At 48.9% G+C, this 71249-nt stretch overlaps 1 long non-coding RNA gene and 1 other non-coding gene across 2 annotated transcripts; both read left to right on the plus strand.

Annotated features, from left to right (window-relative positions):
- Nucleotides 1–10167: 10167 nt before the first annotated feature.
- Nucleotides 10168–10357, plus strand: LOC141425097 (U2 spliceosomal RNA). The gene has a single exon (XR_012450202.1). It is a non-coding gene; the product is annotated as a U2 spliceosomal RNA (small nuclear RNA).
- A 16399-nt stretch (nucleotides 10358–26756) lies between these two features.
- Nucleotides 26757–39699, plus strand: LOC141424823 (uncharacterized). Its single transcript, XR_012449759.1, has 3 exons — nucleotides 26757–32416; nucleotides 34723–34862; nucleotides 39348–39699. It is a non-coding gene; the product is annotated as an uncharacterized lncRNA (long non-coding RNA).
- The last annotated feature ends 31550 nt before the right edge of the window (nucleotides 39700–71249 follow it).

Here is a 71249-nt window from a genome sequence, read left to right on the forward strand (position 1 = left end):
ACTTAACCTCTCTGCACCGCAATTCTCTCATCTGTGAAACGGGTGAAGAACCCCTGCCCTGCCTACCACCTGGATGCTTTGTGGGCTCAAGGAGCCAATGCACGTGAAAGCGCTGCGGTGAAAGCCATGGAGGTGGTGTTTTGTAACCACCCGACTCCCGTCAGAGAAGCGGGGAGTCGATTGCAGCCTTGAGGGATGTCAGGGAATTGGCTGCTCTGTGAAGCTTGTCATAGAGACCTGTCTTTTCATTGTCCTCCTTTCATATCACTGTTGGCTCGATGAAAGAAGGGGAGAGAGCCTTTGATACGTCTAAATATTCCGCTCCCACCAAGACGGGAGGAATTCCGAGGCAGAGCTATTATTAGAGGCTGAGCCTCTGCCCATCAGAGGCTGTCAGCTTGCATAAACAGCCTCCCCCGCTCACAGCCGGCCAGGCGCCACAGGCTTTGGCAGAGAGCAGGCGCTCCAATCCTGCTGGCTGAACTGCAGGAGCGTGGACCCACTTCTGGGTCCCTGTACTGCATCCACTTTGCTGGGCAATCCAGGGCAAGTTGCTTATCCTCTCTGAGCTAGGGAAGATAATATGGTGCTTACTAATGATGAGGGCTTTTACCAGAGGGAAAAATCAGGTCCTGTGTAGCACAGAGATCTGATGAGCCCAACACAGGCTGCTGACACACTGGGTGTGACAAGCCCAGGGAGCTTCCTCTCTGGGAGGGGGCGCTAGAGTTTGGTTCTTGCCTCAGAACCACCTGGGAGTTTGGAAAATCAGATTCCTTGTCACTGCTCAAGGCCAGGGGTCAGGACCTTTGGGTTTGGCCCAGGACTGTCTTTAGCAAGGTCCTAAGAGAGGGACACGTGGACGGCCCGGTACCAGTCCACAGTTCCACTGTGTCTGCAGAACGGAGATGTTGTGACTTCATGGGGACAAGGCAGGTGCCTGCCCTTTCTCTGTGTGCTTCTAGGTCCTCCTTACCTGTCCAGGATCCTGAGGGTCCCTGGACCTCTGGTCCACGGGCCATGGAGGTTGTGGCCAAGCTCTAGCTCCTAGCCAGCTCTGGCTGGGGTCAGTGTCTTCCAGCCCAGCCCAGCCTTGATTGCCCTGTCACTGGCTCTGGAACCTTATAGAGACCCTGGGGACAGCTGGGCTGGGGCAGGTGAAACATGGGCCACATTGGATTTACTTGCAATGACTTGTTCAAGTGTTCAAGGAGCCTCCAGGGACAGATCAGAAATGACTTGAGATGTCACCTGATGCCAGTCCTGGTTTCTGGTTAAATATGGGCTCTGAAAAGCTAGGGCTGGTTGGTGACGTTCATCAGGATGCAAGTGTGCTGGATCAATGCTGTTCCACCTGGGGCCTGGGCTAGCTTGCAGAAGGCAGCGCTCTGTCAGGCGTCCTGATCCAGTGACTGTCTTGTGTTCTAACATAGGCCATCACCATGGAACAGGTGGCAGCTGTGCCTGTCTGGGCTTGGCAGGTCTGTCATATCCCTCGTCCTGGAGATATTTCTCCTGGCCTGGTGCAGCACCTCACAGTGCCCATCTCTGTATCTCCTGTCAACATATGGGAGGCTCCCAGGAAGAGGTGGAGCTGTGGCTCTTTTTTGACTATCTGTTGGGATCCCTGAGGAAACTTTAAAACCCTGATCCCCTGTCACACCCTAAGCAGTCATCAGTATCTTTGGATGGCTATTTTTTCAGTGATTTCCTTGTCAGCCAAGAGGAGAACTGTTAGTTCAGGGCAGCGAGTCTCAAAAGGAGGCTACAGTCCCTCCCCCTCCCCCAAGGGACACATGGTAATGCTTGGGGACATTTCTGATTGCTACAACTGGAAAAGAGCTGCTGGCATCCGGTCAAGAGAGGCCCATGCTACGAGGTCATCAGCTCCCAATGTCCACAGCGCTAAGGTTGGGACCTTGGCTTGGCCTTGGGGACTCAGGTCACCTCCCTCCTGTACACTCAGTGCTCTCTGAAGCGAGAGGAGAGACAGGAAGGCGTGGTCTGAACCAATCATGGAAGGCTTCCTGATGGAGGAGGACTCTTGGGTTAGGATTTGACGGATAGCTTGGCTAGAAAGATAGGAGGGGAATAGTATTCTAATCAAGGGAAGCAGCAAAATCACACTTGCTGAAAGCCAGGCTGGGGTTGGAGGATGGTGGAGCCTTGAGTGCCAGCCTGTCTGAGGTAGAATCTACAAGACTTGTTTGAAGAATAGGGGAGGCTTCTTTGGGGGAGAGCAGGAGATGTGCAGCAGTGGAAGGTTGAATGGTGTCTCTCCATAAGCCTTGTCTACCTGGGCCTCCTCTGGTGTGACCTTCTTTAGGACAGAGGTCATTACAGATGCAATTAGGGTAAGAATCTTGAGGTGAGAGCTTTTTGGATTAGACTGGGTCCTAAAGCCAATCGCAGTGTCTCATAAGAGACAGAGGCAGAAGTCAGAAGGATGTGGCCACAAGCCAGGGGATTCGAGGAGCCCCTGGAAACTGGAAGAAGCATATTGTCCCTGAGAGACTTTGGTAGGAGCAAGGCTCTGTGACACCTCGGTTGCAAATATCTGAAAGGCTCCAGAGCAGTGAGAAAACACATTCCTGCTGCTTTAAGCTACAAAGCTTGTGGTAATTTGTGGTGGCAGCCCCCAGGGAGCAAAGACAACTCCTGACAGAAAGTGGAGCTCACAAGGCTCCGCGGGGGCCCACCCTCGGCTTGGATCCCATTTGCAAAGCTCGGCTCTAGCCTGGTTTTTTTTTTGGCTCACCCCCCTTCCTCGCCCCCATCTATATTAGAATAAGATTGAATTTTCTAGCTTGGGTTACTAAGCTTTCAGATCTGGAAACTGTGACCATTCATCAGCTGTCATGGGATGTCGTAAACAGGGACTTTAAAAGCCATGTTTGCTTTTTAGGGTGATAATCTTGGAGGTGAGCGGGGAGGTGACACATAGTGCGTGCATTTTAATGGGCTGTGCACTACAGCCCTCTTTAGTTGGAATGATTCGTTTTAATGTTCAAAATAAATATCGGAGACAATTTGCCAACAAAGCTGATTTTCTCCGCCCGCCATTAACTTAATCTCTATACCTCAGCTAATGACAGAGGGCTGGTGAGGGGAGGGGCCTCGCTCAAAAGTCAGCGGGGAGAAGCAGTTGGTGTGGTCACAAGCCCAAGCCCGGGTGACCGTGCATCTTGTGACGGTCTCCATGTGTGCCCAGCGTCCTGGAGTAGTGTTTGGAGGTTGGGTCAGTTGGTGTTGCCAATATTCAAATGCTTTTGATGGACCAAATGGCAATTTAATGTGGCTGAATGGAAACACAGAGAAGTTTCCTGGTTTATATGGTATGTTACATGGTCAAGCCAAATATGTACTTTAGTGCTAGGGAAACTGAGGCCCCGTGATCAAGAGCATTGCCGGGGGACACTGAGCTCTGTGAGCTGGACCTGTTCCTTTTTCCTCTGCTGCTTCAGTAAACTTCATCTTGGAGTGCATCTGCCAATGACTGTCCTCTCTTAGTCCCAGCTGGTACAGCTCCTGCCTGTTCTTGTGTCCTCAACCCCAAGGGATTCTTGTTGCAAATCCTGAGGTCATTTTGTCCTCTCCTGGCTTTCTGGAGCTACAAAGCCATGACTGGTCCCAGCACCACCATCCACCCTGGAACACAGAACCAGGGACACCAATCACACGCACTTTGTATTCATCAATTCTGGACAATAGACGCGTCACTGGGGTGAGGTATGATCCAGGCTTTCCTGAAGCTTACTGAAGGTGGCGGGAGGGGAGGTGGGCCAGACGCCCTCCTCCCCCATTTACAGCTTACTCCTGACCCTGTGCTGTTGCTAGAGGGTGGTGGAGGTTTAGCACAGGAAAGGGGCTCTCAGGGCACAGCCGAGTGCCATCCTAGCCTATCCAGTGTTGCTATAGGATGCTTTAGGCTGGGTAATTCTCAAGAAAAGCAGCTTATTGTCAGGCAGCCCAAGGTGAAGTCCAGGAACTGGTTTAGAACCTTCGTGATGTCCCCCTCCCCCCCACACCAGCAGGAGGTGGAAGGGGAGAACTCAAAAGCAAGAGCTGGACCTCCTTGAAACTGCCCTGCTCTTGGGGTGTTGGGGTTGGTCTGTCCACGAGGGCAGAGCCTGCCTGACCTATAGCCAGCTGGCACCAGGCCCTCCTCCCAGCAGGGTGTCTTCCGATGGCTTCTGTACTTGCCTTTGGAGAACACATTCAAACCACAGCACCCAGGCAGCAGCCCTCTTCCTGCAGCCTGGGACCTCCTAGTTGCTGGGAAGTGAAGATGGGGTCTGGGGTGCCTGAGTATGCTGGCAGGCAGAAGCCCAGGCCTCCTGTGCTACCTGTCCAGGGCAAGCTGCCAGGTGACAGAGGCAGACCCAACTGAGCTTCAGAAAAAAGAACACGTGTTTGGAGTGATTTATCCTTTCCTTAATTCATTTGATAAACATGGAGTCCTTAAGTGCCAGGTCCTCTGCTACATGACAGGATCAGGTCACCTAAAAATCCAGTTTTTTGTTTTGTTTTATTTTGTACTGGGGTTTGAACTCAGGCCTATACCTTGAGCCACTCCACAGCCCTTTATTGTATTGGGTGTTTTCAAGAGAGGGTCTTGGAACTATTTGCCCAGGGCTGGCTTTGAATCACAATCTTTCTGATCTCTGCCTCCTGAGTAGCTGAGATTACAGGCATGAATTGCTGGCGCCTGCCTTTTTTTTTTTTAAAGTGGTGAGCTCGAGCCCCCTGAGCCTGGCATGTTTTGCCTGGCAGCCATGGGTGGCACTGAGCTCTGGCCACCCTCCCCTGCTTTGCCTTTATCTAGCCCAAGTCACCTGTCTTCGTGGCCTGCTGGGCTCCAACAGGCACTCTAGTTTGAGAACCCTGGATTAGTCTCTGCTTTTTGTGTACCAAACAGGACATACAGTAGGTGCTAAAGGAAGGCTCAGTGTTTGCTGCAGGAACTGAAGGAGCTGGCTCTCCTTCAAAGGTCCTGGGCTTCTGTCATCACGGCTCTAGAGGGAGTGGGTGCTAGCCCTGCCTCAGGGCAGGGAGGAGACCGAGGGACCAGCCAACGAGGGTGTCTTAGAAATGAGCATGAAACACTATGGGCATAGCAGCCTTGGTGGAGATGCAAACTTGCTCAGTCATCTGGGTACCACTGGTGTCATCCACCTCACTCTGGAAAGCCCACACCCTTGGCTGAGATGGTCCAGGGCCACCTTCCACAGCCATGTTTGCAAAAGTGCGTGGAGATGGACGCAAGGCCCCCTGTGGCAGAGTGGCCAGCAACAGCAGCTGGAAATTGCTGGAATAAATGCTCCTCTGAGCACTGGAGCGTGGGGGAGGCGGCTTGTCTGGGCCAGTGGCTGTGGCAGGAAGGGAGTGGATGACTTTGTGCTGAGGTCAAGAGACCAGAGATGCTTTTTCAGCAGAATAAAGCCAGGAACGACACAGAGTGTACACACGGACACATGACATGAAGAAAAGGACACTTGAAAGCCTGGCCTTTGGCACAGTCTGTGGTGTGGATCCTGGTGCTGCCACTTACCAACTGTGTGGCGTAAGCAAGTCATGGAACCTCTCTGGGTTTAGCCACCCAGACTATAAGAGGGAGCTCGCAATGGCATCTTCTGATGGAGTTGTGACGGATGATTCAATGTGCTCATGCACAGAAAGCATCCACAGGGCAGGGTCTGAACTGAGATCCATTAGCTATTATTTTACTGCATATGTGCACATAAATCTGTGTTCATTTTCTTTCTTTTTTTTGTGGTACTGGTTATTGAACTCAGGTCCTTTTGCTTGCTAGGTAAGTGCTCTATCCCTTGAGCCGTGCCCCCAGTCCTTTTGCTTTCAGTTTGTTTTTCAGATAGGGTCTTGCATTAACTTTGCCAAGCTGGCCTTGGACCTTGATCCTGCATCCTGAATAGCAGGGATTACAGGGATGAGCCACAACATCTGGCCTTTCTTCTTTCATTTCCTGAAAGAACACACAAAATGTTAGCAGGGGCTGGTTTTGGAACTGGTGGAGTTTTGCATGGTCAGCAAAAGTTCTTTATTATTTTATACCTTTATTTAACAGTTCAAAAATTCTACCAAAGGTATTTTAGCTATTATTTCAAAATAAGTTAAAACCAGCCAACCACAAGTGAGGAGGATCGTTATGTCTGGAGTAAATGTCTGGAGAGTTAGATGAAGTGGTTACACTGGAGTTGGACATTCCAAGATCATCTACACAGAGAAAAGGTCAGGAGTAGGCACCTCTAAGGGCTGACGTGAGTGTGCTGGGCAGGAAAGATCATGGGGAGGGTAAAAGATTCGAGAGTCCCAGAGAAGCAGCAGAGCAGGATATGGTTCCCAGCAAGAAGGCTGTTGACCCTGTTCTTTGCCCCCTCCAACCCTCTCACCCTGCCCCGGTCCCACTCCCCACCAAACAAGGGCATGCTCTGAGGAGACAGAGGGAAGATGATGTATTTCTCAGTTGGATATGGAAAAGCAGCATGGCTGTATCCCAGGTTGGAGCACCGAAGTTCAGAAAAACAAAGGAACTTTACCCTCCCCCAAGTCATATGACTGAATGGGGGTGACTCACACACCTCTTGGAGCCTTGCGTTCCCCTGTGAGATGAGGGCTGGGGTGGGAGAGAACCCAATTTCTTCTGAGCCTGCACACCATCCTGTCACACCTGATGCCTGGCATTACCATGCTCTGGAAGTATAGCCAAGACTTTCCCAGTCTTTTCAGTACCATGGTCTCTACCCAGCCCCAGAAGTTGCAGACAGGGCATGCTGTGTGAATAGCTTACCTGTCAGCCTCTCTGCAAGGAGACCCACCTGCTCACCCTGGTGCCACTTCTCAGGATCCCCGGATCCCATACTCTCGCCTCTAGGACCCCCAGGCCTTGTGCACTATGATGCGGGGCTTCTGTGTTCTGTGTCCCATCGGCTCGCTGCTCCGTCACTCCAGAGGCCTTGGCTTTTGTCTCTGCCCCTGGCCCAGCTGTGAAGGTTTCTCCCTGCCTCAGTTCCCCTGGGGGCACCTAGGGCCTGGGTCAGGCTCTGCAGCCCCATCTTCACAAGGTGTCAGTCCCATTCTTCAAGGACAGAGACCCAAGGCTACTGAGGAGAAAAGCGTGGCTCTGATTTCCAGCTCTGTGTCCTGGGGCAAGTGGTCTCACCTTTCTTTCTTTCTTTTTTTTTCTTTTATTATTCATATGTGCATACAAGGCTTAGGTCATTTCTCCCCCCTGCCCCCACCCCCTCCCTTACCACCTACTCCGCCCCCTCCCTCTCCCCCCCACCCCCTCAATACCCAGCAGAAACTATTTTGCCCTTATGTCTAATTTTGTTGAAGAGAGAGTATAAGCAATAATAGGAAGGAACAAGGGTTTTTGCTGGTTGAGATAAGCATAGCTATACAGGGAGTTGACTCACATTAATTTCCTGTGCATGTGTGTTACCTTCTAGGTTAATTCTTCTTGATCTAACCTTTTCTCTAGTTCCTGGTCCCCTTTTCCTATTGGCCTCAGTTGCTTTTAAGGTATCTGCTTTAGTTTCTCTGCATTAAGGGCAACAAATGCTAGCTAATTTTTTAGGTGTCTTACCTATCCTCACCCCTCCCTTGTGTGCTCTCGCTTTTATCATTTGCTCAAAGTCCAATCCCATTGTGTTTGCCCTCGATCTAATTCCGCATATGAGGGAGAACATACGATTTTTGGTCTTTTGGGCCAGGCTAACCTCACTCAGAATGATGTTCTCCAATTCCATCCATTTACCAGCGAATGATAACATTTCATTCTTCTTCATGGCTGCATAAAATTCCACTGTGTATAGATACCACATTTTCTTAATCCATTCGTTAGTGGTGGGGCATCTTGGCTGTTTCCATAACTTGGCTATTGTGAATAGTGCCGCAATAAACATGGGTGTGCAGGTGCCTCTGGAGTAACCTGTGTCACAGTCTTTTGGGTATATCCCCAAGAGTGGTATTGCTGGATCAAATGGTAGATCAATGTCTAGCTTTTTAAGTAGCCTCCAAATTTTTTTCCAGAGTGGTTGTACTAGTCTACATTCCCACCAACAGTGTAAGAAGGTTCCTTTTTCCCCTGCATCCTCGCCAACACCTATTGTTGGTGGTGTTGCTGATGATGGCTATTCTAACAGGGGTGAGGTGGAATCAGCGTGGTTTTAATTTGCATTTCCTTTATTGCTAGAGATGGTGAGCATTTTTTCATGTGTTTTTTGGCCATTTGAATTTCTTCTTTTGAGAAAGTTCTGTTTAGTTCACGTGCCCATTTCTTTATTGGTTCATTAGTTTTGGGAGAATTTAGTTTTTTAAGTTCGCTATATATTCTGGTTATCAGTCCTTTGTCTGATGTATAGTTGGCAAATATTTTCTCCCACTCTGAGGGTGTTCTCTTCAGTTTAGAGACCATTTCTTTTGATGAACAGAAGTTTAGTTTTATGAGGTCCCATTTATCTATGCTATCTCTTAGTTGCTGTGCTGCTGGGGTTTCGTTGAGAAAGTTCTTACCTATACCTACTAACTCCAGAGTATTTCCTATTCTTTCCTGTATCAACTTAAGAGTTTGGGGTCTGATATTAAGATCCTTGATCCACTTGATGTATTGAGGGGGGTGGACAGCAGAGCCTCCTGTTTACTGTGAGGGACCTTCATATAACGGTCCCTTAGCTCTGGTCCTCTACTGTCTCCCAGGGGACCCTAAGGGCCTGGCCTCTGCCAGTCTCTCTCCTTTTTTCTGCCAGGTAATGCTTGGGGATTGAGGGGTGTATGTGTGTGTGTGGGGGGGGTGGTCACAGCTCCATCCAGCAATGGGTGGCTGAAAGAAGCTGGCCTGGGACTGAGGGTAATTTCTGACTCCCACCCAACTTGCTGTGTTAACTCACTGGCAACCTCCATTTCCTCAGCTGGGATGTAAATGGCTTGGACTGCAGCTCCAAGTAACTATGAAAAATCCTTCTTTTCCTCGCCATCAGGAAGCCTTCCCACATCACCTTCCCCGGCTGGACAGTCCCTCTTGGTCCCTATAACCCAGGGCTCCCCTCTATCTAGGCACCCAGGTTTCCCCAACATGGAACAGCCTGGTCTGTGGGGCCTCCATACTGGTAGACAACTAGCAGGTTTGTAGGCCTTTGTGTCTGGCTTTGGCGGGTCCCAGGAGACACAGGGGTGGGTGGGGTAGGAATTCTGCCTCTCATTCCTAGGCCTGATGTTGTGTGTGGCCTTGCAGGAGGCCTCTGGAGCTCCAGGTGAGCCTCGCTCCTCCCTGGGGTGTGGGGGCAACTGGCAGATCCTCTGATCCTCCTTTTATTTCTGGTCTCTCTGAACACCCAGTTCCCCTCCGCACCTGACCTTGGTGCTCAAAACTTCACAGAAACTGCTCAGCAGAAAGCAAGCGTCATCCTGACCCCTCTCATCTCTTTAATCCTTTTCAAGGAAGAAACACTGTGACTTGAGTATCTTCTGGTGGACTTACTTTTTTTTCTTTCTTTTTTGGTGGTAGTGGGGTTTGAACTCAGGGCCTCATGCTTGGTAGGCAGGTGTTCTAGAACTTGAACCAGCCCCCGATTTACATTTTCTTTTTTAAAGCTAACCTCTGCTCTATGGTTTCAAAAATGGGAAACCCAGGCTCAGGCTCAGGCTGAGAGAGGATTAAGGCACAGGGAGCCTTCTGAGCATCACTCTGCTTTTGTCCAAGGGCTCCTGTTTCCCCAGCTTCCAGGGGAGAGTAGCGACTAGGCCAGCCTCGGCCTGGCTCCTCCATGCCACGTCCCCTCCAAGTCTGGCTCCCCCCGAACATTTTACTTCACACAACAGATCCTGCCTCTGCTCTGTGGGTGCTTGGCCTCCATCCAGCAGCCCCTCTCCCTCGATGCTCCTAACCCGTGTCCTTGGAGACCCTCCCGAGGTTCTGATTGGAGGGTGCCAAGGTAAGATCTGGATATGCTTTGAGTGTGGCCTAATGGTGCATGTGTTGGAAGACTGGTCCCCAGTGTGGAGGTGTTAAGAGGTGGTGGGATGTGGAAGAGGTGGGGCCTATCAGGGGCAGTTAGGTCATTGGGCATGTGACCACAGAAAGGATTAAGGTAGTACTCAGGGAGCCCTTCTTAGTTCTTTCAAGAGAGTTACAAAAGATTGAGACGGATCGCTTCTCAGCCTGTTGGCTAAGCTCAAGTGTAGTATCTGTTCTTATCAGTTTAATATCGATATGTCCTCTATCCGAGGACAATATATTAAATGGGTTTTTGGAACAGGGATATGGAATAGGAGCTTGCTCTGTCCACTCCACGCACCAACCTGGTATTGCAGTACCTCTAGGAACCGTACACCAAAAAAAAAAAAAAAATTGAGACAGGCCCCTCCCTGCTTTCTGGTTTCTTGTCTCTTCATGCAATCTCTCCCTCTTGCATATGCTCTGGTCACAATGCCACCTGCCATATGACATAGCCAAGGATGCCCTCACCAGAGCTGAGAAGACATTGGCACTGTGCTCTGAAATCTCCCCATCTGTGAGCCAATAAACCTCTTTACTTAATGAAGTATCTAGCCTCAGGTATTTTGTGATGGCAATTGGACTAATAGAGAGGGTATCCCTCTACTCCATGCCCTTTCAGACCATTTCTAGAGACGAGGGTCAAGAAAACACAAAGGCTTAGAAACCAAGAATTTTGGGTTTAAAGCTTAGCTCTATAGGCCTTAGCTTTGAAACTCAAGCAACTGACTAATTCTTCCTGGGCCTCAGGTTCCCCATCCTGAAAGTGGGTATGGAAGCACCCATCTCACAGAGAGGTTGCAAGAACAGTGAGTTAGCACATATGGCTCTGGTCCAGAACCATCTACAGACTGTTCATGGTGGAAATTGAAAGAAGAAGAAATGTGTATAGCAACTTGACGTTACTGTGACATTTTAGCTCATTTTATAAAAGTGTCAATAATAGATTGGAAAATAAACCAAGTGGAAATGAAAAAACTGGTCCTTCTACACTGAGTTTGTGAAGACTTGTCTCAGCATGGAAGAAGCCTCAAGAAACAAGTGTTATATCCCTCTATTCATCCATCCATCCATCCGCCCATGAAGTAGCCCCTTGCTATGGAGGCTCAGAGGATTCGAAGCTGGCTTCTGTCTATAAACTCCTCTCTTATTGAGCCTTGTAGGGGTGGGGGAGAGAGGAAAGGTCTGCTCCCCAGATTCCTTTGAGGCATGGCAGAAGCAGGTTTGCTTAATAAATCTCAGGTAATTAGGTCCCACATTAAATCATATTTGGGGTGGGGTGGGAGGGGACAGAAGAAGCCCCACACCCGATTCTATCACTTGCCCTGGCTTGGTTCTTGCCTTCATTTTTGTTAGAGAAACCCAGGCAAGACTTGTTTTACATCTGTCCTTCCTCAAACTCAAAGTCAGGAGTCTGTTCCCCCCACTCCACCCTCAATCTAATTTCATTTTATTATGAAAACCAGGAAAATTACAAGTAATTGCTTGAAGATGTTGGAAAGATTGCATTTTGTTTTGCAACTATCAGCTTAAAAATAATGTTTAAGAGATTATGAATGGATGATTAACTATTTTTCCCATTACTTCTCTCTCAAAAGCAAAACCACAATGATTGTGATATGCACAGTAAAACGGAGGCGTCACTATCAAACACCAGGCAAGAAAACAAAAATCTGTACCCCATAAGAAGTCATGGTCCCTTTGGGGAGCAAGGGTTACTTTCAGGTCTTGGGGAAGATAGAACCGAGTAGAGAAAGGTGGTGGAGGTCACCAAAGACAACTTGGCCTTCCTGTGCTCATTTCTGGGCTTTGCTGCTCCCTCCCATCCTCACAGGAAACAATGGTTATGAGGACTGCAGTCAGATTGCCTATTTTCTGCCTTTCCTGAGTCAGTTTGAATTGGGTGAAAGCGGCCTCCGATGCAGCTGTATTGCACCATTTCAGGCTATGTTTATCATTTAAAAGGAACAATTTTAATACCCACATTTGCTGTACAGTATGAGCCATAAATGTGATTTAGCCTTCCCTTTATAATAGACTCTACTGGCGAGTGCGCAGGCTCCCCAAGTGCTCCCTCTAAGAGCTGGCTATGAACATGAGCAGGCTTCTCCTTCTTGTATGAAAGTTTGCCTCTTTACTGTCTCTTGAAATTAACTGAACAGAAAGTGCAGGGATGGGCCGAGTTGCCCTTCTTCCTTTGGGGGGGATGTCTTGGGAGAGGGTCAGTCTCTGGGCTGTAATGCCTAGTGGGCTGGCATTGCATGGATGCTTAGGGCTGTCTGTGTCTCCTCCGCTCTGGGCTTGGCCTCCTCACGGGCAGTGATGATAATGACACACCACCTCCGTCAGTGTTGCTGGGTTGGGTTGTGGACTGGCATCGCCAGCACACCCGAGAGCTTGCTAGGCATGCAGATTCCTTGGCTCTGCCCAGACGGTGAAATCAGAACCCTTTGGGGTGGGGCCTAGGAGCCGCACAGGTGGTTCCGATGCACAGCTCTGGGGCAGAGCTGGGAGCCTGTCAAAGGTCAGAGTGAATTGCTCAAGGTGTCTGTGAGTCTCCTGAGCCCAGTGGCTTCCAGAACCAGGAGCTGGAGACTCATGGAATGCTTAGGACCCAAGATGACATAGTACCAAAAGAATGTGTTCAGTTCTGGACCCCACAGACTCAGGCTGAGTGTTGGCAGAGTAGGCTGTGTGCCCTGAGATGGTGAGGAGGGCCGTGGGTTGGAAGGTAAGACTTTGCCCCATTCAAAATTGCCAGATGGATGGCCATCATCAAGCAATGTGTAGTGGGGGAGAGGCAAAGGCGTGGGCATGTCTAACTTGGAAAAAAATATGACATGGCAGAGACTTTGTCAGGCACTAGAGGGCTGGACTGTGCAGAGCGGTGCAGATGTCCCCGGGGAGAGGCGAGGAGGCCCTCAAGAGTCCAGTGCTCTGCCAACAGTGGTGACCCTTCTGTCACTGAGGCTGATCCTACCTTGGGAAGTATCCCTGTGATACCAGCATTCCAAGTCCCGTCCTGTCCCCTCTATTTTAGCCTTCAGCTGACCTTCCTCTGGCCTCCCTACCCCAGTGTAGGGAGACAATAACCTTGGGAAGGGGGGAAGCCCTTCTTCCTGGATAGGCGGCTTCCTGCTGAGAAACGCCTCTATTGGGGGAAAATGGGATTAATTTTTAGAGAAGCCATAGTGGCTGAACATGCAGTTTTCAAATTGTTGACTATGATATTAAGTAACAAGCAGACTCCTGTCCAATGGATGTTATTAAAATTAACTGTTTTAGCACTGCATTTGGAATCAAAACCAATCTGTCACTCCTAAATTGGTTTCTTTCAACTGCTATTTGAGGGTAAAATGAACAGTTTTAACAATTACTTCTCCAGTGCAAATCATAAACTTGATTTACGGGAAAACACTTAATTTACTGTGTTTGACTGTGCACCGGAGCTGCCACTTATCTCACAGTAAATTTCCCCACTTGCCTGTTGGCTTCTTAGACAGCAGCCTTGGCCCCCACTGCCTCCCTCGCCTGCCTGCAGGCCCAGGGCCCCATCTGGGGGAGGCCAGGGTTTTCATTTAGAAAGAGCTGGGTGTTTAAGAGCAGACAAGGGTCCATATGGAGTTGACTGCCCAAGGACCCTCTGCTCCATGCTATTCCAACTTGTAAAAAGTAAATGGAATATCACTGCTATTTAACTCAATAGGAACTAACTATTAGGGAGGGAAAATCAGTAAGCCCCTGGGAGACCATAAATCATTCATTCACTCACAGCCATGTCTCCAGAGTGATCTGCTGAGGGTCTAGCATGATGGAACCGCCTCCTGTCTCCCCACAGGTCCCTGAGTGAATTCACCATCTAAAGGGAAAAAGACAGTACTGGACAGTGTCATTTTGTGGTTTGATAAATAACAAAATTAATGGTTGGCCATTAATGTGTTGAGAGGCAATAACTGTGCTCAGAGTTGCTGGGTCTGGAGTGGGGATGGGGAAGCTATCATGCTTTGCAGACGTTCCATTTGAACTGGGTTTTGAAGGCTGAGGAGTTTTTCAGGTAGAGGAGAGGAAAGGGGCCCCCAGGGATCAGCATTAGCCAACTCTTAGCGGCACAGAAGAGAGGGGTGTCTTCAGTGAGGGGTTCATGGCAGGACCAGCGGAGAGACATTTGTGCCAGGCTCCCTCTTCTAAGGAGTTTGCATTTGGTGTGATGTGTGGTGAGAGCCCCTTTCTAGCTAGCAAAGGGAAGGGCACAGTGTGAAAATGCCCTGGGCAAATCAGGAATAAATGCCACAAAGGTCGGGGGTTGAAGCATGGTCCCTGGTTTTGTGAAAAGTCAGAAAGCATATGCAAACCATATGCAAATGAGATGCAAGCTAGCACCTGCTGTGCATTGTGTAGTCAGCCAGTTCTCTGCAGCAGAGAAGGCCTTTCCACAGAGGTGAGGGGCCCTGCTTGTCCTCTAGCTGAGCTGTGGGGAGCATTGTGGGTCAAATAAGAAACAAAATGCCCCAAGACTTTCCAGTCAGGGTCCTTCCTCTTGGAGGCACTGTCCCCTTGGAAGAAGGAAGGACCACAATACAGGCCCCAGAAGGATGAGATGAAGCCTGAGGGAGCCACCCTCTCCGAGACCAGGCCTTAGCACTTGATGGCAAGAGGTTGGTGGGAGACTGGCCTGGGAGGGTTGTGGGTGCTCACCCCCTCTGCCGAGACTCCACTGCTCTGTACTGTGTCTCTCAGGGGGGACGCAGGATCTTCAGAACCAATGCCCGTGATCCACCATCTGTGTTTCTTCGTGGCTTGCTGATTTTCCAGCTCTGCCCCACCGGGGCCCCAGTGGCTGGTTCCTGTGACATTGGCAACATCATAACTGGAGCTCCTCCCTAGGGGACCCAGGGTCACCTCCTGTGTTGCTCTGCCTGGAGCTGTGCAGAAACGCTGTATGGCCTGGGCCTCTGAGAACCTCAAGGTAAACCTGGGTTACTAGTGAAAGGAATTTTGAACTCATCTCTTCCATGGGGATTCTGTCAAGAAAAAGGAGGGTGAAGACCCTCATTTCAGTTAACGTGAGGCCTGGAGGGCTGTGCCCAGCTCCCAGAAGCTTCCAAGGATAACTACATAATTCGAGGTGTGCCCTTGGAGAAGTCTCTTCTCTGGCTGTGGCTCTGTTCCTTAGAAGGTGACCAGACATTTCACCTAAGATTCTGAGTTGTCCCATGCAACTTAGCCGGCAGTACATGCATGAGCCTGTGTGTGTGTGTATGTGTGTCTCAGTCCCAAAGGGCAAGGGCTGGTGACAAACATTTTGGGGGGCATGGCAGCACAGAGGCACCCAGCCCCCAGGACAGGACTGAAACCTAAGGTCCCTGCACAGAGTTGCCCCAGGGTGGAGGATGGCAGAGCTGGCTGGTGAGGCTTGCTCCATGCAAGGTCCTGGACCAGTGTGGGGAGGTTTGCAGCCCATTCTGACTGTTCCCTGGCTCCTTCTCAGCTCTCTCTTCTTTCTCTCTCCCCTCTCCTCCCCACTATCTATTTTCTGGCTGGTACATGGCCTGGTTCTCTCTCCCTTTCTTTCTGCCATCTCTCTTATGTTCTCTGGGACCCCTTGTCCTCCTCTGAGACCCTCTTCCTTATCTCCTCTGTCGACCTGAGTCTGGAAGCTGGCTTCCTGCCTTTCTGGGACTCTCCATGCCCCAGTCTCTCCTCTCCTCTGCCCACATTTCTTCATGTTCCCCCACCTAGCTATCAGGCCCTGAGCACTTTGGGGAAATTGGGGAAGGGTCTCATCCGGCTGAGGGTAGGAGGGGCAGGAGGGAGAAGATTGAGACTAGACGCCCTTCAGCAGGTGGCACTGTTGGGTGACTTTTGCTTGGGAAACCTTTTAGTGTGAAAAAACACTCTGGAATCTATTGGCATTTGAAATGAGCTTTTTTAAAAAATAAAAAAAAATAAAAATAATGACTCCCATTTCCCGGGCATCATTAAACAAGGAGCAGTGTTTGGGTGTGTGATGTGTGTTAGAGGATGTATGAGCGCGTGCGTCGGCATGTGAGTCTATAGGGCTGGAGTGTAGGCATGTGTATGTGTGTGTGTGATCACTTGCCAAGTCTACGGGCGATCCTGTCCATGTGCTGGGACAATCTAAGTGGCAGCACAACCATGTGCACATGGCCTTTCTGTATGCACAGGAGCACAGTCACAAGAGGCGTGTCTATTCACATGCACTGTCAATGTCAGCCTCAGGGGCCTGTGTCAACACATGTGCGCAACTGAGTGTGTCCTTGCATTGATGTAGGGGCAGGGCTGCATGCGGTGTACAGGGCGATGTATTTGTTTCTGCACTCATGCTCCCTGGCAGCAATGTACTACAGTGGAGAAGAGGGAGCATTGTGGAGTCAAGTCTCACACCTACAGCTGTGTGATTTTGACCTAGTCAATCAGCATCTCTTAGCTTCAGATAAGTGACCTGAAAAAGGAGATAATAGCAACAGCTGCCTCTCTCAAGCCTCACAGCTGTGAGGATTAACAGGATCATTCCTGTGAGGGGGCTGGCATGGCACTGGGTACCCGGTTAGAGCCCCACAGGCTGTGAGCAATGATTTGTGGGGTTGGGAGTCAGCAGGACTCATTCTCCTGGTCACCTCCATCCCGGCTGGACTGAGCCTTAGGGGACAGGAGGCCTGAGGGTGGGCTCTCTTGAGGACTCCAGAGTCTGCTCAGCTCTGTGGACTTGCTCTGCTGGACAGAACCAGGGCTAGAATGCTCCACAGGGGAGACCCAGTTGGGATGGACCTTGGGGTCATTGACGCTAACTCCTAATGTAACAGGATAGGTAAGGGGAGCTGGTGGCCAGTTCTCTGGGCTCCACAGCACATCAGGTCTGGCATGCAGGGTTCCAGATCTGCAGGCCAGTGCCCAAGGGCAGTAAGCCAGGCTGGTGCCCAGAGGCAAGGAATAGGTGAGCTCAGCTCCCTGAAGGTCTGACCAATCCTTGTCCCTTTTTTGTTTTTCCTAATCTCTTGGCGGTGACTGAGGTGGGAGACATTTGTCTGCTTCTCTGCTGATGTTTAACAACCACCTCAACACATGAGGGCTTAGAGCAATCCATTATCACTGTGCCCAGTCTTCTGGGTTGGCTGGCACACCTATGATTCTCTCATTTGGCTGACTGAGGCTCCGCACTCAGACACTTGGCGCCCTGTGGTCCTTGGCCTCTGCCTCCATGCAGCCTCTGATTATCCAGGGCCTCTGCTCGTGGCTTGAGACTCTCCAGCAGGGTGGGTTCAGGTTGGTAGCTTGCCCTTCCTTCCTTCCTTCCGTCCTTCCTTCCTTCCTTCCTTCCTTCCTTCCTTCCTCCCTCCCTCCCTCCCTTCCTTCCCTCTTTTCTTTTCTTTTCTTTCTTCTTTCTTTCCTTTCTTTCTTTTCTTTCCACCAGCCCCATTTTATTTTATTTTATTTTTTGTGAAGGGTTTTTCAAGATATTCTTGAGAACTATTTGCCCAGGCTGGCTTCAAACTGTGATCCTCCTGATCTCTGCCTCCTGAGCTAGAATTATAGGCATGGGCCACTGGCGCCTGGCAATTGTCATGTAGCAGTTGGCTCCCAGGATACACAAAGTGGAGCCATCTGCTTAGTGAAGGGCCACACCCAGATTCAAGAGGGCAGAGAAAGGGAAATCCTTCCCGGAGGAGGGCAAGGCCATAGGGCTGGAGAGCCTGTGGGCTGGGGAATGGTGCTTTGGAAAACAAGTGTGCCATAGTGTCCTGATGACATGCTAAGATGAGGAGCAAAGGCCAGTCTCAGAATGTCTCCTCGCTGTCATTTCCTCCAGTCCTCAACAGCCGCCACCTCTGCTTCATCACTCACCGTGTGACTTTTGCCAGCCTCCTTCATGCTCAGTGCCTCAGTTTCCTCACGAGTAAGGTAGGAATGATAGTAACAGTGATGCCTCATTAAGTTGTCGGCATGGCCCATTGTGGGTCCTCCTCAGAGGTGTTATAGCTGTCTTTATCCTTCTCTGCCCTTCAAAGGTGAGAAACCGAGGCTCAGGGAAAACTGGTTCAGGGCTGCCAGCTTGAAAATGGCAAAGCTGGGCCCAAAAGGTTGGCCTTCTCCCTCCAAACGGCATTTTGCCCCCTCTGAGACTGCAATGTCAGAAGGACCAGAGGGAGAAAGAAACAATACAAAGAGGAGCAGGGGAGGAGTCACAGTCCTGTCTCAAGTTCTAGGTTCTGTCTAGAGACTTGCAAGCTCCCACTGCTCGCTCCTGAGTTACTGAGTTTCTGGTCATTGTCTCCAGCTCCTGCAAGTGGGGGTGGAAGAGCTCTAGACTCTTCCATCTTCCCAGACTCAGGGGTCCTCTCAACCACCCTCTGCAGAAGGGGAAAAGGAGGAGCACAGGGTCCCTGTGGCTGCATGGCGGCCTCAAGGTCACATGGTTTGTGGCCACAATTAGTCATGTTCTCCACCTCCTTACATGTCACAAAATCACCTTTAACATCCCTACCTTTTCTTCTGCGGTACTGGGGCTTGAACTCAGGGCCTTCACCTTGAGCCATTCCACCAGCCCTTTTTTTGTGATAGGGTTTTTTGAGATAGGGTCTCACTAACTGTTTGCCCAGGCTGGCTTTGAACCTCGATCCTCCTGATCTCTGCCTCCTGGGTAGCTAGGATTACAGGCGTGAGCCACTATGCCCAGCTCTTTGTTATATTCTTTAAGCAGTTGGCCTAAGAAGTGAGGTCCAAATGTCTGTTCCTGGTGGTTGAAGAAAAGGCTTCGTCACTGGGTGTTAGCCAGCTCCCCATTTAATCTCCCTTGCTTCCCAAAGAGTCCTTGTCCTTCACATTCCCTGGTGCCTCACCTCTGGGTTTATGTTCCCATCCCCCACCTTTTAGCTCAGAGAACAGGTTCCCAGGGACACACTCGGCCAGGTGTCCTGGGCCACGTGCGGACAGCTGTTTCCTTCTGCAACAGATTGGACACTGAGTTTCCTTCCCACACGTGACTCTCAGTTTCTAAACTCAACAGAATCTCTTCAAAGGTGTGTGCCATGTGTGTCCCAGTTGTGGGAAAGCCGAGGAGGGAGGGGTGTTTTGGTCCCTGCAGCTGCTGGCATGCTTCCTTCTTGTTCTGCTGTGGAGTCCCAGGCTCTCGGGACAGCAAATGCCACCTATGCTCAGTAGGATTTGAACTTGGCTCAGCAATTCTCTTTCTTTTTCCCAGGGGAAGAGCAGGGTGAACTGGACTTTGGGTGTAGCAGCAGTGATGCCAGCTAGACTCAAGGAACAACTTTCTGGACTGGGGGCATGGCTCAGGTGGTAGAGCGCCTGCCTAGCAAGAATGAGGCCTGAGTTCAAACTCCGCTACTGCCAGAAGAAGGAGGAGGAGGAGGAGGAGGAAAAGAAGGAGGAAGAGAAGGAAGAGAAGAAGGAGGAGGAGAGGAGGAGGAATGCCTTTCTAAGATGTGAGGGTTCAGGTCATTGGGCAGATTAGATTTGGGTGTGGGGTCCTAGGCTTAAGGAACCTTTTATATTGTCTGTAAGGACTTAGGGGTGACTGTACCTTCTAGGGGCTGGATAAGGTGATTTTTTTTTCAGCACTGCCAGTTCCCAGGGCTCCTGGGGTCCCAAGGGGAGGAAGAACTTCGGGGTGCAGGGAATAAGGGAGGGGAGGAACTTGTGGAGAGGTCCAATGGCAGGACAAGCACTACTACACTACTAACCTCCGCAGTGGGGCCAGTGCTGCCCTAGCTGCCCTATGGGCTCTTGGAGCCACTCTGGGGCCACTCCTCCCTCCACTCACAAGCCACAGTTATTTTTAGCACCAGGATGTACAAAGCATGCTCAGAGAAACAGAGTGGAAAATCTGACACTCGGAGCCTCGCTGGGGGGAGATCCAGCTCCTTCTCACAGGTCACTCACATGTATGATTTGCTTCTTGCATATGTGTCTGAGCAGTCTGATTTGGTTCCAGCAGGGTCCCTAGAGTGGACCCACAGTCTCCTGGACAGTGTCTGGGGCCATTGGACTTAGGTGATGGCATTGGCTTCTGTCCAAGCATGTCTTTCTTCCACTTACCATTGGAATTGTGACCAGACTACAAGCACAGACTCAACACAGGAAAGCCCACTGTCATCTCTGGGGTCTGCAGTCATCATGGAAAGAGACAGGGCAAGTCTGAGGATTGCTGTTGGGTAGGGGAGAAATCCCAGGCCCAGAGAGGGTGTTGAGAGGCATGAAGTCAAACGGGAAAACAGCAGAGTTGACCATCAGGAGGGTCGCACCTCTGTTCTTGGGTATCTGAACACACTGATAATGAGGCCTGGGGTAGAAGTCCAAAGCAGCTCGGGCGGGGCATCCAGAGGTGGTGGTGGTAATGAAGTGGATATTTAATTAAAAAGTACTTCCTGGTTTCCCCTGTCTTATTATAAGAACAATAGATGTTCTTCGTGGAAAATCTAAAAACATAGGTAAGTAAACAGAACAAAATTAAAAATACCCACAATCCTAGCACCTAGAGACAAACTCTGTAAAAATTTTTGGGGATCCACTACCAGGCGTTCCCTTTTTCTTCTTTCAAACATCTTCATTTATTTTTAATTATACCTATAGTAATATAAGAACACAGTGTTGTTAGAAAAATTCCAATAATACAAATCAAGCGGATGCCTCCTCTCCCTCTCCCAGCTTGGGGTTCCCTTTGCTGAAGGGGTGATCACAGGGAACATTTTGATGTGTCTCCTTCCTGATCTTTTAAAAGAGTACACACACATTATATCTGTTCACACAGAGACATGTGGTTTTATTTTTAGTGTGTTTAGGATCTTTTTTCAACAAAGATGGTATCACGCTGTGTATATGGCTGTACACTTTGATCTTAGTACCTGACTATTAGTCCTTTTTGTATTTTCAGTGTCAATCCCCTTGCTGTAAGTGCTGGTCGGAATCCTCAGAATGGACACGTCAGTCTGTCTAGCCATCCCCCTGTGATGGACATGCAGTTTGCTTCCCTGTGCTTTGCTACTGCGTCCCTTCTGTCATTTCTCTTGCACATGTTCCTTGGGCAAGAGTTCTTCTCAAGGTTAAAGTGCAAAGGAAAAATTTTACACAAATTTCCTTCTCCTTTTACACACATTGAAAAAAGGGAAACGCCTTGCACTAGTGCTGTAAGAGCCTGCCTGCTCCATCCTCCATGCTAACAAGAAGGAGGATATGACAGTGTTTCCCCAGCTGTGCCCAGCAGCACTGGTGTGCAGTGAGACCCTGACAGGTGTGCTAGGGAGGAAAGGCATCAAGGCAGGTGTACAGGTGAATACATTCCAGGTATAGTCAAATGGATTCACAGAAGTGCACTTGGAAATTCACAGTACCCATTGCTATGTCAAGAGGTGGCCTGAAGCAAAGAATCAAGTTTGTCTCCATTTTAGCCTGGCTTTCCCCAAAGACAGCTGTGGTATAGGAAGCACAGAGCAGGTAGAGGAGGTGCTCTGCTGCATTGCCTTGGTTGGTCCACTTGCACGCACCCGGGCCCCAGTTCTACCTGCTGGCATCTGCGATGTGACACCTGAGGTCTTCCTCTTGCTGCAGGAGCAGGTTGGAAGATAGGTGGACTCTGCACTGTCCTGGGGTTCCAACACCAGGACAATGATGAATGAAAGGGTTGGTGTAAGGAGCTTGAGCTGCTGTAGCCCTGGGTGGGATGGCTTGAGGCAAGGGTCTCATGCGGATCTCTGAGCTTCTGCAGAGGATCTGGGCGCCAATCCCACTGTAGTTGCTGGTTGAGAGGCACCTCCATTGGCAGCTGTCCTTCCTGGCCTCAGTCCCCCCAGACCCCCCCCAACCACATTGTACCTCCCCACATCGGGATCTAGCTGTATTTGAGGCCTGTGTTGGCTGCCAGGGAAACTCCAACTAAGTGACTTATGGTCACTTTTTTTGTTTTTGAAGTCAGCATCTCTCTATGTAGCCCAGGCTGTTCAGGAACTTGCTAGGTAGCTCTGGTTGCCCCCAGACTTAACAATTTTCTTGCCTCCAGAGTGCTGGGATTACAGATATGAACCGCTGTGCCCTGCTCTGATGCTCACTTTTTAATGATTTCATGGGAATGTCATAAATATTTCTCTCAAGTGATCATTAAAGGTTGTTTCTGCTGGGTGACAGAAACAACAGTTACTCGGGAAGTAGAGATCAGGAGGATTGCGACTGGAGGCCAGCCTGGGCAGATAGGTTGAGAGACCCCATCTCAAAAATACTCAACACAAAAAGGGGTTGGTGGAATGGCCTAAGGGGTAGAGCACCTGCCTAGCTAGCAAGCTTGCAACCCTGAAACACAATTTGACATGAGTTGCTGTTAGCTTAGCACCTTATCAAACCCCAGTACTGCCCCCCCAAAAAACAAACACAAAAATTTCTCTTCCTTCCTTCCTCCCTCCCTCCCTTCTTTCCCTCCTCCGCCTCCTCCTCCTCCTCCTTCTTCTTCTTCTCTCTCTCTCCCTCCCTCCCTCTCTCTCTCTTATGCATTCCTGTCCAACTGGGCATGGTGGCACATGTCTATAATCCCAGCTACTTGGAATTAAGAGTTCAAGGCCAGCCTGGAGAAAGTTGGTGAGACCCTAGTTGGTGAGACAATACAAAGAACAAAAGATCTGGGGGCTTGGCTCAAGTGGTAGAGCATCCCAGCACTGCAAAACAGACAAAAACCAAAGTAGATTCCTGTAGAGGACATCCTTGTAGCTGGATAGCTATGCACATACTTAGTTATTGCTTTAGGGACCATTCCTAGATATGAGTCACTGATCCAAAGCAGAGCATTCTTCTATGGCGTTGATAAAAAGTCCTCGCCTTTGGATCTTCCCTTTCTCCTCTTGCTCGAATGCCACCTTAAAGCCCACAAAGGGCATGATGCAAAAGAGCCTGTCATGAATGCGCCCTGGCGATTTTGAGGTGAATGGGAAAGGCAGCCTGAAGGAAACTCCTGGCAGGACCCAGGGAGACACTAAGTGAGCTCACAGTGAAAGGTCTGGAACATAGTATGTCTGGAGGGTGCTTCTTCCCAGGTTCTTATTCTAAATCTTTCTCATCTTTCAAGGTGCAGCAGAAATCCCACCTCCTCCATTAAGCCCTCCTTGACTTCTTCAGCCCTTGTGGGTCCCATCCTGAGGCTCCATGTGATTTAGTACTAATTCTGTACAGCCCGTGCTACATCCTGTGGGCAGTGTTCTTTAACAGTGTCAGTGCTGTGTATGGGTCAGATTTACAAATGTGGGTCTTAATAAATACCTAAGACAGGAGAGCCAAAGAACCTGGATTTGGGTCCTACCATTGCTGCTGACCTCTGGGGAGCACCTTTGTCCTGCAGTGACCTTGAGTGGGGATAGGCACAACGTGGGTCCCCTGCCTACCCTCTCAGCCTCTCCTGTGCCTCCTCCGAAGCCCACCATTTGCTCCTGTATGCCAGGAGCCCAGAGGCTGGGCTGTCTGCACGCTGTGCAGGGCTGTGAATATCAGTGCGTTTTTCCTTTTCATCCTTGCAGGTGCAGGTTTCCGGAGACAAATATACCCTCCACCCCAGCCCCTCGATCTGTCTAAACACAATTTGACACGCGTTGCTATTAGCTCAGCACCTTATCAAATAATACGGCCTGATCGAGATAAAAGGTTTTACAACCCTCGCTGCCTTTGTTTCTGCCTGCATTCACCCACCGAGACAGCTAATAATTACCACCAAAGACAAAGAGAAATCTATACCCTCGCTTCGAGCTTCCAGTGAGCATGCTAAGCAGCCTCTGGAGGAGAGAGAGCTAGCAGAAGGCAGCCCCCAGACATCCTGGGCAGCCTGGGCTGGCTCTTGCCACTTGCTGGAGAGAGTGGCAGTGTGGGTGTGGGGGTCTTGGTTCCCCTGGTTGCTGGGGTGACCCCAAAGTTAGAAGTTGCCCAGCCCTGGAGGGGAAAGGAGAAGTGGGAGACTAGCCTGGCCCTGATGTGTCCTGGCCTGGTTGGGTGGACCAGAAGGGACTGAAGGGACGTTTGGGAAGTGCTGCTGGAGAGGGTGTGGTCCACACAGGGATGCAGGGCCTTGGGTTTCAGTCCCGGCTCTGCTGCTGGGTGGCTCTGTGTCCTTGCTAAATCTCTTGCTTTCTGTGGGCTTTTGGGGTGTTGTGTGGTAGGAGTGTGGGATCCTTGGCTCTACAGTGAGCTCAGCTGCTAACAGGAAGTTGCACGCCATTCTGGGCCTCAGTTCCCCCATCTGGAAGTGAGAGGTGCTTGGGTGATGGTGACAGTCATTTCAGGCAGGTCATCTCCCAGGTGTCTGTCTATTCCATGGCCAGGCCTAGTTGGAGCCTTGACAGGGAAGCTGGACAAGGAGGAGTCATAGGCCTTGACCGGATGTACTTTTTCAGCTCCTGTCTTGAAGACAGGCTGAGTCCCATCCTGATCACTTATTCTCATTATGAAGACCTATTGTGGCAAATCTGTTTCTGTTCTGTGCCTGTCCTGGAGGGGTGTGTGTGTGTGTGTGTGTGTGTGTGTGTGTGCACACACAAACAGACTTATATTTTTTCCCTATTATCTTGTGACACACTTGGGGGCCTTCCTCACAGGGCAGTGTCCCCTCCCATCCCTAGTCGCCTGCTTGTCTCTTAGATTTATAGGCAGAGGCAGGCACTGAGCTATGATTTATCCTGCGTCTAGCTGGTGAGTCACAATATCATTCTGTTGGAAGAAGCAAGGTATACACCTTCATTAAAAATTCTCCATTGCTAAGGAGGGAGGGGGTGGTAGAGGAGAATGGGGTGGGCGTGAATTCAGCTATTATATTGTAAGAACTCTTGTAAATGTCACAATGTACCCCCAGTTCAACAATATGATAATAAAAATAAAAATGCACATATGAAAAAAAAAACCAAAACGCTAATGGTCACGTGAGCTGTTGGAGCCATGGTGCCCATAACACTTTTCTTTTTTTTTTCTCCTTTTATTTTATTGTTTTTGCATTTACTTACATGTGTATACACTGTTTATGCCACCTCCCCCTGTCCCCCCTCCCACCCCATAGACTTTTCCATGCAAATTGGACAACCTTACATTTGTTAAAGAAAAAAAAAGCCACTTCCAAGAAATGCAATAAAACAAGGAGTGCCTGCATCTGCTCTCACGCCCGTCTCCCCCTGGACTGGGGGCTCCTTGAGGCAGGGCTGAGGTTCCATGCACCAATAAAGGCCCCTTCGCTGTGCACTGGCCCCAGCACACCATCTGCACTCTCTCTGCCTCTCTCCAGAGTGACTGCTGCTGCTCCTCTGTGATGGAAAAGCCAGGGTGTCAGACCCAAGAAGAGACCTGGGCCTTGCGTCACTCTTGCGTTCCTCCCCAGAGTGCCTCAGAAACCACACTGGTTGGTGTGGGGAGGAAGACAGTTTGGGGAGAGGGCATCAGGTACTCCTCTGTGGCAGGAAGTCTGCGGAACAGGCAGGCAGCTGGCAGTGGTCCGGATGGCGGCGAGGACCACAGCCACAACCATGCCCCAAAGGCTGTCAGGGAGGACATAGCAGGCCAGGGCACTGGCAGCCCTGTGGCCTTAGATCACAGTGGTCCTTGGAAACAGGACGTTTGTGCGAGCTGGTACCTCTACTGCCTTTTTTTTTTTTTTTTAATGTCCTTAATTTAGATTCAATATTCCAGGCAGCTGCCTCTGACCAGCTGAGCCAGGTCACCCGAGGTACCACAGCTGCTGGGAGCCATGTATGGAGGCACTGATGGGTCACTGAAGCTTGAGCTTCAGTGCTTCACATCCTGACAGAAGGCGGAAGACACCACTGTGGAGGAGGGGCCCGGGTGGTCACACAAGGGTCTCTCATTGGTAACGACTGTTCCTTTACCAAAGGGTGCGTCAACTCCCTGACACCCTGCCCTGCTTGCCCACAGTCCAGTCCACCCCCAGTGCAGACAGGACAAAGGGAGTAGGCCAAGGCGATCTGGGGGTCTGCTCACCCATCTGTTGTACTTCTCCATGGTTCCCCCAAGCACATGAGGGCCTGGAGAAAGGGAGTTGGTGTGTGGGGGTCCTGGGGAGGAAGAAGGGATCTGAAGGCTCTGCTGTCCCTCCCCAACTCTCAGGTCACCAACTCCCCAGGAGTCCACCCCTCAGAGTCCACCCCATGGATATTGGTGGGTCTTAAGTGGGTGGGCTTATTTAGAAATAGGAATGGGACTTGGGGCTCAGACACCCAGACAGTGAGCTTGGGGGGGTTAGAGAGCTTTGGCCTCACCCCAATGCGCAGATGAGGAGACAGAACCTCCTTCCCCATGCCCCTTTGCCCTCCTAAGGGACTTCTGGAAGGGACTGGTGACATGGTCATTACGCAACTCTTTGCAAAGAGAAATGCCCATTACAGCGCTCTCTGGCCAGTGGGCCTACCAGGATCGGGCAGGTCTCTGTGGGGTCACACAACCCATAGTGGGCCAGGGGACTCCATCCTGTAGGGAACCTGGGCATCGGCACTGGGTGTCTGCTCCTGGGCAGGGTCATGAGTGAGGCAGAAAAGTGCCGGCTTTGACTGTCTGTGCGGGTAGTTGTTTCGTGACTGGGTAAGGAGGTCGGGATAGGCATGGGTCATCCATTCCTACTTTCCCCTCAGCGCTAGGCTGGGGCAGCCAGCTGGCCCGCGTCCACGCATGCTGGATGCAGCTCAGACTGGAGGGGTCCCTACAGGCTGGAACAGGGCTGGGTGCCCTGAAAGGGGGGAGCTGAGACGTTCACCTGGAGCCAGAGGCGATGGGGAAGCAGGTCGGGGAGTGGGGACCAGGTGGCATCCTGACTATCAGGCGGTACGCACTTCTCTGGCCCAAGTTCATTTTCTGGGGCATTGAATCAGAAGAGTGGGCTGTGTTCAGTGTCACTGTCACAGTACTGCCCTTCCTAATTGCTGACACAGCTCTGCCTCAGGCCCTCCTTTGTCCTTGGTCTGGCCCAAGAGCATGTCTGCATCCCAGTCGGTTCTCACAGCTGCAAGAGTCATATCTCTGAGCACAGGATGTCACTCCTGTCCTGGTCAACACTGAAGCAGGCCCTGCAGCTGCCCTTCTTCACGGGGACAAGGTGGAGCCAAGCTGTGCCCGTGGGAAGAGGATGGGCATTTATTAAGTTCCAGCTGTGCCCTGCACACTCCACCAGACCCTGCAACTTTAAGTATTTCCTCCTTGTAATAGTGCAGTGATATCATGTTCCCATTTTAAAGATGAGAAAACCATGACTTGCCCATGAGCGCACAGCCGGTAAGGGGAGGGCCAGAGATCCCATATGGTTCATTCTGTGTCCATGGTGATGAATGCTGAAGCATGAGCCAGACCACCTATACATTCACTTTCCTGGGTGGATCTGGGAGCCCATTTCTGAGCATGAGGGATGGACAAGGATGGGGGCGGGGTAGGAGGTGCACAATTCCCCACTTTCCAGCATGAGCTGGGGGAGGACTCCCCCTTCCCCAAACGCTGAGGATGGTGCTTAGACCTCCAGTGTCCTGCGCTCCAGGGCTGGGAAGACCTCAGAAACATTTTTCATTTATACCCCCACTCTACAGAGAGCAAAACTGAGGCTAGACAGAATTGCCTCAGATTCCCAATGAGGAGTAGCCAAGACCAAGATGGCTACTCTTCTTTGGGCAGCCATCACAAGCCTGAAGATCAGACAGGGCTGGGGAGGCCTACCTGCCAGTCAGTGGACGATTACTCTGGAAACCTTGCAGGTGAGCTGGTGTTTGAATGGCAAGCCCCCAGGCTGTGTGCATGCTTGTACCTCATTGTACAAGACACATGTGCCTGGCACTGTGTTCTAGGTTGGCACTTAGTAAGGCAACATGAAGTGGTCTGGAGTCCCTGAGCCAGCAAACGGCAGAGTGCAAGTTCCCGACCTCTGGACTCCTGGCCCAGGGTTCCGTCTGTGGCCTCCCACTTGAGTGAGGAGACATGTAGCCCTGGGGCCACCAAGGCTTAGGAAAGGCTTTGGACACGGGCTATCGGATTCTGGAACCCTCACATATCCTACTCTTCTCCAAGGGTGAGGTCTTGGAACACCCCCATGCAAGCCCTCCCCCCTGCTCTGCTGCACCTGCCTGTCACTGGGGAGCCAGGCTGTACAGCGCACAGCTCCCCTGCGGCAGTCCCACTGGTCAAGTGCGTCCTCTGTTCCCCTGTACTGATGCCATCAGACACGCTCAGGGCCCCTTGGACCCCTGTTAGCTGAGCTCCTGACCTCTTCTCAGCCAGTCATGGCTGTTCTCCAGGTGGGCCTTGCTTCCTTCTTGCAGACCCCTGCCCAGCTGGGAATCAGGGAGATCGAGTTTGAATCTTGGCTGTTCCTGTCATCTTGTGACTGTGGCATGGCACTTAGTTCTTCACTGCACTGGTGAGAAGGTTAAGTGGAAAAGGCACAGGATGGACTTCACCCGGTGGTTGGCATGGAGCAGAACTCACTGTGTGCTACGTCGTGTTATTGTGACCTCCTAAAGGTACGCTGGTGCCCGCCTTGCAGAACTGGCGGGAGAATGAAGTGAGGTGGTCCATGTAAGTGCTGAGCTTAGGTTTTGGCTCCAAGTAAGGCTGGCCTGATAGTGACAGCAGTGCTTTGTCACTCACATGGGGAAGGTCCTGCCAGTGGACAGTGTGAGACGTGAATCTTGGGTGGCACTTGCTTGGCCCTTTCATTAAAAAATAGATTTTCTTTTGCTCATCTCAAAAGGTGTAGCAATAGGATAAACTCAGATGGATGTCACAGAAGAATCAAGTCAAAATGCCTTAAAGAATAAAGAAGTTTATTTAATTTTTTTTTCTTTTTGAGAGTGGGTCTTGCTATAAAGCCCAGGCCACCAGACCAGCCTCCAATTTGCCTATGTAAGAGGTTGACTTCGTGCTCTCAATCCCTCTGCCTCAGTTTACTGGTTGCTGGAATTACAGGTGAGCACCACCACGCCTGGCTGGGAGATATGTTTTTACATATGACAAGAACAGGAAGGTGGTAGCTGAATCTAGTGGTTAAGAAAGAGTTCAGAGCTGGGCGCTGGTGGGTCACGCCTGCAATCCTAGCTACTCAGGAGGTAGAGATCAGGAGGATCACAGTTGGAAGCCAGCAACTAGTTCACAAGACCTCATCTCGAAAAACCCTTCAAAAAAAAAGGGCTGGTAGAATGGCTCAAGGTGAAGGCCCTGAGTTCAAACCCCAGTACCAGAGGAAAAAAAAAAAAAGTTTAGAGGTCAAAGCCAGACTGCCTGAGGTAGAATGATTGTAGGTGTATGACCTAGGACTGGCTACTTAAACTTCCCAGCCTCAGTTTTCATATCTGTAGATGGGGCTTCATTAATCCTTTCTTTACAGGGTGCTTGTGAGGATTAATAGTTTTCCAAAGGCAAAGTGATTAGAGCAATGCTAGGCTCATGGTACATGCTGCATTAACATTGACTGTTATTTATTCCAGAGCTTTAATATTCTGGGGATCATTAATTTAGGTGGCTTAAATTAATGGATTTTTTTTCCATTGTCTGGTCTGCCGCTGTCAACGTGCTGACTTTATCCTCAGGTTTGTGCCCTCATGATACATAATGGCTGCTGCTGCACCAAACATCACTCTTCATGCAGCACTGTCCGAAGCTAGAAGAAAGAATTTCTCTCTTTCACTTTTTCTTTCTTTTGGAGAAAGAAAAAAAATTTCTTCTTCTCTTCCTCCCCTTGTTCTCCTCCTTGTGCTGAGGATTGAACCCAAGGTTTCTTGCATGCTAAGCACGTGCTCTACCACTGAGGGAAAATTTTTTTAAATGACTTTCTTGTAATTTAATTGACTAGAAATGGGTCAAATGCCTGTACGAACTACTTAGGGAGAGGAAAATGGAATTGCTGCCATTGGTGGAGCCTAATCTACCTTCATCCTTCTGAAGCCACTCATATGTAGACCAACTTGGTGGTCACAGTGAGAAAGAAGGGGGGGAGGTGTGCAATGATGCGTCAGTCCACAATGTCTGACCGAGGTGACAGGAGTGAGGTCACAGCCACGTGCAAAGGATCTGCCCGTCACACTGACTTCAGCTCTGCAGGCGCTGAGATTGTTTTGTCTCGTCCATGCTGGCTTTAGTCTGTTTCTGAGGGACATCTGGAGAAGAGCAACCCAAGGACAGAGCTGAGTCCTGTCCACAGTCACACACCGTATCAGTCACTTGTGCTTACTGGATGCCTTTCTCTCTTTCCATCTAAAAGGCAGGTTCTGTTTTTATCGTTTTCTGCACATGAGAAAGGTGAGGCAGACGAAGGAAGCAAAAAGGTGCTAACAGATCCTCTCAGCCCCTTCATCACCCTTTGGTTCTCCTTGGAGGTCACCCGCAGCATTGGGCAGTGGCCGTGTCTGCCAGGAACTTCCTGAACCACGCTACCTGCACGCAGGGCAGCCTGGGATCTTGGATGTTAATCCCTACAGTGACGACCCTCGAGGAGCAAGGGCGTGCTGGTGACTGAACCTCCAGCCTCGAGGGGACAATTCTTAGGTGTGTACTACAGTTTCTAGAGGGCATGGCAGTAACCACCCTCAAAGGCACTCTTGTGTGGCCGTTCCCTCTTCCCCGTCTTAATTTTCCTCATCTGGACTTCCTAGGGTCACCTCTTCCCCATCCTGGGCTTATTGGCTGCTTTTGCTATAACCCAAATTGAGGCTCTTTTCCCAGTTCCAGGGCTGCCTCAGCTCCTGATCCCTAAGCGGTTTGGTCTGTCACTGGAAGAATTAAGAGACAAACCAGTCCCCAACCTCCAACCCAACCCAGTGTCTTCAGCCGACTCCTGGAGGCAGCGAGCGCCTGCACAGGAACCCAGCCCAGTGTCCCCTGTGGGTGGTGGCCCGCAGTGCTCCACCAGCAGTAGCTGTGGCTCTTCGCTGCCTGACGGGCTGCGCCCAGTGACCCGAGAAGTGAATCCGAGGATCAACTCGGCCTTCCCCAGCCGGCTTCAAAGGAGCGATTATGGACCAACCAGGAAATAATACATTTCATGGGAAAGACCGTAATTATGGAGTATTGAGTAAATAATATATGCTTTTTAAAAGTCTGCAATTATGTATTTATCCTATCTGTAATTAGGGAATTTTTAAAGGGTGCATTATAGGTAATTTAAAAATAAAATAATGATACCACTCAAAACAAACAGCTCCAAACAAAGATAATTCAGGCCACCCCAAACTCAGCTCAGTGATGATTTCAGGGGAAGACGGTGTCATGGGCTTTGGGAAACCAGATGGCCCTTGTTGAACCTGAGTGGGTGGGGTCAGCTTGACCACCCTTGGCTTGGTGTCTTGGAAGCCAAAGTTCTGTCCTTGACTGACCTTTTCCTTGACACCTCCTTCCTCAGAGATTTCTTCCTCTTGCGACTCAACCAACAAGTCACGAATAGGTGTCAGCAACTTTTGTCATCTCTGTTCTTCTAGAAACTTCTGCCATTGTAGCCACTGGTCATAATGGCTATTGACATTTAAAGGAATGAAACAACATTTAAACCTTCAGCTCCTCGGTGGCACCAGCCACACTTGGGGTGCTTAGAGGTCACAAGTTGGGGGTAAGGTGGTAGCCATGCCACAGTGCTGGGAAGATTCACCACTGGAAAGTTCTATTGGAAACGCTGCCTTAGAATCAACTGCGTAGGTACGTAGGAGGTTGCTTACATGGTGTAGACCTGTTCTTGAGAAGATCATTCCTTTTCTTGGAAGATTCTTCCCCGCAGACCTGCCTGGTGAAATTCCCTGCACCCCAAGACCCCATGGCTCTCTCTTCTTTTATACTTGTTGTTTTAACCTTGGCTTCTCCACACTGTCTCATCCTCATGAGCCTCCATCCCAGGCCACGATCTAGACCAAAATAGGTGGGTAGAGAAGTCTGTGCTATAGTTCTGATGTTGGATGTCCTCCAAAGGCCCATGTGCTAAAGGCTTGGTGCTATTGGGAACCTCTAAGAGATGGGGCCTAGTGGGAGGTTGCTTGGTTATTGGTGGGCGGAGGGGTGTCCCTCAAAGGGAATTGTGGGACTCTGGCTCCTTCCTTTGCTTCTTTTGCATCCTGGCTGATGAGGTGAGTAGTTTTGTTCTACCATGTGCTCCTGCCATGAACTGAAACCTCCAAAACTTGGAGCCAAAATAAATCTTTTCTCTTTCTGACTTAATTGTCTCCTGAGTTGCATTATAGTGATGGAAAGCTGACTAACACATCCCAGTTAAAAACTTGTCCTTTCCTCATCTACCTTTTCCCCACAGCTTGACTTTCACATCTGTCTTCTCCTCTTGGGCACATAAAGGACAACCTCAGATGACCTGCTCCCTCCACACTGCCTGCCTGTAACTCTTGTTTCTCAGTCCTGGTTACTACCTGGCATTGCTTCTGATCCCAGGTAAGGTTCACGGTGGAGGAGCAGGTCCTGGGGAACTAGCTCATGCTTGGTGCTCCTGTCCTGGTGACAAGGCCCAGAAGCCTGACCTGTTATCCAGGAGCCAGGATGGCCCAGGCTAGACTGTGAAATAGGTCCTGAGGGACGGGAAGAGGTGGTACCTTCATGTGGCTGCCCAGGAGAGTGGGGAGGTGAGGACCGTGGTGGCAGCCAGGGTGTGCCAAAGTACCTGGGACACCTGAAAGCCAGCTCCTGCGGCATGACCTCCTCCTCCTGGTCTTGGGTTCCCCCACCACCTCAGTGGGATTTCTGGGAAGTTAATGTGATTGGAGCACTGGAGGAGATGTGGTATTTTGAGGGGCAGCTGAACAAGATCCCTCCCCTCAGGAGGCAAAGCTGGAGGTGACAGTGTCCACATGCCTGGCCCAGCCCTCTTCCCTACCAAGAGACTCGTCTTCTGCACACACACAAATTTACTTTGTTATGGCCCACCCATCTGTTTTCCTTGAGGGAGGGATACATTGTCTTATTTACTTGGACTTACTGTATCCTAGGCCACTGGGTCCCAGGTTAAAAAGCCAGGGTTTGTGGGATGCAGGGACCCCATGCTGCTCACAGGACCTGCCCTGGATTGGCTGGGTCTGCACTGGTCCCTGCTGGCTGGCTGCCTTTCTGGGCTTCAGGTTCCTTTGGTGTGAAAAGATTCTCATGGTCTTGTGTGCTTCCAGTGGACTAACACTATTTGGTCAGGTACAATGGCTCACGCATGTAATCCCAGCTGCCCTGGTGGCAAAAATTGGGAGGATCAGGGTTTGAGAACAGTCCAGGCAAGAAGTTAGTGAGACATCATCTCAATCAATAAGCCAGGTGTGGTGGTGTGCACCTGCTGTTCTAGTAATGAGGGAGGTGATTATGGTCTGAGGCCCACCCTGGGCAAAAATGTAAGACCCTATCCAAAAAACAGCTAAAGCCAAAAAGAGATGTTTACTCTTTTGAAAGACAGTCACCCTCGATAAAAATCACAAGGCCTTTGAGAGTAAGGACAGTGTTCCTCTGTCGCCACCCTCAGGGTGTGCCCACAGCGTAGCAGAGCACACACCTTTGGCGAACATAGAATAACATTCTTGGTGAATTGGGTGGCCTCTGCTTCCACATCTGTGAAATGGGGATAGGACCATGGTTGCATGACTCAATAGAGTGCTGGGTGGGCTGTCCCCTGCACAGGGCCTGGCACTCAGTGGGTGCTCTCTCCATGTGGGATAGAAGTAGGAGCAGGGTGTCTCCCTGTGGTGCACAGCATCAGCGTGGCTGTGATGGAAGTGACAGCTCAGAGGACCTGGCACTTCCCCTTTTAGCTGGTGGAAGGGCGTGTGGGGCTTGTTTACTGTGGAGCTGGGAGCTTGTGCCTCCTCATTTGTGTTTTGTCGGAGGCCAGGCAAGAGGTAAATCTTGCCTGAGCAGTTGCCGTGTGATGGTTGGAAGGAAACTGTCAGGTCCGATCACAATCCTCAGACAGGTTGTCACTGCTGAGGCTCTGTGAAGCAGTACGTGCTGCTCATCAGCATGCCTGCCACTGCCCCCACCATATCCACATTATTAAGGAGGGTTAAGGACCCCCTTGTCACCACTGTCACTTGGATATGCTTACACTAGTATGCCAGAGCCCCTCAGAGCCCACCAAGGCTGCTCTCAGAGCTGGGGGAGGGAGAAAGAGGGGACTCTAAGGCCCAAGCACTTTCTTACTGTGCTCTGGTGCCTGTGGCAACACAGAGTGTGGCCTGGACACGATATGCACAGGTGTCACCCTCCCACTCATCTCCCCCAACAGTTGTTCTGCAGCAGGCCCTTGCTGCCCTCACTCCCACAGTTCCCATCTGACCTGTCCTCCTCACTGTCCCTGGAGTCCTGGACTCATTGATCAATGTTTTGTCTTTCCTGGGCTGACCAAACACATGGCTGGCCTCCCCCGCACAGTCAAGTCTTCCACCTGAGCCTAGCATTCAAGGCCTACTGATAGCAGGCACTTCACCTCTCTGGGGCTCAGTTTCCTCATCTGTACCCAGCTCATGGATGCCTGTAATGAAGGAAGCAGGGTAGTCACCTGACCCAGCACCAGGTGCAGAGCAAACAGTGGTGCATGGTAGCTATTGTGTCATATCACCTATCTCTGATATCTCACAGGAAGGAGCAACCTGACCCATCACCCCACCCTTCCCCCTACCTGGTGGGGACAGTGGAGGGGGAGGGACAGGTTTTTTTGTGGAGAGGAATATAGGAAAGATCTGATCTGTTCATTCTCTTCCCTACAGGCTTCCATCCTCCTTATCCCAGCCCAACCGCCTACACCCGCCTCTCTCCTGAAGGGATTCCCAGACTCCCTAAACCCTGATCAACATAAATGCTGGGCCCTTCAGGCAGGTGTCAGCCATAGGAGTGGTGGGTTTACAAGGTAAGGAAGGATAAGATGTGACAGGCCCGGAATTAGCGATGCAATTCCTCTGTCATTTTTATCATTGGCCCCTGCAGGGAGGAGCTGATTAAATGGATATTCAACTCTTTGCATTAATGCGCATCCAGCTTCAATTTGCATTTCATTAGCTGCACAAAAAGCATAATTTTATTATTTGCTGTTGGAAAGCAGATCTCAGCTAACAAGCAGATACACGCTGTTACTGAAATACGATGTGACCAACTTGCTCCGATGTCTGCTGGCTCTGCCATCTTCTTCCCCTCTGCAGACAACTGGCTGTCTGTGCAGAGGTGGGACATCAGGGGGGTTCTGGTTTTTCATGTACCCAGGAATGCAGGTGTCTTTCAAGAGAGTCACCAATAATGACAGGGTTACCACTGACAAACAGCATTTTCATCATGGTGACACCACCTCCACCATAACATCACCATCGTCATCACGTGATTATCACCCTCACCACCATCCTACTACCTCTGCCACCACCACCACCTTCCTGTCTCCCTTCCATTACTGCCTTCCTCATCACCATCACTCCACCCCAGTCACACTTCCATCCCACCACCTCATCACCTCCCTCATCATCACCTCTACTGCTCCGTCATGTTGGTATAACCATAGTCACAGCTATTGTTATCACTGTCATCTCTGTGGTTACCTCCACCATTACCACTCCCCAATCATCTTCACCACTAGCGTGACCGGTATCACCAATTCCATCGCCACTCCATTGTAACCACCACCACCTCCATCGTGCCAATACTGCCTTGACCACAGGTATTATTGCTACCACCGTCATCCCCTCCATTGCTGCTTCCATTACCAGTGCTATTGATGCTTCTGTTACCATGACTACCATGGCCTCTGCCACCATTACCACCTCTACCATGACCAATTCCACTATACCAACACCAGCACCATCTCTATCACCATTGTCCCTCTGCTCTCACCACCACACTCTGGATACTCTTGCCCCATAACCAATTTTATCATCATCACAATCTCTATCAACACTAGCAGGATTGTCACTATTCTCACCACTACCACTATGGTCCCTCATCTCTACCACCACCACCACCGCATCGCTTGTGTTCACTGCAGTGTTCATGTTGACTGCTAAGACATCAGCATTGTATGTTGCATATTTTGTGTTTCAACCTGACAGCACTGAGTGGAAACTTCCACTGCTGTCAGAGTCCCAAGTTCTGAGGACCTGTGTGAGGTTGATGGGATCAGCAGTGATGGGATCAGCAGTATCCTGGAAGAGGGTACTGATGACCAACACCAGGGTACCTGGATGGTGCAGTGGAGGGCCAGGTATGGTATGATTGTGACACAGAGCATGACTTTGGAGTTCCTATTTGCTGTGTGACCTCTGAGTCACCTTCCTGAGCCTCAATTTCTCAGCTGTCAAGTGGGACTCACAAAACCCCTTCACCGAATGGAACAAATGACATCACTATGATTAGCTACTAATAGTACCTCCTTCCCCAAGCTGAATGTTAATTAAATGGCAACATACATAGTGACAATCTGCGGAGTGGACACGCCAGTTCTCTGTCCCCTTGGGTCTCTTTGTGAGTTCTGAGTGTCCACTTGCAGCTTCTGCTGTGTCTGTCCTTGCAGCTCCCTGGCAGCTTCCTCCAAGGACCTGTGACCTTCAAGCACTGGCAGTTGCTGCACCAAGAGCTGCTGAGAGCCAGATGTGCCCCAGGATGGCAGCAGCCAAGGACAAGTGGAGGCAGCGGGGGTAAACTCAGTGTGTAACTATCACACTGTGCTGCTCACTGCAGGGTCCGCTACAGGCTGCTCCACCTGAATTTTGTCATCACCTGGCTTCTTCCTACCCTGGCTTGCTTCCCCTGGTCCCTTACTAGGTCTTCCAGGGAGTTATTTCACAGCACATCTCCTGTGCATAGAACTTCATCTCAGGGTCTGTGTGTGACATGGCACATAGCAGGATTTCAGTGTGTTTTCATGGCATTTGTTAAGTCCATCAGCTAACAGAGGGCTTTCACACACATTGTTCACAGGAGACACTGGCAGTTTCTTAGAGTGACAGTTATTGTTCCTACTTTATGAGTGTAAACTGAGGCCCACTCTCTACAGAGTTAGTGGAAAGCTGGGATGTGAGTCTTGTGTTCCAAACTGATGACCAGCCCTCTCTCATTGCACCAGCCCTGGATCTGCCCATAGGGATGCTCAAAAACTGTAGAATAAGGTGGCTTTTGGAGCCAGGTACACTTGAATTCAGATCTCAGCTCTACTGTCCCTGAGCTGTGGATCTTAGGCTTGTTTCCTTGAGCCTTGGTAGCTTCATCTGTGAAATGGGTCTAACAGTATCCCTTATCTCACAGGGCTGTTGTGAGGGTCAAAGGGCCTCATGAAGGGGGAGTGTCAGTTCCTGCACCTGCCTGCACCATGAGCTGGCCATGAGTGTTCGGGGAGTGTGCTGAGCAAGCTGAAATGTGCAGAGCCTAACAGGTCTGTCCTCATGGAGACCTGACATGGCCATCTCTCAGCCATGCAGGGAGGAGAAGGCCTTCTGAAAGAGAATGCAGATCTGGGCTGGGGAGCAGGTCCCAGTTGGAGCTGATTGCTGAGGTTTGCCTGGTTCAGATCTCAGGAAAAGTCCACCGTGGAGGCCGTAAATTGGCACCCTGTGGAAGGAGCTGTCGGATTCTACAAAGGCAGTATTTCTGCTTTTCACAGGGACTGTGTAATTTAAAATGCACAAGACAGAAAGTGAGATTAAGGTGATTGGATAGGCTGTCCAGGCCTGGTTATCCATCCTACACGCTCCGCTCTTAAGGCCGTATTGGTGATGGGAATTTATTATCTGTCTGAAGCACTAATTACTGGGTTTCTCTCTTTTAGTCTTAAAGTCTCTCTTCAAATTTATTTTCTCTCCCCACCCCATCTGGGGCCCAGTAGCTCCATTCCTGAGAGGGAAATCATCTGTTTGGGGATGGAGAGGAGAGAAACCTGGGCTCAGCTGTCCTCTGGGTGCTTGGGAAAGCAGGTCCTTCCCTGGGGCAAAGGACCCTAATACATTTGTCCTAATAAGCTTACTGTTTTCATCTCAGATCTTGTTAAGTTATATATACTTATCATTTAAAGAGGTGAGTAGTTTTATGTGGAGTACGTTGTTTTTTTTTCCTGAATGCCTTTTTGTTTTCCAATAACTATCTTGTTCCTTTGCTTGCTTGCCTTTCTAAGCTTTTATCACAAATTCAACCCCAAAGTCTTTGCCCATCTCTCTGCCTCCCTCTCTATCAGCTGCATCATCTTGAAGAGTCTCCCCACAGCCTTCTAACCAGTGCTCTCAGGACTGGGTGCCCAGGCTCCATCCCATCCTGAGATTGCCCTTACTGTCCTCCTAGTGTTGCCCCGCCCTCCTCTCCTGTGTCAGAGTTTGCAGTGTCTTCAGTCTCCTATTTTAGTTTACAGCTTTGTTTTGATAGAGAATGTCCTGTTAATAGTTTCTCAGAAAGGATACATGGGAAGCCTTTCTAAAGACCGTGCTCCATTACTGGAGCCTTTGCATAAAAATATGAAGACTCATCACCATTATCTTTTGATTTTCCAGTGATGTAAAGGAGTCAACGACATTGTGCATCCTGATTCTTTATATCTTACCTATTTTTTTCCTTAATTGGGAAGCTTGTGGCTCTTCTTGTTGTTGCTAGAGATATCTGAAAGTTGACCTTGCTGTGCTATGGTCAAGATATGTTTTTATGTGTTGTGTTGAACACCTGATATAACTTTTATTTTAGAAACTTATGCCCCCATTTTGGGGAAAGTTTCCTAAATTATATTTTGGATGATTTCCCTCTATTTCTTTGGTTCTATCTTTTTTTTTTCTTTTTTTGAGGTACTGGGGTTTGAACTCAGGGTCTACACCTTGAGTCACTCTATCAGCCCTTTTTTGTGTTGGATTTTTTTCGAGATAAGTCTCATGAACTATTTGCCTGGGCTGCCTCCTGAGTAGGTAGGATTACTGGCGTGAACCATTGGCATCCAGCTACTGGTTCTGTCTTTTTTGAGAACTTCTCTAATTCATGTCTTAGACTTCCTGGATTGATCTAACTTTATCTTTTAGCAGTCATTTTCCCTGTGTGTGTTTTTGTCTTTGTTCTTCAGCTTTATCTTCCAGCCCTTTTTTTGAGTTTTACCACTTTCTTCCCTTACTTATTTAAATTTTAGATCATTTTCTGTACAACACCAGAATAATTCTGCTAAAACACAGATTCATCAGATTGAAACCTTCCATGCTTTCCATTACCTATAAGAGGAGTCCTTTGCTTTTGGTATGACCTGTGAGCCTCGGCATATTTCTCCAGCCTAATCACATTAGGCGTCCTTACATGGCCAAGACTGCAGCTGTTCCAGCCAACTCACCAACCCTGGACACTTGATGCAAACTTTTGCTTCTAAGCTTTTGTTCTGACTTATCTTTCTTTCTAGAATCCTTTCACTTAAGCTGCTTTCATAGTTGACTTTGGCCCTGACTTTCCCTACTGGCTTGCGAAGTCTCTGAGGACAGGAGCCATGTGTACTTCAAGTACCTGGCAAGCTGTTGGTGTATGGTAAGTAAGTATTTAATCAACACTGATGACGGCTGATGAACACTCTGGGTCGTTGAGTGTACTCATATGTAAACCTTTGGAATAGTCTCCTGGTAGGTTCAGGCATGGATCCAACACAATCCCTGTGCTTAAGTGATCACAAAGATGGGACCAGGGTCACCAGGTGTGTTCATGTACACACACACACACACACACACGCACACGCACACATACACATACACACACACCCCAGTACATGGCTGATTGTAATCAGCATGTTGAGAGGAGCTCACAGCATTCAAGGAGAATTAATTTAGTTAAACTGCACATCAAGGCCTTTGTAGGGCATTTTGGACCAGCAGGTGAGCCTCGGGTATCTCTGAGTCTTTGCCTCCTCAGGCTGAGTCTCTCATTGGTACCTGTTGCCATCTCTCCAGGCTGCTTTGCCCTTCTTTTAAGAAAAAGGAGAAGTCATTTTCCATTCTCTTGAACATCACAACAGGTGGAAGTTTCTGTTCCTGTGGAAGCCAGGAGCAAACAGAGCTATGTTCTCCGAGCTCAGGCTAGTCTAGAGCTCATGTGGGGTCTGTACTCCATCCAAAGGGAGCTCTATTTAGTAGCAGCCATTCATGGGGGCACATCCTGTGTGTCAGGCAGTGTGTGGTACTCCGAGATCTCATATAAACCTCACATCAGATCAGGTGGATACCCTTGTCATCATATACAGTAGGAAACTGAAGCTCAGAGAAAGTTAAGCAATTAACTCAAAGTCATGCAGTCTAAAAAGGCAGAGTAAACTGGGACTTGGATCCAGGTCTGATGATTCTACTCTTTTATTAATAAGGAAGAACTCAAGAAAGAAAGGGGCCACAAAAGTTCTCATGTGGAGCCTCAACCCACAGGCTCCTGGCAGTTGGCAGTTCAGGGGAAACAGGCAGAGAGGTGGTCTGAGGGGTCCTGGCAGCTTTCATTGCTGGACTAAGGCCAGGTGGAGATGTGACCCAGGAATTGAGTCCTTTCTCAGTGCACAGTTTTTGAGACCTACTGGGGTGGGGGCACTGGTGGGGAGCTAAGATGTTGCCACACTGGTGTGCTCACTTTCTGGCCAATGTCCTCAGGCAGGTGCAAAGGCAGTGAGGATTTAGTCACAGAGCCTAAAGGTGGAGGGAGCGCCACCCAGCCAATCCCCTTGGTTCATTTGCCCCAGGAAAAGGGTGACCTACCCAAAGCCACATGGCAAGTAGGGGCAGGGACAGTCTCCTGGTCCAGCTCTCCTGTTGTTCACCCCAGAACTCCTCCCATCCTACTGTAGAGAGGCCTCTCTGGCTCCAGAAGGCAAAGAATGCTACCATGGACACAGCCCAGAGAGCACAAGGAGCAACAGACAGTGAGCAGGAGACCATGAGGTTCAAGTTGTTCCAGATGTAGCTTGAGTGCCATCTTGTCACTTCATGTTCCTGGTAGCAGCTCCAATAGCTGAGGAGGATGTGCCCCAGGAGGCCTTTGATGGTAGAGACAGTCCTTATTGGAAACTTCTAGATAGATCCCAGCCTTGACCTTTAAACTGCTAAGGGGGCAGTAAAGGGGCTCAGCATTATGGAAAACAATTTGACCTTATCCAGAACAGGTGTATCCTGGGTGATGAGGATATGGGTGAGCTATGAATATTCTAAATTTAACCTTACAAATATTTTTTAATTGCTATTTTACCTCCCAATAAATATCTAACAGATAAAAAGGAGTCAGTTTTATAAGATACAGACAATCAAAAAAAAATGAGCCACTTATTATTGCAACTCTAGGAGAGAGATCAAAACAAAGATCATGTTTTGGTGCAGGCCATTCTGGGCTTTTATAGACTCATTTTGCTCATGTGTTTGTTTGTTTGTTTCTGTGTGTCTGTATGTGAGTCCAGGCTCAGAGCGAACTGGGACTGGGTGGTTGGTGTGGGGGAGGGACCTGCTTGTTGTACTCACTCTCCTGCTTCACCACCAGCAGGGGTTTACATAAGAGCGAATTTTCCTTTTTCGTAGTTGAAATGAAGGAGAAAGTTCTTAGATATGTTTTTCCAAGGCACACGGGAGAGACAAGTGGGGAGACCCCTGTCCTCAAGAACCGAATTTGGATGGAGAGGAGATGGAGCAGAGATGGCTGAATACAGTGAACAAAAGACACTGTGAGACCCTGAGCTCCAGGAGGCCCAGACTAGGGTCCAACTCAGGGTCATTTCAGTGCTAGACCTGAGTGATGATGTGAATGGGGGTCAGGAAGCAGTCCCCGAGTGAGGCCGGCCCCACCAAACCAGACCGATGCTCCATCTGCATGGCACCTGCCTGGTGACTCATGGTCCCCACAGAGATGGCCAGAGGACATCTTTGCTTTGAGGACAGAGACACCTGCAACATCTCCCAGCAATGACTAGGGAAGACTTTTTTTAATTCTTATTATTCATATGTGCATACAATGCTTGGGTCATTTCTCCTCCCTCTCCCCACCCCCTCCCTTACCACCCACTCTGCCCCCTCCCTCTCCCCCCCACCCCCTCGATACCCAGCAGAAACTATTTTGCCCTTATCTCTAATTTTGTTGTAGAGAGAGTATAAGCAATAATAATAATAGGAAGGAACAAGTGTTTTTGCTGGTTGAGATAAGCATAGCTATACAGGGAGTTGACTCACATTAATTTCCTGTGCATGTGTGTTACCTTCTAGGTTAATTCTTCTTGATCTAACCTTTTCTCTAGTTCCTGGTCCCCTTTTCCTATTGGCCTCAGTTGCTTTTAAGGTATCTGCTTTAGTTTCTCTGCATTAAGGGCAACAATGCTAGCTAATTTTTTAGGTGTCTTACCTATCCTCACCCCTCCCTTGTGTGCTCTCGCTTTTATCATTTGCTCAAAGTCCAATCCCATTGTTGTGTTTGCCCTCGATCTAATGTCCGCATATGAGGGAGAACATACGATTTTTGGTCTTTTGGGCCAGGCTAACCTCACTCAGAATGATGTTCTCCAATTCCATCCATTTGCCAGCGAATGATAACATTTCGTTCTTCTTCATGGCTGCATAAAATTCCGTTGTGTATAGATACCACATTTTCTTAATCCATTCGTCAGTGGTGGGGCATCTTGGCTGTTTCCATAACTTGGCTATTGTGAATAGTGCTGCAATAAACATGAGTGTGCAGGTGCCTCTGGAGTAACCTGTGTCACAGTCTTTTGGGTATATCCCCAAGAGTGGTATTGCTGGATCAAATGGTAGATCAATGTCTAGCTTTTTAAGTAGCCTCCAAATTTTTTTCCAGAGTGGTTGTACTAGTTTACATTCCCACCAGCAGTTTAAGAGGGTTCCTTTTTCCCCTGCATCCTCGCCAACACCTGTTGTTGGTGGTGTTGCTAATGATGGCTATTCTAACAGGGGTGAGGTGGAATCTTAGTGTGGTTTTAATTTGCATTTCCTTTATTGCTAGAGATGGTGAGCATTTTTTCATGTGTTTTTTGGCCATTTGAATTTCTTCTCTTGAGAAAGTTCTGTTTAGTTCACTTGCCCATTTCTTTATTGGTTCATGAGTTTTAGGAGAATTTAGTTTTTTAAGTTCCCTATATATTCTGGTTATCAGTCCTTTGTCTGATGTGTAGCTGGCAAATATTTTCTCCCACTCTGAGGGTGGTCTCTTCAGTTTAGAGACCATTTCTTATGTTGAGCAAAAGCTTTTTAGTTTTATGAAGTCCCATTTATCTATGCTATCTCTTAGTTGCTGTGCTGCTGGGATTCCATTGAGAAAGTTCTTGCCTATACCTACTAACTCCAGAGTATTTCCTACTCTTTCCTGTATCAACTTTAGGGAAGACTTTTGAAGTGAAGTGATAACACTTCACAGTTAGGCAGGTGGGAGTTTAGAGCTGCCAGGATTTGAATATTAAGGCTAATATAAGTACATTTACATGCACAGCTGTCATTAAATAATATTTGATTAAATCATGTTTAATGTTTCCATAGTATTCCATTCTTTGGATGTATTGGGGTTAATTATTGAATGCCTTATTTTTGGGAAATTGTTTCTCTTGACAAGCAACTAGCTTTGTGATAAATGTTTGTAAACATTTGTGACTATTTTCTAGGAGATGTTCTTGGAAATAGATTTGCTGGGGCAATGGGTTTGCAAAATTTTAAGGCTTTTGATGTGAATGGTTAAATTCTCATTGGGGTGAATATGTGAATTTACACTCACACCAGCAATAAATAAAAGTACCTGTATCCTCACACTTGCCAAGATGAGAGATCATTATTTAAAGATATTTTGCAAATTAAAAGGCCAAAATATGGTGCAACTGGTGTCTAATTTACACTGGAATTTCTTGACTTTATGAGAAGGGAAACTTTTTGTTATGTTCATCAGACACTTAATTCTTTGGCATTTTCTAATGACATCTTTGGTCATTTTTTTTTCTAAGTGTTCAAGTTTCTTTTTCTTTTTTTGTCATGAAAGTGATTGTAATGTTTATTAGGAAAGTAATACACTTTCAATAGAGTGAAAGCAGGTCATCTCTAGAGAGAGAATGAGAATGACCTCATGTTTCTGACACAGTTAAAACATTGTCTATTTGTTGAGGAGGAAACTCTTCTTTTTATATGGCTTGCATTTTTCAGTTGGTCTTTTACATTTTGATATGGTTTTTGTTTTTACTTTTATTTGGAAATAATCTCAAAGTTATAGAAAAATTGCAAATACATTTTTTTTTGTCTCAGTGTGTAAGCCAGGCTGGCTTCGAACTCATGATCCTCCTGTCTCAGCCTTTTGGGTGCTGGAATTACAGACATACACCACCATGCTGGACTAAAGAACTTTTTTTTTTTCCTAAACCCATTTGAGAGTAAGATACTAAATGTGTATTTCCTACAATAAGGAACTTCTCTCACATAACTGCAGTGCCACCACTATCAAACTTGGTGGTTTGCATGTGGCTACCCGCTTTTCCTCAGATCCATTCACCCTTGCCATTCTCCCAGCAATGTCCACAATGGCAGAAAGGTTCAGTTTAGTTCTCATGTCGCAGGTAGTTACTGTGTCTCTTCAATTACCTTCATCTGGGATAGTTTCACAGTCTGACTTTTATGAACTTGACTTTTTGAAGGGCACAGGCCAGTTTTTTGTTGAACATTCATTGGTTTCTGACCACCTGTTTCAGCTATCTGTGTTTGGCAGGAACACCAGAAGTGACACTGAGTTCTCATAGCAACTCACTAATTATATCACCTGTAATTGTGATTTCTCTCTTTATTGGAGGGTGAAGCTTTGACTGCTTGATGAAGGTAGTTTTTGCCAGGATTACCCACTGTAAAGTTACATTTTTCCCATTGCAACTGATAAATGTTTTATGGAGAATTTTGAGACTGTGTCAATATCTTGCTTAATTTTTAATCTATACATATATATAGATATATAGATAGATAGATTAAATATATATATTTGGTGTTTACTGGGGTTTGAACTCAGGGCCTCATGCTTGCTAGGCAGGGACTCTACCATTTGAGCCACTCCGGCAGCCTGTATTCATATATTTTTTTATCTATATAAACACATGTATTTTATTTGGTGCAATGGGTTGTAATCCACTAAAATAATTATTTATTTTTTGTGCTTAAGATTTCCTGGATTTGGTCAGTAGGTACCCTTTCAAGTGGGCTCTGTATCCTTTTTATCTTTTCTCTGTCATGACATGGCTCCAGGATCTCCCAGGGTACACACGTATAAGCATACGCTCACACTTTCACATCTATATTTATTATGTGTATTGTGTATATTGAATCATATTTGATTAATTTTTAGTGGTTGCCACAGTGGAGTAAATTTTAATTTTTTTATAATTGCCGTATATCTGTATATATGTAAGACTGAACTCCATGTGAAGTGGGACTGGAGTCACAGTGGGAGATGTCAAAGCTGTTCTTTACCACACATCTTAGTTTGTTTTCTGTTGCTCTGATAGAATACCTGAGCCTAGAAAATTTATAAAAAATAGATCTTTGTCTTGGCTCACATTCTGGAGGCCAGAAAGTCCAAGAACATGGCACTGACATCTGTTACCTACCAGTGTGGGCCTCGTGCTGTTTCAACTCATGGCAGAACATGGAAGGTCAGTGGGCATGTGTGAAAGAGGCAGACATGAGGGCTGGGCTTGCTTTATAAAAGCCCATTATTGTGACAATTAATCCTGTTCCACAAGAACTGCATCAATCCCTCTAACACTGCCACAATGGTCAGAGAATTTCAACATGAGTTTTGGAGGGGACCAACCATATAAACAAACCACAGGGTAGCTTTCTCCATTGCAAGGGCTATTTTGTATGGCAGTGAGAAACCCAGCTCCCATCCCATCTATAGTACATTTCATTATTTGATCAATAATGATCAATCTCTTGTGTCACTGCCCTTGTCCTAGTGACATCTCCCTCCCAAGTGAAGATGCCCTTCTCATCCTGTGAGGCTCCAGTACCACATGCTGGGTCACCTCCTTTCATGGCTACCTCAATGACTCAAGCTCTGTCACCATATGCTGGGCTGCCCCCACACCTCAGACCCCTTCCTCAGCCCCCTGGGCTCTGATACCCATACTAGTGCACCCTCCACTTTCATGTAAGCCCCCTTTGTCTTGTTCAAGCTTTGATACCCTGCAAGGCCCCCACCTTCCAACCTGGCTCCTGACTGGCCTTTCCCGGATACCAACCTTGTTTGGCTCCAGTTAATTTAACCTAAACTGTTCTGGAAGAGAAGGGGAGTGTGTATATGAAATGTTTCAATGATCAGAAGTTTCACATTTTAAAGAAAATGCATATATTGAGCTTTTTATTATGTTTTCTCAATTCAGTCCCATACTTAGGTCTGTTTACAAGGCTCTTTAGAGAGCCCGATCCAGTGATTCGTTTTGAGATCAAAGCTAAGCATTCATCTTAGCTTTGGTGCCCCCAGAAGCAGAACTGGTGACAAAGGCTTATGTGCAGAATTGGTTTTGGTATGTGACCCCAGGAAAGAGGATCAGGGGGCTGGGAAGAGCAGAACTCCTGCTGTTTTCTCCCAAGTGTGGAAGGTCACCCCATGGGGGTACGTATGAGATCCCTTGTACTTCCAGGCTTGTTCAAAGACCAGAATGGCTAAAAGGGCTGCAGTTAGAGAGAGAAAGAGAGAGAGAGAGGGAGAGAGAGAGAGAGAGTAGATGCTGATGTGTTGTTGGCAGGCCACACCTGGAGCGTGGAGCACTGGTTGCTATACCAGTATCCACTGGAGAAAGGTAGGCTGGGAGGATGTGAGATGGGGCAAACAAATGTCTGATACACAACTCAAGAATGATATGAATATTACCTAAATTTTCTTTTTAACATGATTCATTTGTATTTTAATATTTAAACTATCTAGTATTTACTTTGAAATAGTATGGTGTGAGGTAAGGATAGAATTTAATTTATTCCCTGGTGGGTTGGTCAGTTATCCTTAAACCATAATTCACTGAATAGTCCATAGTTTTCCACAATGACTATGAATGACATGAATGCCTATTTTAAGTATATTAAAATTTCAAATATATTGGGTCTACTTCATTGCTCTGTCTCCTCATTTTCTTGTGGTTCTACATTGTTTTAATTATTATAGCTTTAGAATGTGTTTTAATATGTACAGAATATCCCTTCAATAATGTCCATTTTTTTTTAAATTTACCTGTAGTTTATTTTTTAAAAGGAGCTTTTGAATTATGACTGCATTTTAAATTCCCTTTTCTTCTTTTTTGGGGGAAGGGTCGGGGAAAGGCCCTGTGTTTGGATCTTCTTCTGCTGAGTAACAAATGTCTCTTTCACAGATGGCCAGAAGACATACAAGCAGAAGCTATGAAGACACAGATGGTGTGGTTCCTCTTGCTATGCTGTCTGCCTTTTAATTTTGCCCTCACAGTCACCCTGTGACTTTAGGAAGGGATGGTCATTCTACAGACCACAAGAACAAAGCTTACTCAGGCTTTTCCCCAAGGTCAGAAATGAAGTTTTGTGTCTTTAGAAAGAGTGAAAGTTCTGAATCCCGTGCTTGTAATGAAAATCCTGGGTCCTGACGTGTTTAAATAGAATCACTGTTTCAATGGAGACTCCAGAAAGATCTTTCTAGGCATGAAGGGTAGGAAAAGAAAAAACCCAATGGGTTTTTACTGTGAAAATCTTTAAATGGGCATCTCAGTTCATTTCTTGTTGTTATAACAGAATACCTGAGGCTGGGTAACTTATAAAGGAAAGAAGTTTCTGTACCTCATGATTGCGGAGGCTAGAAGTCCAAGATCGGGAGGCACCATCTGTCAAAGGCTCCTGGCTATCTCATAACATGTCAGAAAAGTAGAAGAGCATGCAGATTCCTGCAAGAGAGGGCCAACCTCACTTTATAACACCCTGCTCTTGACAGAATGAGCCCACTCTTAGGGAAAGGCATTCTTTAATCTCTCTTAACAACCTAATCACCACCTCACAACACTGCCAAGATGGCAATCAAATTTCAACTAAGGTCTGGGAGGGGACAAACCATGTCTCAGCCTTGGCACCTGGCTCTTAAGACCACGTCCCTGATACACAGAGCCAGTCCTCCTCCAAGCACCCCCTACCATCCCACCAGCCTCTTCAGGCTGGTCTTGCTCATGGCTGGTGCCCACACACAGCATCTCTGGCCCCTGTAGTCTTGCCTGCCTAGACCTCAGCTCCTCTCTGTCTGCTGCCCCACTCCCGCTGAGGCTGGTAGCTGGCTGTCCAGTTACACCTGAGATAGTCCTTCTGTCCTCAGTATCTAGATTTTCCCAGCCTGGGCCATCTTATCATTGCATAAGCACCCTGGGAACAAAGAAATGCAAATGGAAAGAGGTGGATTCCTGGATGAGATCGTTCTTGCTTCCTTAAGACACTGTTCTTTTTGTACATTTCAACTATTAGAAAGAAACAGAATGTTGCTTGCTTCCTGGTGGCAAGAGGAAAACACGATGGAAGTACTCACAGTGCAGGCATTGCATCGGTCACCTCATCTGACCTTCACAGTAGCCCTATGGGAAGGACGCTCTCTTAGCTTTATGGAGGAAGAAACCCAGGATGTCAGCACCCTCCGTGTGCCAGGCACTGTGCTTTGGGTCCGCACTGCCTTTGTACTGTCAAGATTTGAGCAGGACGATTGAGGCCCTTGCTGGATGGGTCTCTATTTTCCTTGGAGCCTCTCTCCATTGTAAGCACACCGTGAGTTGATTTTGGAGGTTGATCTATGGATCAGGATACGTTTGGAGACACACTGCAGAGCGCTGGACACACAGAGCAGGGTGGAGCTTAGGATCTGTTGGGTTAGTTGACCACCATGTTTGTTGCTTTCATTTCCCTCGGCTCAGGAAAGGGTGGTCGGTTTTTGCAAAGACAGGTTGAGCACTTTTGCCAGCTTGCTAACTACCTTGCCCCATTCAGATGCGGCTAACTCATAGAACATGGCTCCCCAGCTGCAGGGCCGCAGTTCTGAGACTGCCTGAATAGAAAGGCACTCATTTCCCTTCGCGAGAGAGGTGCCCAAAGCAGATATTCAATATATTCCAATTTAGCCAAGGGAAGCCGGGAACATGGACGTTGTTGCCAAGGAAACCACCTCCTTCCTCCCGGAGTGCTGTGCATACGTGTATCACTTCATCTCTGCTCTCCAAGGTAATATCATAGCCCTGTGCTTGGGGAAGGGTTTTTAAAAAGGCATATAAAACCTCTTAGCATCCAGAAGATTCATTAAATGATCTCACTCCAGAGAAGCTTAAATTATTCTTTTTAGACCCTTTTATGCCAAGGACGGGGAACTGGCTGAGTCAGTCCTATCTCTTGTAGCCTCGCTCTGTGTCTGGTTGGAAATGGTTTTTCAGAAATAAACAAATCAGTGCTGGGAAGCGCAGACAGGGCGAGTGTGTGTGTAATAATAACGAGGCCGTCATGTAGCTGTAATGTCACCGGCTAATCCCTCTGAGCGGATCTGCCAAGACCACCGTGATCCGCAGCCCTCCTGGGTGTGAGGCCACATTTCACGGGCAGGCTTCAAAGCTGAGACAAGAGAGGGTCACTGTTGCAAGGCCACCTGTCAAAGGGTCCCTTGTTGGGGAACTGCATAGCGATTTCTGCTGTCCAATCTGTTCTCAGGCCTAAGCCTGGGACTGTTTTTTGTTCCATGCTGGTGTCTGGTCTGAGTCTACCTCTCTGTCCTGGTCACTGTCATTCTTTTCATTCCTGCCTGCCCTGATCAAGTCAGCACAAATCACCCCCATGTCTCCCAACCCAAGAGGCAAACTGGACCCAGTTCTCACAAGTTATCTAAAAGCTCCAGCATGGCCCTGGTGTCACACCTGCTTCCTCCCAGCCCTTTCGGGCTTCTTGGTGCTTAGACTCCTCCTCCCCATTGGATATGCAGATTACCTTTGGTTTTCCGTTTCCAATTAGTGGCACATGGATATTGGCTTATGTTAGTGGTTCTCAACTGGGGACAGTTTTGGCACTGTCTGGAGACATTTGTGGATGTTATGTCTGGGAGGGATGACACTAACACCTTGTGGGCAGAGGCCTGGGATGCTGCTAGACAGCCACAGAGCACAGGGCAGTCCTACTGCAGTGGATTATCCAGCTCCAAATGCGACAGCGCTGGGGCAGGGAAACATGGTGTATCCCTGCTCTCTTTGCTCATTCATCTAATAAATATTTATTGAGTATCTACAATGCACCAGACTGTAAGCCCAGATCTGGGGACATAAACTGAGTCAGACAGATGCAGTTTTACCCATGTTCTCACTCACAGCCAATGGGGGCATGGTAAACCAATAATTATACCAATAAACAAATTACAGCTGGACTCCTGATCTGGCTTAAATCTCCTGCCCCTGTTCTGAGTCCTCTGGTGCCCCAGCTGCCCATCCTGGCTCTCGCCCCACATAGGCCTGGCTGCAGGGCTGATTGTGGTCACCCTTGATAAGCCACAGACTCTCCTAGCTTAATGCTTCATTTCCAACTGCTGCAGGGAAAGAGGGGACCGTGATAATAACCTGAGATGGGACAAAGGCTCAAGACTATGTCATCTTCTGAAGCAGCCCACCCTGCCCCTCCTTATAACATCCAGGGCAGCAAACAAAAGGCACCTCCCACTTCCCTCTGTGCTTTCTTTCACCACCCCTCACCTCCCAGCCCTTCTTTGGTAGCTTGTTTCCATGAAGTTCTTCAGGGTTTGGACCCAGGACTTTCTTTTATTTTATTGGTTTTGGTGGTACTAGGGTTTGAACTCAGGGCTTTGCACTTGCTAGGCAGGTGTTATTACCACTTGAGCCACGCCTCCAGCTCTTGTGCATGGACTTTAGAATCACATGAGCCAGGTTTGAATCCCACCATCTGCATTTACTAGCCATGCGACCTTGACCAAGTTGCTCACCTCTCCATGCCTCAGTTTATTCCTCTAGAATGGGCACAGTAGTACGACTACTCGTCTCCTGTGGTTATTGTAAGGAGTTTGGAGTAGTGAGTGCCCTGGGAGTTTTGCTGTTGTTACTGGTTACTGTCTCCTCAGCATGCTGGCGCCATGAGGCAAATGCAGCAGGCCTTCAGTCCCTCTCTGCCTCTCATGGGCCGTGCGTTTGCCTCTGTGGAACTCGACCATGTGGGAAGTGGCATGGAGCTCCCTGCTGAGTGCTGCCCCCTGGGAAGTCAATGGTCCTTCCTGGCATTTTGAGGGTTACCACATGTAGAAGGAAGATGGCCATGACTGTGGAAGGGGAGGGTGTGCCAAAAATGTCCCTCTCCCAGGTTCCTACCACCTGGGCCGCTGGCTGTCCTGCAAGGGTCTAATCTTTATCATTTATCAAGGGGGATGAGGTCAGCATCTTTCTTCCTGCCCTGCTCCTCCTGCAGTGCTCTTTGTTGTCTGTGGAGCAGGACCCTTGATCTTTCTCCAAGGCTGCTGTGAACAGGGCATGCCATACCGGGGCTCAGCATAACATTGGCAACGATTGCTTGCTGGGTGGCTGCTCTGTGGGAGGGGAAGGCCAGGTTGCTCACAGTTGTTGGACACCCTCTTCACGAGCAGGTGGAGGCTGGTGGGGATCACCTCATGGAACCCTCCAATCCTGAGGTGGAGAAAAGGAAGCATTCGCCTCTCAGGCGAGGAGCCTCCAGGTTAAGAGCCGTTAGGTCTCCTGCTTAGTCTCACAGCCAGAAGTTGACAGCTCAGGATGCTAGGAATGGTCTATTTGCCTTCAAAGCTCACATCATGACCTTGTCCCTTGTCTTAGTTCTTTTGAGCTGTTCTAGAAAAATACTATGGACAAGGTGGCTTATAAACAGCGGACATTTATTTCTCACAGTCTGGCGCTGGAATTCCAAGGTGAAGATGCCAGCAGATTTGGTATCTGTTGAGGGCCCACTTTCTGATTCATAGACCATGTCTTCTTGCTGTGTCGTCCCATGGAGGAAGAGGTGAGGGATCTCTCTGGTGTCTCTTTTATAAGGGCGCTAATCTCACTCATGAGGACTCCACCCTCATAACCTCATCACCTTCCAAAGCCCTGCCTCCTAACAAAATTACTTTGTGGATACTGAGGTTTGAACTCAGGGTCTCACACTTGCTAGGCAGGTACTCTACCACTTGAACCATGCCCCCAGCCCTTTTTTGCTTTTAATTATTTTTTGAATAGGGTTTTGTTTTGCCCAGGGCCATCCTTGGACTGTAATTTTCCTACTTATGCCTCCCATGTAGCTGGTATGATAGGTGCATGCCACCATACTCAGGTTATTGATTGAGATGGAGTCTCAAACCTCCATCCTCCTGATCTCTGCCTCCAAAGTAGCTGGGATCACAGGTGTGAGCACCATGGTGGGTTAGGATTTCAGCACATGAGGATGCAAGCATTCCATCTATAGCATATGTATAGTTGCTTCTGGCCACTGGCAAACTCCATAGCACCCAAGAATTGCTATCAAGGGGTCTCCATCTGGTTATCCTGGATGCCGGGCCAGCAGTGGTACTCTGTCAGCTGGAAAACACTTACTGCCTCTGTCTGTCCTGGTGGGCTGGTGATGGCTTGGTCATCTGCTCATGTGGTTAACTCCATAGGGCTCCAGGGCCTGCCAGCTGCCCCAGACCTACAGAGGTCCTACTGTGCTATACAGTGAGGCACCCTGGGAGCGGTGACTTGTGTCAGGGCCAGGGATCCCACTTGACAGTTCTTTCTGTTCTCATCTTTCCTTCCCTACCCACCTGCTAATCTCATTTCCACCCCCCCCTGCTTCCCTATTCTCTTCCTCAACCCCTTCCCTGCTTTGTGCTTCATGATGCGGGGACTTGGGTGAGGAAACTCATTAAACTCATTATCCCTTGTACAGAAATGTGTCTTTCATCCCTTTCATATTTAATGTTCTTCCCACCTGATCTTTTGATACTTTTTAATTCCTGATATGACATGACACACGCACAGCTCTCGTTGGGGAACGTTCTTTCTATAGAGTTGTCATTACTGCTTGCAGTGTGAGGAGGGTCCTTGATAACTTATTTATTAATTTCAAACATGATTCCCAGATTTTGGGATTGACACTGTCTGATGGTATTGACTTTGCGTGACTGTGGGGATTGAGTGACACTGGGATAGGAGGAGGTGTGGAACAGGATGGAGGTTGGGATTCTTGACCTGATGGTCACTTGTCCTGTCTGGTTCAAGTGTCCATCTGTGAAATGGATAGAACCGCACCTTGCAGCCTTGTTCATTTCTCACATTTTATATTGGTTTGGCTTGTTTGGTGCAGTCAGCTGGTTTAAATGCAGTCAGCTGGTTTAAACTCTTTCCAATTTCTCATAAAAGGAGTATTTGGGAGAGCAGAGGGGCTACCCACATTGTCAGAGTGCAAGCTGAGGAAGTGGCTCTCCCGGGGCAGGAGGCCAGCTCCAGGGCCCTGGAGCAGCTCTCTTGGGACCTGGGTGGAGGGAAGGAGGTCCAAGCTCCCGGTGGCTCTCTTCTCAACTCAGATCAGGATTCCAGGGAGAGAGCAGGGATTGGCTTAGTGTAAGCTACATGCCCAAGGAGGACAGAGTGTTGTGATTAACAGTCGTACCGAGATCTCTCCAGTGAGAACAAGGGAGTCCCCAAAGGAAGAGGTTATTTTCAGAAGGGGGACAACAGATTCTGAGTAGATGAATCAACTGGACTTGAGAGGTTGTGAGAGCACTGAGAAAGAGTTAGAGGAAAAAGTAGGGGTTCAGCTCTAAATCTTCCACCAAGGGACAACTGTCTGAGCGTCAGAGATCACCTCTGGGATTAGGAGGAGACAAAATTTATTTGGAAAATGCAAGGTAGTAAGTGTTTTTGGTTTTGTGGGCCAGAGGGTTTCTGCCATGATACTGTGAAAGCAGTCAGGGGCAGTGTGTAAATGAATGGCTATGGCTGTGTTCTAATAAAGCTTTATTTACAAACTGAGCAGTGGTTTAGATTGGGCCTGCAGGCTGTAGTGTCTGATCCTGCTCTAGTTGACTGCTGTCATTTTCCAGCTTGAGCATTCCATGTAGCCCTATGGCAGCAGTTCTGTAGCTTGGATCTGCTTCAGACTCCCAAGGAGTCCTTTGGGGAGACAGATGCCTGGGACCTGCACATCAGGATTTCCACAGGTGGCCCAAGCATCTGAATGTTTAATAATTGCCCTCAGTGCCCCCTCAGTGGTTCTGAACTGCCCAGTGCAGTGGGCTAGGCTTGGCTCTTAGGCCCAGGAAGATCATTTTCCATGGAATGTTGCTCTAGCAGATGAAGTGCAGTAGGATTGGGAGCTGTAGAGAGATGAGGCTTCGGGGGTAGTGGGGATGGTGTGTGGGGAGGGGCCCAATCTGACCCTGGAGGGGAAGGTCTAAGCTATTGTAGTGCTAACTTGGTTCTTCCTAGCTGTCAGTCTTCCCCCATCCTGTGCTCTGCTATTAATGAATCAGGAGGGGAGTTGATTAAAAGTCCAGGTGTGAAATCGGAGGCATTTGGCTTCCTGCTGTGAGGCAGTCAGGGCTCAGATGGGTTCTCTGTTTCAATCATGCAAAGGGCCACAGTCATAATCCACTCTCATTTCTCTGCTGTCCTCGAAGTCTCCCTGTCCCTTGGAGTGGTCTCTTTCCTCCCTATAGACCTGCTTATCACAACCCTCTTTCTCTCTGCCTGATGACACCCCCTTGTCATCTTCCTGGTGAGGTGTAGGTTCAGACAAACCCAGCTCCTTTTTGCTTCAGTTTTCAATGGGGCCAAGACTCCTGGGAGTGGCTTTCTCACACCTATCTCTTGCTCTTCTTTCTACATGTTCTTCTCCAGCAAACATCTCATCCTTAAAACCTTTGGGGCTTCTTCTTCTGAGGGGTGCAGCCCATTAGGTCAGAGTGGCTCTAGCCATAAAGAGAGAGATATGGGCTTCAAGCCTGTGGCCCTGGGCCCAGAAGGCCCCTGACCATTTCTATACCCTGCTGTACCCAGCAGGGGTCTTTGTTTGTTACAACAGGAGTCATCTATCATCTGCCCAATCTCCTCTCCCTTTTCTGGTAGCAGAGCACCATTTTCCTTGGGAATCCACTCCATTTCCATTTTAAGTCCACATGGTTGGATGGGTAACTCCAAAGTAGGCACCCCTACCTGGCAAATTGGTATATTAGGCTCTGCCTGACCACCGTCATTGAGTTAGGGGTAGATTTACAGGCGGTATTAGTCCACTGCTAGGACTACGTGAGATTGCCCAGGGAGAACTCTCTGGATTTGAGATTGGGATGCTGTCAACCTGGAGCTTCCACCAAGTGGGGAGAATGTCCTTGAGAGTGAATGTTTCACAGGGAAAAAACAAAGCCAAGAGACAGACTCAGAGAGCGGGTCCAAGAGCAAGAGAGCAAATTCAGACCCAGAGGCAATGGTTTCAGCCTCTGGATCCAGCTGGACCTGAATCCAGAAAATTGGCTTGTAGTTCTTTTTGTTTTGCTGCAAGGTGAATCTCTCATTCTCTTTTTGGATTAGGCCAGTTTAAGCTGCTTAATCAGAGAGGCTTGATTGATAATTTGCTCCATGCTGGCAGAAGGGTCTCTCAATAGGGATGCCTGCACCACAGGGAGACACACTGCTGAAGTCAGCCGGGAAGTTCTTACTATTGTAAAAGTACAACCCAGATTTGCTCTCGCCTGGAACAGCCACAAAGAAGGGAATCACAAGGTGAGCTGCAGGCCTGCGGTACTCAGACGGCTTAGTCACGACAGGGCCCATCTTTCTGGCCCTGTCCTGGCTCCTTGGGCAGCACTCAGCATGGTCCCTGATAGATGTGCTGACCATCTGTTGATTCAGGGGCAGTTTGGCCTCATCCCCACTCATCAGTCACCAAACACCACTCCACTGTCCCAGGCTTGAGTCTCATTCTACCTCCCAGCTCCCAAACTGAAGCCATTCTCCTCACTCTTCGTAATATGCCTCCATATTTCCATCCCCACCGCCATCTGCTCAGCCCAGACCTTAGCCTTCTCCAGAGGGAAGCCCTGTGGTCTTGGACCTGACACCTAACCTGGGTGGCCTCAGTTCCCTTCCCTGTGAGACAGAGATGAGGCATGCCCTCCAATGTAAAGTGTTCTCCAGGGTTTGGATGAGAGGGGGCCACAGTGGCCCTTTGATCACTCCACAGAGACATTAGCCCACAACAAGGAGCAGAGCAAAGGCCCAAAGTCACCATCAAGAGGCAGTGGCCATGAGTACAGGGAAACAACTTACTGAATGCATTTGAAGTTCCATTGGATGAGAGCCTTGTCAGTCAATAGGAACAGAGAAAGGGGATGGTCCAGAGGCACAGGCTGGCAGGGTCCCAATAGCTGGACCAGACCTTGCCTATCTGATAGGCCTCTGATTGTCACATGGAAGGATACACCAGAGCCTGATACCCTTGGCTTTTCTAGTCAACACTTCAAAGCATTGGCTTCCAGTGTGTTGCCAGTCAATAGAGAGAAGAGGTGCTGGCCAGACAGCAGAGAGATCTGCACACAAGTGTGCTGGTCTTTGGTTTTGTCTGTCTTATGAGTCATGACTCAGCAATGGGAGCTGTAAGTCCTGGCACTGATGACTCTGCATTTCTGGTTTACCGGCCTTGACGGGCCCTGACTGGGGTTCTCAAGGCTGGCAGGCATCAGGGTGCCATATAGGTTCTATCCCAGAGGTTCTGGCTAATGAGATCAGGGCCCAGGTTTTCTGTTGGATGACCTCTCATGGGGCAACAATGCACAAGCAAAACCCAGACACACTGCTCTGGTATGCCTCCTGTGACTCCCTACCCTTCATGTGCATGGGCATTATTCCAATGATTTGAGTCATTTACACATAGCTCATTTTAATGCTCTCGAGCCCCCTCACAGGCCTTGATGAAATTAAACACTCAGCTCCAGACATCAGCGAAGGAAAAACGGCCTCCATGTTGTGAACAGAGGAAACAGGTCTGCTGGTGGATATTCCTCCCCCAAGTGTCCTTCCTCTGGATCCACCGTTGGGTCTTATGGCCTTGGGGGCTTTGCCTGGGTTGACCCCCACTGTAGTTCCTTGGTCTCTTGCTACTGGGAAGGATGGGAGGTGTCGCTTGAAGATGTGTGAATGACAGGCTGGATATGGAAGCATAACCCCCATTCCTGTGCCCCTGGGGCTGACTTCTCTGCTTCCTCTCCCCTGAGACTCTGGATCAGGCTCCCTCTGAGGGGACAAGTGGAGAAGCAATGGTCTATTTTCTACAGACTCTGAGACTTTATGTGATGTAGAAGTGTTCAAGGATGGGAGTTATAGAAAGCAGAGCATCTTCTTGGCTAGGCTCTGTGGACAAAATCATCTCTAATCCATGACATATTCCAAGCCAAAGCATCCGTACTATTGAAATGGTGACTGACCATAGGTAGCATGGCTTCTCTTCGATGGCTTTTTCCCTCCGCAAATCTTTGCTGTCACTCCACCTGGTCCACTCTTCTAGTGATCTTTCTTCCTGCTTTGCAAAGAAAACAAAAGACAACTGATGGGGACAACCACCTCTTTGCTCCCAAAATGGTACATGGAAAGACCTCATCTGCCACTGTTTCCTTGTCTCACAGGCCTCTTTCCAATCAAGATGAATGTCACCATTTGTTCCTTAACACATCAATTGCTCCTGTCCTCAGGGCCTCACTTATCTGTACCCCTCTCTCATTGCTCTGTCTTTATTCCCACCAGCATTTAGGTATGCTCGAATCCTGTCCACACTGACAACAGAGTTCTTTCCTTTTAATTCCTCATACCCTCATCCAACTCTGTCTGATCGTTCTCCCCCCCATTTGAAGTAAGACTGATTGAGAAAATGGTCCACACCCTCCTTCCTGTCTTCCTCACCTCTTGGTCCATTTCTCTGGGGCTTCAGCCCCATCCTCTTCCCAGATGGCTCTGACACATCAGAGTTGTGGCACACCACAACTGCCATACTGCCAACTCCAAGGGACACTAATTTCTCAGCCCTTGGCTCACTCACACTTGCAGAAACATTTGCAATAGTTTCCTCCCTTTTGTCTTGGTTTTGTGACATTGAATTATGTTGATTTCTTATCTCTCTTCTTCCTTCTTGGTATTTTTGGAGAATATTCTTCCTCTGCCTGTTCTTTACTTCAGAGATTTCCAAATGTGCCTAAGAATCATTCATGAGTTTGTTAAAATACAAAGCCAATTCTCAGGCCCCCAGTCTCATGCCTTTTGGTTCAGTGGTTTTCATGTGGGCCCAGGAATCTGCATTTTACAAACTGTCTTAGTTATCTTTGGACAATATTTTAGAAATCCTGCTGTGATTGGTGATGATTCTTGCCTTGGACTTTTTCATCATCCTGATTCCCATTTCTTTTGCTGTCTCATCTGGTGCAAGCCACCAGGTAACTTCTAGAGTGCTTTCTATCCCCAGCCCAGCCATTACTCTCGAGCTACAGAACCAAATATCCAACCACCTGTAAGACATCTCGTGAGGGCGTGCTAAAGACATGTGGAACATTCAACCTGGACCTTTCCTCTTCTCTAAGCTCACTTGTCCCTTCCCCTTGACTGGCACCACTGCCCACCTTGTTATTCAAGTGAGAAGTGTCAAATCTCTTTCCCACTGCCTCCCACCAAAGTCCCAATCTATTTCCAAGTCATGAATATTCTAATTCCTACCTAGGTCTTCATTCCTATTGCCCTGCTCTGACTAGTGCCTGTTAACGTTTCTCCAGGATGAGCCTATACTTGGGTGCTCTTTCCCTAAGCTTATTTTCTGCCACCATTTTCTAAACAGTGGCCAAGGGGTCTCTTCAGAGTTTTAGCTGACCTTGTCATTGGTTTGCATTCAGGCCTTCAGTAGTCTCCTGCTCCCTTTGCCTGGGCAAAATCCACACCAGAGCCTGGTGAACACAGCCTGTCATGGTTCCTCTCCCATTCTGGGTCCTTGTCCCTTGGTAAGACCAAAGAGCTTCTCCTCTACCCTGGCTCAGTCCCAGGGCTGGGTAGAAGGTCAGAAGGTCATGGTGCAGTTTAGTAAGTGTGTGTCCTTGAGATAAAATATCAAAGGTCAGATCATCATCAGAATCATAAGGTTTAGAGACATACACTAATACTCTAATTGCAAGGATGCAAATAGAGAGGCACAGGTAACATGTGGAGTCTGGAACCACAGTATAGCTCCCTAGGATGAGGCTGTGGCCTCACCCAGATATATCATCAGAGGTCTTGATACAATATACCAGGGCATCCTTACTTAACAGGGAGCTATTTTGGCCATGCCAATCTCCATCTTGTTCTCTGATTGTTACAGAGCTTGCTGAACATTTTCCAGGGAGCCATCCCCATCAATCCACAGGTTCCAGGTTTGTTTACCCCAGCAGTCCTAGGCAGATAGAGGACATCATGCTAAAAGCATTCCATAGATAAGAATGTCTGCTTGCCAACATCATAGGGTGTTTGCCAGAGGCTCTGTCACTAGGAAGATTAGGAAGGGATTTGACTGGGTCATTTTCTGTCTTGCCCAGGGTGTCCCTTGGTGAAGGCTGAGAATGGGTCACAGGCGAGCTGCTAACCCTTTCCTATCTAGTCCTGCTCTGTGGGTGTTTCCCGGAGCTCTCATCTTGGCCTCATCTCTTTTTGTTCTTCACCCGTGCCATGAAGGACCACCATTTCTGCCATTTCCTTTCTCTAGACACAGTCTCCCAGCTCTATCTTTCCCCCTTGAGCCTCAGCCCACATCTTCCGTGCTCATTGGAGCCACCGTGTGCTTGGTCTGGCGTCTCAGACAAGCCCAGTGGGGTCATTCCTCCGCCTTTGACCTCTCTCAGGGCAAGAGCACCCTCACCCACCTGTTCCCACAAATGCTGAGTCATCCTAGTCCTCAGCGTGGAGCCTTTTGTTCCAGGGTGAACCAGAGAGGATAGCCTCTCAGGGCCTCGGTTGCATATATGTGAAATGGGCATAAAATCAATACCTGCTTCTCAAAAGCTGTTGTAGGATTAAATGAGACGATGCAGCTGAGTGTTTATCCCAGTGGTTGACACACAGGAAGTGCTCAATAATTATCAGCAAGTATTTCTGACCCGCTTTCTCTGCCATTCCCCACGGTTACTCCTTCCTGCATATTGTAGGTTCTAGCTCCTCTTGAGTGCTCTTTTCCATTTTCACCAGCCCCTCTTCATCTCTGTCATCACCCATGACAACCATGGAGCTGGCCTCCCGGTCTCCCTCTCTGCAACTCCTTCTGGTTCTCCTTTCTTCTCTATAGTCAGAGAAAAATTCTTCCCCATCACACATCTGATTACGTCCTGCCACTAAAGACTCTAGGAAGCTCTTGAAAGCAATACTGACTCTGAAAAGTGGTTTAGGAGGCTGGATGTTATCTGACCACTCCCTGTCTCCTTGTGACTCCCCACCTCAAGCGCTGAACACTGGGCACACTGGCCTTGCTCTGCTTCCTGTGGTGAGGATTTGGCAGGTGCCCCTCCCCACCATCTAGAAGATTCCCCCTTCTCTCAACCCTCCTGTCCTCTGCACTTCCATAGCAGAGCCCCTTCCAGCTGTGTAGCTCTGCCAGGTCACCCGTCGTGAGTGACCTCCTATGGGACTATGAGTGTCAGCAAGGCTGCTTGGCTCATGGTTGTATCCCTAGCACTTAGCACAGTGCCTAGCAGAGGGTAGACCCCAACGTGCAATGAGTGGAGCCATTAGACAGGTGGGCAGGTGAAAGGGGCTAGAGGAGAGGACACAGTAGTCACTCTGCCCCTGAGTGGGGGAGGAGTAGGTAGGTTTTCAGTTTCTTCCTCCCACTTTGCCTTGTATCCTGCCTAAGACAGGGGTCTCACCTAGACTGGCTAATATTGAATGAACTAATGCTCTAGCTGATGTGGCCACCAGCTGGTCCTGTTCTATGTGGCTTGCTTTGGGGCAGGGATCGGCTCAGGTGGGGATGTGCCATTCCTCCCAGCTGTATGCTGGAATTTTCTTGCCATCCTTGGAAGCTCAGAGTGAGGAGGCTGCACATGCCCTCCTATGAACAGTGGGGTGAAAAGTCACTCCTTCTGGCTTAGTCCACTTTCTGTGGTTATAGCAGAGTACCCGAGACTGGGTAATTTATAATGAAAAGAGGTTTATTTAGCTTATGGTTCTGGAGGCTAGAAAGTTTAAGATTAGGCAGCTGTACCTAATGAGGGCTTTGCACTGCTTCAAATGGTGACAGAAAGTAGAAAGGCAAGGGGGCACGTTTGAAGAGAGGAGGGAGCAAGAGGGCTGGATGCCTTGTAACAAGGCGTTATCTCGGTAAGTAATCCTCTCTCGCGGGAACTACGTTAGCCCCATTATGAGGGCAGGGCCTTCACAAGCAAAGGCCTCTTGATGGCCCCACACAGCTCTCAATACAACAACATTGGCAATTAAATTCCAACATGAATTTCAGAGGGGGCAAACCACACCCACACCACAGTGCCTCCTTTTCTCAAGTCTCATGTCTGCCATCTCCCCAAATAAATATGACTTGCGACCATGATGACTGTTTTATTGGTTCTATACTGAAGGGTCTTGGGTGATGAGGGAACAGACAGGGCAAAACCGGGCCTTGTGCTCTGGCATCTTGTTACCTTGACCTGCACGAGGGTGAGACCACACTGCCTGAGCATTGACCACTGGATGTCCCCTGCATCTCTGAAGGGTCTCCCAAGTGACCCCTCTCTGCAGAACAATGAGCTTTCCCTTCTCCCACTCCTGCACTGTGCATACTCTATTGTTATCTGATGACTGTCAGTGGCTTTCCTCCTTTTCCATTTTCTGCAGGCTCTGCAGAGGGAGGGTTGAGCCTGCTCTGTGGAGGGGTGAAGCAGGGAGAGAGGGTGGGAGGCTCACACTCCAGGCTGGGTCTGATTTCTTCTAAACCATCAGCAATCAAATCCACATCACCACCGTGAGAATTAATTCCTCCTCAAGCTCCCTTTCAGATAGGTGAGAAATTTGTGTGCCTCCTATTAGCATAATTGTGACCCCGTATCTTGTGAAATGACAGCCTTGGTGTGATTATACTCAGGGAGTATCCCACCCCCGGGCCCTGGGCTCTGATGAGAGCTTCCTTGCATTAGCTGGCAAATGAGGGGCCCTACCAACACCCCTTCCCTATGACCCACAAACAGGACCCACGGTTCATCCCAGCCATGGATGGGGTCCTGGTTTAGCTCACCACGGCTAGTTAAGAGCACACTTAGCAGCAGTTAAAGGGTGTGTGAGGGCTATTCATAGGTGTAGCTGGAAGTGGGCAGGGCTCAGAGATAAGGCCAGGGCTGGGGTTGCCATCTGCCAGCTGTGCTTTGGTGATCAAGTCCCCTCCTCTCCATGGGAGCAGAAGACTAGCCATTGACCTGATCCCAGTGCACTCACTAAGTGCACCCTTACAGCCTCTAAGTTGGGCTCCCATTTTCAGTGCTGAGGAAAGTGTCTAGAAAGTTCTCTAGAAGACTGGGTTTAAGAAGCCTGGCCAGTGGTTGGGTAAATACCCTTTGCCACCCCACAAGATACAATGCTGCCAAGGGTACGGGAGGGACTTTCTTCCTGGAGGCAAGGTAGTGGGCTGAGCTCAGAGCCCAGCACCAGTCCCTGTACCTGGTAGGAGGCACATATGGGACGTCCAGGACTGGGGATGAGACAGTGTGTGCATTCCTTTGTTCAGTCATTTTCTTGGTCATCAAACATCTACTGAGTGAGTGCCTCCTATATCAGGCAGCATGGGAGAGCATGCAGTCAGTTGGAGGTCTGAGTACCCAGAGAACCACTGACTTGCACTTAAACTGGACAATTGGCTCCTCACTCCTGGGATGTGACGGTGCGCCCTCATGCTCTGCCTGCCCATCCTGCCAGATAAGGATGAGCAGGACAGTGTTCCTGACACCTAGCAGAACTCACCCCCTGCCTTTTCCCTTCTCCCTCTGTGTGCAAGGCATTGCTGGAGGCATTGGAAAACATAGAGGCCTTTCAGAAAATACCCCTGTCCCAAAGTGCACATCTGCTCATGGCAGCTGCATGTGTGTCCAGAAATCTCTTTGCTGCACACTCAGAGTGAATCGTGCTCCACAGAGGAGGCAGAGGTCCGAACAGCAGTTTCATGGGATGCACTGAGTTGAGCCTGGTGTGGGCTGGCATTCGGAGAATAGGGGAGGGGAGAGGAGGGGAGGAGACGCAGGCCATTCTGGGGGCAAGACCAGTTTGAGTCAATGCACACATGCATGGAGGCTGAGAGAAGTGGGGGAGTCCGTGGGGTGGAGAGTGTGGGGACAAGCACTCCATGCAAGGCAGTGTTTCTGTGGGGTGGGCACTTGGAGGGGAGGAGTTCAGACCACTATGGCTTGGGTGTTGGGGAGCCCCAGTAGCATCTGGGAGATATCAAATGTCTCCACTGGTGGTGTGGAAGTCTGGGTAGTATCTCCTTCCCCTTTGCTCTGCAGGACCACACCCTGTTAGTACGTTTTTGTTTTAACCTTTCCTTAGCTCTTAAGTGGGGGTGGTGGGCTCCTGCCTTTGCTCAGGTTTGGAGTAATGTGCCATCTTTCTTCTTGTGAAATAGTAGCCATCTCCACTCCAGCCTTCCTGTCCCCCTCTCTCCGCTGATTGTTCTCCATGGCCCTTCTCTCCAGCTTCTTACCACCTCTTTACTACTTTGTTTCTGGTCCCCACATTAGACTCTCAGTTCTGTTTGGGCTGTTACTGTGTCCCCAGTCCATAGGTGATGCAGTATCAAGGAGGCTCCATGTATATTTGGTGAATCAATGAGCAAATAACAGTTGGGCTGATGATTCCTTGATTACTTGCCATGAGGCAAGATATCAAGCAATTCGCCCCACACCAGATTCATTCAAGACTGTGTAATGCTCACAGGTAGGTGGTTAAATACTTTAGTATGCTCAAAGTTCCCAAGGGAGTGTCAAAATGATGCCAAAAGTCCACCCTGGCGGCTGCCTCCTCTCATCTCTCCTGATAATCATGGCTTGTCAGGATGATGACCTGGCTGCACTGGATGGTGAGGATAAAATATCTCAAAGTGTATTTGTGCTTGACTCCCAGACAGCCTTGATTCAAATGAAGTCCTTTAAAGTTGAATGGAGAAGGGCATGTCCTCTCATGGTGTTAGTGGGCATTGTGATGTCCTTGACATTTCCTAACCCCCAGTATGGTTTCTGTCCTCTTTGTCACTCAGATCCCTCTGGGACAGGGACATTAAAAGGAGGGAGGGTCCTAGTGGAAAATACAGCAGTTCCTCTGCACTCACAATTGGCCATCCATGTCACAGATGTTTTCTCCCTGGCGTGCCTGTGGTGTGCTCAGTGGATTTGCCTTCTCTACACTAACCCCCAAGAGCTATGTGAGTCCCTGCTGGTGTCCAGCTCCATGTTGGACCTAGAGTTGACCTGGGAGTCTCTGCTGACAGGAGGTCACAGCTAGTTAGGGAGACAGTGACAGGGCATCGGGTAAGGCCAGATGCAGGTGAAACCATGTGGAGAAGCAGGACTGGGCAGTGGGAAGGTGCAAGGTTGGGGTAGGAATGGCACAGGAGGGTCTGAGGCAAAGTGGCTCCTGCACGTGATTCCAGAGACTCAACCTTTACAACAGGATTCCAAAGATTCATAAGGTTATGAGTCTATTTGTGTAGCAGGCAGAGAAAATTTCAGGCAGAGAGAGCAGCAAGCATAAAGGTAAAAATGGTGGTCTCTGTGCATGTGTGCCTGGGTGTGCATTCATGTGTCTGTACATGTGTGAACTAACAAGTTCTTAGAGAGTAGCACAAGGAAGGCAGCCAGGAGAGGGGAAAGGGGGTGGCAAGGACCAGGCTGTGAAGATCTTGTCTTTTGTTAGCCATGGTGGGAGGCCTCTGAGGGAATGATGTGACCAGACCCCTTTCAGAAAAAACAATGGTGGCAGCAATGTAAAATCAGATTAGGAGGCGAGGCCAGAGGCAGGGACTCAGGTGGGAGGCTGCTGGAAGAAGCCAAGTGAGGACTGCAGCACTAAGGACAAGGATAGGGGACAGGTAGAGTGGCAAGGACCTGCTGTCTGAGTGATGGGCATGCAAGGAGGGAACTTCAAAGGGGCAGCGAGACCAAAACCACCTAGATGTGTAATGGGGTGGGAGGTGCCATTAACCAGCGTGCAGCCCCTGCAGAAGACCTTATCCCAGGCCAGGAAGGGACTAACTCATGCCCCTGGGCAGCTGTGCAATGAAATTACTTAATGGATATCGTGTATCCCATTTTGGTCCTGCCCCAGGTTAGCTGGCTAAAGGCGAGTTCTTCCCTTTTCTATGGGATGTTTTGGCAGTCTTTCTTTTTTAGCAAACATCTAAGGTGAGTGGCTGTGGAAGCAGAGCTTTGGAATAATTTGCAACCAGGGGATGGTTATAAATTTGAGATTATACTTATGGTATCTCCCCGTGTGTCTTCCATGGTGAGAAGTCAGGCTGAACAGCCTTTAGCTCAGCAAGCTCTATCCTTTCTGGGGCAGCCTCTGGGCCTCTAATTCCTGCCAGACCCTCTGCACAACACACTGTGCACCCATGGCCCAGGGTCTCTTCCCCAAGAGGTGTGGGTCTGTCTTCCCCTCACTGATTTCCTCCAGCCAGGTAAGACCCACGGGGCCCAAGCCTATGATTGGCAGGGGAGTGCATGTCCATGGTAACCCTGGCTTTAGCAGCCACCACATCTACCTGCCTCACCTGTACTCTTCTGGGAACCCTGATCTGAGAACAGTGGACTTACCTCCGGTGCGGAGGAAGGGGCCTGGCTCAGGTGGCCTTTCTTTGAGCACCTGTTCTGGGCAGGGCTCTGCACTTAGCACTGGGGCGTGCCATGTATCAGACAGGCTTATGGGCTCAACCATTTCTTGGGCATTAGATGGCTGGATCTCGGCAGAGAGGCTGTTGGCATTTTGGTGCGTCTGTATAAGCCAAGGGAGAAGGCTGGAAAGGGCTGCTTCCTGTTACTGCTAATTTCTAGGCTTCCCCATAGCCTGTTTGGCCTGTCAGTTTTCTCATCACCCCTGTAATGAATCCTCTATATTAAATCTCTGTGTGAAATTCTGAGGGTGGTCTTGTCTTTCTGACCAGATGCTGATTGTGACAGGTGCTTGGACAGGGTGGGACACAGATGGCTCCAGAGAAGGAATAGAAGGTGAGGGGGTGTGGTAGGCAGACTGCTGCCCCCCCCCCCAAAGATGACCATGTCCTAATTTCTGGAACCTGTGACTATGTTACCTTCAATAAAGGGACTTTGTGGATATGGTTAAGCTAAGCATCTTGAGATGGGGAGATGATCCTGGATTATTTGTGTGGGATCCATGTAATCACAAATCATAACAGGGAGGCAAAAGAAGAAAGTCAGGAAGGGAAAGGTGACAGCGGAAGCAGAGGTCAGAGTGATGCGATCAGTGGCTTGATGGAGGAAAGGGGCTGTGAGCCAAGGAATGGGGACAGCCTCTAGAAGCTGGGAAAGGCAACAGGATAGATTCCCCCCTGGGTCTCTCAGGAGGAACACAGCCCTGCACGCACTTTGATTTTAGCCCAGTGAGACTTACATCAGACTTTTACCCTCCACAACTGCAAAGGATAGGTTTCCACTGTGCTCAGCCAGTAGATTTGAGGTACTTTGTTATAGTGTCAATTGGAAACTAACAGTGAGGCCAGACTTCAAGACACTGGAAATCCTGTGAAGGAGTGTGGATCTTGTCTGTAGCGCCCAGGCTTAGCATTGCTCAGATGCACTAGGTACACAGGCTTAGATTGTGTGGGTTTGAATACCAGCCTTGCCAGTGACTGGCAAATGTTTTCACCTCTCAAAGCTGCAGTGTATCTGTCTCCGAAGAGGGAACAATCACACTCATCTTGTCAGGCTAGTGCCAAGGTTCCATGAAATGACACCCATAAGACAGTCAGCTCAAGATAGGACAGGAGATTGATGAAAAGTCTTATTTGCTTGGCAACCTTGGGTAAGACAGTGTGTCATTTCGAGCCTTGATCCATGCATCTGCCAAAAGGAAGTACTAACAATGCCCCTCCCTAGCCTCCTCACCCTTAAGGAATAAGTGGAGGTTGTTTTTGTTTGTTTTTTTGTGGTACTGGGGATTTAACTCAGAGGCAACACTACTTGCACGAACACCCCAGCTCTTTTGATTTTAATTTGTTATCTAGGTAGAGTCTTGAATTTTTGCCTGGATTGGCTTTGGACCTAGATCCCCTGATATCTGCTTCCTGCATAGCTGAGACCACAGACATGTGCCACCATGCCCATGATGGAATAAGTGGGTTTTTGGTTATGATAAATTGGAAAAGAACTAGAGCGAGTTGGTGGTCCTGTGTGCCCCTTCTCTGGCCTGGAAGGGCTGGCATAGAGTGCTCTGCCTGCCTGTCAGTCCCTCTTGCCCCACCTACCAGCACGCCTGCATCCTGTGTCCTACAGGTCTCTGCTGGTCCTGCCCCCCAAACCCCCAGCACTGGGCTCTAGGCATAGGCTCCTTCAGTTACACATTCCTTGAAATTCTCCACCTTCCCTGCCCACCCAGGCTGACCTCCTCAGGCCCTGCTGCCAAGTATTGATTTCCCTTTAAATATTACTGCAGCCCAGGAGCATGTATGGATTAATTGACGAGGCTAGGCTTGTACCTGCACACTTCATTAACAGCTGCTACTAATTAGCGGAATAGTCATTAAGAGACCTACTGGGGTTTTGAGGATAATAGTTTTATTTTTTCCCCCATGACTCTAAGGCATAGAACAAATAGAGGAATGAAATGCCTTGGTCCCAGATTGGCGTGGAAGTCATGGGGTGGCCTGTTCTCAGGACCTCTCCTAAGACCACAGTGGAAAACAGGAACTCATGATGGTGGGACCACATCAGATGTGGCTATGTGGTTGGAGCAGGGCCTCGTTTTCAAGGTCACACAGGAACAGGGAGGCAGAGCTGGAATGAGCACCCAGGGCTGCTGGCCTTGCTCTAGGCTAGCCCAGAGTTATGACTAAGCACATGCCTGTGTCCTCTACCTGCCCGATCCTACTGCCCGATTCCGAGGTAGTGCCACCTCCCTTTGCCCTTTCTGAGCCTCCTCCATCTCCCATATCACCCACCCTCCCTCTCCTAATGGGAGTCATGCTGCACCTTGTCCCTGGAAACCCTGCCTCTGTGTGGAGCATGCCTGCCTCTAACGGGGAAGGACATAGCAATGGGCCTGGGTTATCTGAGCTGATGGAGACACACAGTGGTGGGATTAATCCTACAGTGTGGATTTGGACCACTGGCTGACCCTCTCAGAGCCTCATCCTCACTGGTTCCTAGTGAGGATCAGTGGGCCAGGTTGTATGGAGGACCCAGTAGAGGGCGGGCACAGAGGGCATGAGTCCTTGATGGGTGGTAACCCTTGTGCTCTGTATCTTTAGGAGGTGTACCGGTGTTTGAGTCATCATGCTTTTCTCAGGCTGACCTGAATCAAATGCTGGGCACACACTAAGCTTTTACAGCAAGGGAACAACTTGCTATTTTCTTGTTTTAGAGAGAATTATTGTAATAATTCGAATCTCTGTCTTTCCCTGAAAGCCTACTGTGTGTCAGAAGGTGCTGTGCTAAGTGCTTTATCTCTATTAGTTCACCCTTTTGATAGCTCTTGGAAAAAGCCATTTTATTATGATCTTGCTTTCATAGAAGTAGAAATAAATGCACTAACAAGTACTGTGTCACAAGCAATTGGGAGGTGGAGATTAACCCAGCAATCTAGCTGAGAGTCCAGGCCCTTCACCATGCAATTTCTGAGTCCTAGGGGAGGTTGATTTCCTGATTAAGGGAGCCTCTGTGCTCCAGTGCATGCTGTGGGGGCATCTGCTGGTCCCCTAGACCTCAACAGATTAATCCAGAGTGGGCACTTGGAGCAAAGGCTGCCCATGCCATATGTTTTGGGTGGGACTCCAAAGCATGACTGGGCCATTCCAATGTCTGTAGACAAGAGTAGACAAGGTTGAGTCTAGAAAGGAAGGAGTTGGTGAGCACATCTTAGGGCTGGAGACCCCCCCATGGGAACCAGCTGTGAATAACCAGAGGGAGCATAGATGCCATGAGAGAGACTCTAGGTCTTGGCAGGATCCCTTTGTGCCCTCCAATAGCCCCTCAGTTCTGGTCCCCATGGAGCCTGGCTGCCCTGTGCTTTCTCCAGGGGATTCTGGTTGCTATCTGCTTTCTTCTGTACTGGCCTCTTTTGCTGTGTCTCTCTGGTTAAGAGTCTCTCTGTTCCTTACAAAGGATTCTGATGTGAATGATCTCTTATCAATCAGCTGTCTACAGTGGTGCCAAGGTGAAAGAGCTGAACCCCAAGCATCTATCAAGCAGGCCTTCCACACAAGAACAGGGCCTTAAATAAGACCTCTAGGATGTGGAGGATTCTGGAGATAGAGCCCAGCTTTCCATGGACATCTGTACCAATCAGAGTAAGGAAGGGATGCTGTGTCACGATAATTCAGTGGCTTATGGGGAATTAAAGTTGTCTTCTTTCTCCTTCACAGGTCTAAGTTGAATTGCCCAGGTTGATAGGGCAGTGCTGAGTCTCACAGTCATTCTATGACTGGGGTTCCCCGACCATTGCTCTGTCACCCTGGGAGCCTTGTTGTAGTGTCAGCGTTACAACTGCCTGACAACATTCTTCCACTCCTCAGAATACAAGGCCTGCCTAGCTGCAAGGGAGGCTTGGAAATGTAACCTTGATCTGGGGTCAGTAAAGGTTTTGTAAAGGACCAGATAGGAAATATTTTTGGCTTTACAGACATAGGCTCTCTTGAAAATACCCAGCCTGCCCTGATAGCTGAGAAGCAGTATACAGCTGTGACTGTGTTCTCACCTAAGTTTGAATTTCACTTGTCATCAATATTATTCTTTTTAATTTTTCAGTCATTATAAAATATAAAAACTATTTTTAGCTCATGGGCCATTCAAAAATAGTCAGGGTCTGGAGCTGACTGGTGGGTCACAGTTTTCAAACCCCTGATTACTGCTCTGGAGGGTGACCTTGGTCTTGGCCACATTTGTCACTGGAGATGACTGATTGGTCACTATAACACCCACTGCAGAGTTTGCTGAGAGAGGCATTTCAGAAGAAATCACAGTGTCTCCTGTGTCCTTCCCTATAGAGCAACAGGGTTCACCAGGTCGGAATAGTCACACCCTTGTCCCTGAACTTGCCGTAAGTAAGGAGAGGAAGAAGCCACACTGTGGGTAGTCCCTGATGTCAAAATGTTGGGAGAGGGTGTCCTGTTCTCTCAGGACATGAAGGTCTTTTATGATGCTGCGTAAGGAGCTGGCAGCTGGCCTCCCAGTACTGAGGATCAGCAGGGTGAGAATGCTGGTGGGAAGTTAGCAGAGTGGTGGTGGTACCCTGTAGGGCAGCATCCAATCCCCCACAGTGGGGCAGTCTGTCACTCACCTGCAGAACCACTTCCATCTCTCTAGCTGGGGATTATGCAGGAGGTGGCTTTGAACTGGATGATGACACTTTCTAATAATTTGAAAGTGATTGCTATAGATATGAAACACGACTAGGAAAACTGGCAGAACAGATGAAGATACCACGATTTGGCAAGTTTATTTTCTCCCCCTCTCCCAACCGGCAGCCTGAGGGGGTGGGCACTTGTGCAGCAGAGCTGGTATCAGTTATTGAGAGAAATAGAATCGTTCTGTGTTTGTACATCACGGAGCTTGCACTGTCAATCAACACAATGACATGTATTTTTAGCACTAGCTGCCAGTTATTCATTCTTTGCTCAGAATAATCAGAACCAAAGATAGAAAATTCACCTACGGCATAGACTTGGAGTCAGATCAGCCTTGGTTTGAGTCCTGGTTCTGGCTGGCCTTGGGTGACTTCTACAAGCCCTTTGACCCTTCTGGGCCTCTGTCCCTCCATCTGTTCCAGGAGGAAGAATGAAGCATACTGTGCAGGTTGTGAGGAGAAGGCCACTTTGGAGCATTGTTCAAGGGCACAGGACACAGAGACTTTGCCTCCTGCTGGGCCTTGGGATCCTCATACATAAGAAGATTGGATTAGACACTGTGGTCCAATCCTGTGTGACAATCACTGATGGCTGTGTCTATGACTTCTGAGAAAAAGAAACTGATCTTTTGAGGTGCATCTTCCTGAGAAGACTGAAGAGAAAAGTGGCTTCCACTAGGAAATGCCTTCTCTCTGGCACTCCCTTCCTTTGAGGCACACTCAAACCCACCTTCTCCCTGGGGCCCTTCC

This window comes from Castor canadensis, chromosome 7 (genome assembly GCF_047511655.1).
Source record: "Castor canadensis chromosome 7, mCasCan1.hap1v2, whole genome shotgun sequence".
In the NCBI taxonomy this organism is placed as follows: domain Eukaryota; kingdom Metazoa; phylum Chordata; class Mammalia; order Rodentia; family Castoridae; genus Castor; species Castor canadensis.